Source organism: Vigna umbellata, chromosome 5 (genome assembly GCF_029865625.1).
Source record: "Vigna umbellata cultivar VRB3 chromosome 5, Vumbellata_1.0, whole genome shotgun sequence".
In the NCBI taxonomy this organism is placed as follows: domain Eukaryota; kingdom Viridiplantae; phylum Streptophyta; class Magnoliopsida; order Fabales; family Fabaceae; genus Vigna; species Vigna umbellata.
Window position 1 is genome coordinate 27,005,860 of NC_142169.1, and position 72,089 is coordinate 27,077,948.

The window sequence follows — 72,089 nt, forward strand, 5'->3', positions numbered from 1 at the left end:
TAGTGGAAAAGGTTTATCTTGTTTGAGATAAGCGACTGGACGTAGGATCCGAGTGATCTGAACCAGGATAAAATCACCTGTGCAATTTTTCTCTTTCTCTTACTCTGTCATTTATATTTAATTATCTGCTCAGTAAGAAAAATTAAGAGAAAAATAATAAAAGGCATAATAAAAGTATATAGCCAATTCACCCCCCTTCTTGGTTTGTTCCACGCTAATAATTCCGTTGCAGCGATTCTAACAGTTAATACCAACACTTTTGCAAAAATTTCTGCAAATATCGACGGTTTTGAAAAAACTCCGCAAATATCAAAACTGCTGGCAATTATTGCCGACACCGTTGTTCTCTATAGTTTTTGTAACCACAGATAACGTATTTACCCGGGGTTAAAACCTTCGGTAATATGAAAAATAACCCCTGATAAAATTCAACATTTTTGTAGTATAATATGACTTTTTTCACTTCACCTTCTTCCTTCTAAGTTCATGTGAAACTTTTCTTCATCTTTTCCTTCTTGTTCTTTCTTAGGCTCTTCATTGAGTCTTTCTTCGATCATCATTAGAGCTTTATAAGTGTTGGAACATAGATATTGGGTTCACCATTGATTAAATTAAGATAATTAGATGTAATTTTTATTTTTGTTTTGCTACAGTATCGTTGGTGGGGTGGTTGCAAGTTAATTTAAGGTGTTTTTCCTTTTACTTTTTGGAATGTGTTTTTGTTTCGGGTGTGAGGTCGAGTCACTAACACATGCACAATTTCTTCTGGATGTTGTCCGGTACCTGTTCTTCTTGTCTTTCTCCTCAATCCATCGTCCGAAGGTGTCCTTGTCAAAGGCTCTCCGATGTTTAGGTCAGTTGACTGTCTGTACGAGAGTTTAATGTAACAGTAATAAATATGTAGTAAATGCGAACACCTATCTCTTACCTCAGCCCAATATCTTTAATCACTGATTACTTTAATCTTTGTATGAAAACATGTTCATCGACGGAGACTGGACATTCTGTCTATGATCGTCCGGCCTTACTTACTGATTCTGCTACATTCAGTCATTCTTTAGTTGCGTCCTGTTTTCTAGAGTCGTCCGACGGACTTGGTATTGGAATGCATGGATGGCCTTCCGGATGACACGGTACAGTTTCCAAATTTAGGAATGCATACCAGATTGGTCACAATGAATTTGAGACTGTTCAATGCGGTGAGTAATTCTTTTATGGCATAATGAGGTCTCCGTGTGTTTGTTATGGGTCATTGTTTATCATCACGTCCCTTTTCTTACTCTTTCGCCTCACACTTGTTCTTTTCACATACGGAAATCTCATCACGTTCACCCTATTAGATAAACTTAAAATTGGGATAATTTAATAAATTTATTTGAGTTATAATTTATTTAATACTTGATTATTATGTTACCATTTCTAATCAGTGTCGTAATATGCTTTGATTTGATTATATCATTATTACTGATTTTATAGGGTTACTGTATTTACCTCTGTTCCAGTGACTATTTAAGACCTACGATTTCATTAATAAAATACACAAAAGCCTCTCAAGAAGCTTACCATTCCTCTTCGCCTGTCGAAGCCTCTCAAGAAGCCCCAAACCCTCGAGGCAGGACGCAGGACTCGAGGCAGTGCATCAAGCGAAGTCTCTGGAATTCGACTGAAAATGGCTTGGTAGCCAACTGAGAAGCGACTGTGTCCAAGCAATCGAGACAAAGCCGGTAAACGCGGAGCAGTTCGAGGACCAAAATGGAGTCTTTGGACTTGGAAAGCTCCGGGAGGTGTTTGGGGAGGATGGATAGAGAGGAATTGAGGAAAGAGATGAAGCGCTTGGTGAAGGAGCGAATTATGGTTGGGTCGGGTTTGAATTTCTTTGTTGGCTTGAGATCTGCAAGGGGGCGGAGGTAATCGGAGACTAGGGCGTGGATGCCGGGGTTTCGGAGGATTGAAGCTTTGAAATGAGAGATGATTCGGAGGGAGCAGCCATGGGAAGAGGGAAGGAGATGCAAAGAACGAGTCTGAGCTTAAGTTGCAAGGCGCCAAAAGGATCGTGATATTCTAACAACGCAATTTTGACAAAAAATTGACAACGTTACGTGTCAAAAGGCTATTGGATCATTTAAAATTTTTTTTTTGTGTTAAAGTTGACAATGAATTTGGTTTCCGAAAATGTCCCTCTCATTTTTGTTTTCATTCTCCTCCACTGTTGCATTTTGGTTTTCATTTTGTGTGTGTTTTCTCTCCTTTTTCTCTTTCTCTCTTTCTCTCCACGAAGGAAGCTTCATCTTCTTCGGCGAGACTCCGGTGAAGCAATGGAAAGCTCCGGTAACAAGGTATTTTCTTTTCCCTTTCCATTTTCCGTTTCCCATTTTTCATTTCCATTTTCCCTTTCCCCTTTTTTCCTTTTCCCTTACTCCATTTCATCCTCTCTCTACCTCTTCATCGTTCCCTCCTTTCTCTCTTCAAGTTTTCTCCTTTCTCTCTTAAAGCTCACTCCTTTCTCTCTTCAAGCTCTCTCCTTTCTCCCTTCAAGCTTTCTTTTTTCTCTTTTGTTTCTCTTTATTTTAGCTTCATCTTCTTCGGCGAAGCAGCCCAACGAGAACATGTTCTCCTTTATATGATTTTGTTGTGGGAAATGGAAAACTCCGGTGACTTTGATGATAGAGCAAGATATCTCCACTATTCCTTTTCCCTTTCGCGTTTTCCCTTCCTCTTTTCCACTTCCTCTTTCCTATTTTCCTCATTTAGCCTTTCCCCTTTCCTCTTTGCCAATTTGTGTTTCTTGTTTTGTTAATTATTTTTTGGATTGTTCTAACATGAATTTTTTTTATGCAGTTGTGTGTGCAACATTCTTTCAAACCAAGTTTGTTGATGTTTTGAATGGAAGATTGACTCATGAGGAGGGAATGTCTACTTGATAAAATTATGGAATGTCCACTTTCCAATCATGTTGACGTTAATATTTTAAAAAATTATTGTAATGGATTGTATTGACATTTCCAATTCACAACATGTTTTTTTTCAATGTTAATATTCATGGATTGAACCAATTCCAGGGACATAAATAGAAAAAGCTAGGCAAAACCATCATAGGAGTCCAGCTGAACTACCTTGGTTTGAAAACCTATAAAGCCCCTGCAATCAATTACAGGGACATAAATAGAAAAATCACCCATAGGGACAGAAAAATGACCCTGGGGAGTGTTGTTCATCCAGGTGGGGAGTACAGTTTAGAGTTTAGTACCAAATGACAATTTTTTCTCTGGTAATCGATTACAGGGGTCTTGTAATCGATTACCAGAGAAAAAATTGTCATTTGTACAGAAACTTCAATTGTACTCCCCACCTGGATGAACAGTACTCCCCATGATCTATTTTTGTTGATTTTTTCATTTTTTGAGATGGGTGAGTGAGTTAAATGTTATTGGGTGTGCTCCATGCACCAATAATGAGTTAGGTCATTGATTTTAATCAAAATAAAAATGTCCATTTAGGTGGTTTTCTCCAATTGAGGTGAGGTGCAAAACCCATGCTGTTAACTTTGACCTTTAAAAAACTGAACCTTTTTTTTGATTTTTTTTTTTAATCATAACTTTTTTCACAGACCTCCAAATGATGTGATTCTTTTTTTATTAGAAATTAGACTAAAAAATCTTTCCAATGACTACTAATTTATAATGTTTGGACATCTGAGTAGGTGCAGTTAATTCCTTAAAGTTAACGTTTTATATATTTCTACCACATCTCATCTTTGCTGGTTGTTTTGCTCATAACTTTCTCCACCGAACTCCAAATGAGTTGATTCTTGTTTTGTTGGAAAACTCTTTGAGTCTAGATTCCAACAAAACAAGAATCAAGTCATTTGGACTTCGGTGGACAAATTTAAGAACAAAACAAGTAGCAAAGGTCAGAAAAACAAAGTTAGGGAGCAGTGTTCATCTAGCTCGGGAGTACAGTTGAAGTTTCTGTACAAATTACCCTTTTTCCTCTGGTAATCGATTACAAGACCCCTGTAATCGATTACCAAAGGAAAATGGGTAATTTGTACATAAACTTCAGCTGTACTCCCTAGCTAGATGAACACTACTCCCCATTCTCTATTTTTGTTGAATTTTTCATTTTTTGAGATGGGTGAGTGAGTTAAATGTTATTGGGTGTGCTCCCTGCACCAATAATGAGGTTGGGTCATTGATTTCTTCAAAAAAATGTTCATTTAGGGTGTTTTCTCCACCTGAGGTGAGGTGCATGATCATTGTTGTAACACCCCTTCTCGGAGTCTCATAGGAAGTTGTTACCTTTTTTGTGCAGTGGGTTCGTCCGGTGACAATGGTTCTTCGAACAAGGTATGAACTTTTTCGTGTCTCGGTATTCGTATTTTGGGGAGTGGATTTTGGTCTTGCATCTGTTCGTCATTTTTTGGTGTGTCTTGCTTTTGGGTTGTCACTTACGTTGGTTATTTGTACCAACAAATATTAATTTTTTTTTTGCAGTTGTTTGTTTGTCATCATTGACAGAAGACTGATGTTGTTGTAATCGATTACAGGGAGCTGGTAATCGCTTACCAGTAGAAAAATCTCCTTTTGTACCGAAAGTTGAAGAGTGCTACCCAAACGTGGCTTAAGCACTCCCCAGGAATATTTTGGATTCGTTATGACTGTCTTTTGAAGGTTTTGTGGATGCATCATTAATGGAACACTTCAAGTTGGAATACTTCAATATTAAACAAATATAAACGAAATAATGAAGGGTATTGAGTAATGAAAAATGACTTTGGGGACACAAAAACGACTTTGGGGAACAATGTTCATCTAGCTGGGAAGTACAGTTGAAGTTTCTGTACAAATTACACTTTTTCCTGTAGTAATCGATTACAAGACCCCTGTAGTCGATTACCAGAGGAAAAAGGGTAATTTGTACAGAAACTTCAACTGTACTCCCGAGCTAGATGAACAATGCTCCCCATTCTCTATTTTTGTTGAATTTTTCCTTTTTTGAGATGGGTGAGTGAGTTCAATGTTATTAGGTGTGCTCCCTGCACTAATAAGGAGGTTAGGTCATTGATTTCTTCAAAATAAAAATGTCCGTTTAGGTGGTTTTCTCCAATTGAGGTGAGGTGTATAACTCATGCTGTCAACTTTGACCTTTGCTGACTATTTTAATCATAACTTTTTTCACAGACCTCCAAATGATGTGATTCTTTTTTTATTAGAAAGTAGACTCAAAAATCTTTCCAATGACTACTAATTTATAATTTTTGGACATCTGAGTAGGTGCATTTAATTCCTTAAAGTTAACGTTTTATATATTTCTACCACCTCTCATCTTTGCTGGTTGTTTTGCTCATAACTTTCTCCACCGAACTCCAAATGAATTGATTCTTGTTTTGTTGGAAAGCTCTTTGAGTCTAGATTCCAACAAAACAAGAATCAAGTCATTTGGAGTTTGGTGGAGAAAGTTAAGAACAAAACAAGTAGCAAAGGTCAGAAAAACAGAGTTGGGGTGCAGTGTTCATCTAGCTGGGGAGTACCGTTGAAGTTTCTGTACAAATTACCCTTTTTCCTCTGGTTACCAGAGGAAAAAGGGTAATTTGTACAGAAACTTCAACGGTACTCCCCAGCTAGATGAACACTGCTCCCCAAAAAAAGGTTTCAATATATATGGTCGAACAACACTGGAAGAAAATGTATGGTACTCTATCAAAATTGAAATTTTATTTATATAATATATTATTAGTACATATTACCTAACATTTATAATCATAATCTTTTGTTTACAAAAAACATGTACAAGGCTCATACAATGTAAATATCTAGGCAACTAATCAACATATAATTGAAAACCTATAAAATCCTAAGTGTTGCAGCACTTGTTCTCTTCACACGTTGTCATTGTCTAGAATCCAGTCCATATATATTTTTGTCTAAATACTTGCAACTGCTCCTGAAATCAACACAAGTTACTTTAAAAAATTAACACAATACCAAAATCATCTAGTCTTTTAACAAAGTTACTGATACTTACATTGTTGTAATCAAGCATACTTTTCTCATTGTAATTGAGAACATCATCCCACAGTTCAATTTTTTAACAACATACCAAATAATAACTCAAGGTTTTGTGCCTGGGAAATGCAAAAAAACAAAAAAAAAAGTATAACACACCTACTAGTTAATCACATCAACAAATTATATTTGAAACATCTATTATCAAACATCAACAAATCATATGTTTGATGAGCATAATACCTAATGTTCTCAATCACCAAGGCTCCTAATAAATTAGTTATTACAAAAGTCTATAAAAAAGATTACATACTTTACCTTGCTCTGGCGAAACAAATATCTCAAATCAAGAACCAAAAAATTGGGCTGCAAAAATTCCAAATATGTAAATATAGAGAAATAATTAAAAAAATAATATAATTTTCCAAAAGCAGAAACAACTAAGAGATATAAAGATTACTAACACATTTGATAATTTCAATACCCCAACCAAGAAGCCAATAGACAACAACTTACCCCAAGAAAAGGTCATGTTAAGAGAAACTTTATTCCAACCGACGAAGGAACAATAGCACGAGCGAGAAAACGAAAGCTTTGGAGAAATGACGCCAACGGTGGACCCAAGCGATACAAAGACAACACTTCAATGGCGGACAGAGAGAGACGACTTCCTCCGGAGACAACGGTGGACCCAAGCAACGAACGAACAACAGTGGATAAACACAGTACTTCGGTGGCGGAGATTCGAATGAGGAATGTCGAAGGCGGTGAGAGAGTTTCGAAGAGAGGAATAGGTTTTTCTTCTGAATATTGTTTCAAAAAGTGAAAAGTACCAAAATGTTTCTGAACATTCTTTCCAAATATGCCCTCGAAGACAAAATGAAACTTTTAAAAAAATTTGATAAAGACAACCAATGATAATGTGACACGTATCGTTGTCAAATTATTGTCAAAAATCTGTTGTCGAAGAAACCTTTTCCGCGCCAAAAACACGCTCTTCCTCTTTTATTTCAAACTTCGGAAATGGAACAGAGCAACAATTTTGAAAAGTAATTTTTATGCTATTTTATGAAATCTTGTTTTCGTGAACAAATGTTCCATTCTTTATTTTGTATCTTTCATATTTATCTTTTAATTGTTTTAGCTTTTATTACTAATCAACACGGTTAAATTAATAATCATAAAAGTGGTAGATTGAAATAGAGAAAGAAAACATTTGATTAAAGTTTCAGAAGAACTACCTTCTTTAAAAAAATTATTGATTTTATAGGGTTATTGTATTGATATTGGTTGTGCTATGTTTGCGATGATTATATGACCTTTGGTTATACGGAAACAAAAGATGTTACAAATGTTCTAGATATATGATAGAGACGCGAGAGTGGGAAGACGACTTGAGTTATTTAAAACTTTTGAACTATAAATTTTATAAACAATATAATTGAGTTTATTTTATTTAGTTTTTATTTTATTAATTTTGATATTATATAAGTAGTTTTTCACAATTATATTATGATTTTAAAAATTTTAAATTTTTCTTTATAATCGACATCCCAAAAATGGGATGTTAATGATAGGAGGGGTGTGTATAGGGAATTAAGAGTGCACGAGAAAATGCTTACTCGTGGGTCTCGTTTAGAAAAGAGGATATACATTTGTAAAAACAAGGGTGCATTTAGCGTCTTGTATATTCCTTTATAAAATTATGTTTTTGGCCTTAATTCAGCATCTTTTAATTCTCATTTTAAATGAATAAAACTTTAACTTCAGGAGCACAAATAAACATTAGATTATCCAACATAATTTATGTAACTAAAAATCACATTTGAAGCATTTTTAATTCCCAAACCCGATAAATCGAATTGTTACAAATTCACTTTAAGTTAACCATTTAAGCACAAAAATGTCATAAAAAAAATTGAATTAAAACCTTAAATGTGAACATAAATATGCACTCATCACCCCGACCCTGACCCTAACCATGACCTTGACCCTGACTGTAACCATAACCATAACCCTGCCTTTCACCCTCACCCTGATCTTTACCCTTACTCCGATCTTATATGTAACCCTAAATATTATCTTACTCATGACCATAAGCATAACTCTAACCCTAATCTCAACCCTAACACTAACCTTAACCCCGACCATTTCCTTCACCCTGACCTTCACCCTAACCTTAACCTCGACACTAACCCCAATTATAACTTTGACCATAACCTTGACCCTAACTTTAACCCTTATCATATCCCTAACCATGATTCTTACTTTAACTCTGATCCTGACCTAGACTTTAACCATAATAATAACCTAATATTTATCTTGACCCTAACCATATCACTAATCCTGACATATTCAATTAGAGATGCTTTACCATCATGGTACCTTACGTAATGATTGAAGCTATCTTACAACCCAAATGTTAAAATTAAACATACCATTGGCTAGTATTATTCGTACTTGCAGCAAAAGAGTACTCTTTGCAACACTAGATCACCACCAATTAAAGTCAAGGAGCCTTCAAAACACACATGTGCTAGCCACTCAAAGCAATTAGTAGGGAGGCTTCAAGTGTAGTTGGATCAAGAGAAACATGATAGCTTAATATATATAACTAGAAGCATTAAAATGAGAATTCAAATATTAGGATCATGAAAACACCAAGAGCAAAACACCAAAACAAGAATCCATAAATAACACAACAATAACCACCATCCATTCACCTAGAAAAATCACCAGAAGTTGCATCTTTTTAAACAAGTCTACACCCATCAACTGAACAATTTCTTTCAAACATGATCAAGACAAAACGTTTGAGAAAAATGGGGTGAACCAGTGTACAAGGATACTACAATTTTTTTTTTTTGCAAACTAAGCATGAATTAATTAGAGTTGTAATTGATCTCTACATTCAGAATAGAAAAGCCACATTTTATGGAAATAAATAAAGTGATATGTTAATATAGTTTGCAGCAAAAAATATATAATTAAAAACCAGTGAAAAAAGTAAAAATCCAAATCAAGAGACCATGGTGTTAAACACCCTTGCTACAAATGCATAAAAAAAATTCAGTTGAAAAATTCTTAAAACATGTAGAACAAAAAGGTAGGAAAAAGCAAAAAGAAAATCTCAATGAAAAAAGTTGCATGTATATCAATATAGTTAAGAAATTGGAATTTACCTGGTACGAGACCACCACCAAGCACTCTGCAAACTTCATCTCCGAATGGACCAAACCTGAAATTAAAGCAAGCTACACGGTATAACCCTTGAAAAAGACACCGCATTAATGTATGTAATAACTTCCAAGTCCTTCATATCATTGCCTCCTTCTTTCTGTCATGTTTCAATTATACATGTTTGTTTGTTTATAAAAAATAAAAAGAAACGCACATTCAAAAACACCAAGCGTATATAATTAAAAACCTTTTTAAACAATTATTGAAGAACAAAAAGTTAATAAAGCAATGCTTGAAAAGTTTACAGACTGACTTTTAACAAAAATTTGGTGAATTCCATAAACTCTTAACTTATAATTTGTTAAAAATTACAAAATTAACTTTTTAGGTTAAAAATGTTTTATAAATCAACTTTTATATATATATATATTATATATATATATATATATATATATATAATATATATATATATATATATATATATATATATATATATATATATATATAACATGGTAACATAAAAAGCATTTTTTTAATTGCAGTTATGATACATAAATGGCGAACTAAGTGATGGTTTGTAGCTATCCATTGTCTCATTTATTGTGATAGACGTTTCTCGACAATCAGCCACGTTAACGATCGCTGCATGTCCGCGTGTAACCAAAGCCTCAACCCACGATCTCCATCTTCGGCTTATATATAAGAGTCACGAGGGTAAGATATTCCACACGCTCTAGAGAGTAGACTGAGTTAAACTTGCAATAGTTAATGACCTCCACGGACGAGTCACCGGAACCGACTCCCGCGAAGGGTCCGGAACCAACTCCGGGAAAGGCGATGGGAGTGGAACAACACATGATCGACAAGAGTGCAATGATGATACAGTCATGGGAAGCCCATAAAGCAGATTTCCTTCGTCAGATAGAGACTCACCACTACTGCTCCAGACTCAACCAAAATTTCATCCAATGCGCCGTCTACGATTCCGATGAATCGGATGCTCGTCTTCTTGGTCCTTCTTCTTTTCTATCTCTTTTTGTTTCTAACTTTCTCAAAACTCAATATCTTATTCTTGGTCTTCTTGTTTTCTCTCTCTCTTTTTGTTTCACCTTTCTCAAAACTCAATATACCAACTCTTTCTCTCATTTTCTGAGCTAATAAATCAGAGTTATGAAATTTTACATTTGACGGATAATAATTGTCTGTGAAGTATTTCCTCCACCCAACTATTATATTATATATATATATATATATATATATATATATATATATATATATGTGTTGATGGATTGTATCTAAAGCTTAATGACATAAAGCTGTTTTTAAGGATAAATTATAACTTAGTATAACCATTTCACTGACAATCAATCTTCGTATTACAACGATTTCACTGGCAATTAATCTTTGTTCTTTCTTGTTTTTTCTTTGTAATTTCTTTTAGACAATTAATCTTTGATCTTTCTTGTTCTAACGGGTTGTCACAGGTTTTTACGCTTAACAATTGCCAATTGATATTTGTTCTTTCTTTGGGACAATTACTTTTGTTTTTTTATTGCTCTTTCTTTCTTTGTGACACGGGTTTAACGTTAGAAATTAATCTTGTTCCGGCAATTAATTTTAGTTCGTTCTTTCTTGTTGTTCTTTCTTGATTCTTTCTTGCTTTCTTTTTCTGGCAATTAATCTTTGTTTTCTCTGTTTTTTTTGGTTAAGCTTCGTTCTTTCTTTGTTTTTTTTGGGCAGGGCAATTAATTTCTTTTCTTTCTTTATTAGCTCAATAAATTTATGTTTTGGCAATTAATTTCTTTTCTTTCTTTAGGGTTTAGGGTTTAGGGTTTAGGGTTTAGGGTTTAGGGTTTAGGGTTTAGGGTTTAGGGTTTAGGGTTTAGGGTTTAGGGTTTAGGGTTTAGGGTTTAGGGTTTAGGGTTTAGGGTTTAGGGTTTAGGGTTTAGGGTTTAGGGTTTAGGGTTTAGGGTTTAGGGTTTAGGGTTTAGGGTTTAGGGTTTAGGGTTTAGGGTTTAGGGTTTAGGGTTTAGGGTTTAGGGTTTAGGGTTTAGGGTTTAGGGTTTAGGGTTTAGGGTTTAGGGTTTAGGGTTTAGGGTTTAGGGTTTAGGGTTTAGGGTTTAGGGTTTAGGGTTTAGGGTTTAGGGTTTAGGGTTTAGGGTTTAGGGTTTAGGGTTTAGGGTTTAGGGTTTAGGGTTTAGGGTTTAGGGTTTAGGGTTTAGGGTTTAGGGTTTAGGGTTTAGGGTTTAGGGTTTAGGGTTTAGGGTTTAGGGTTTAGGGTTTAGGGTTTAGGGTTTAGGGTTTAGGGTTTAGGGTTTAGGGTTTAGGGTTTAGGGTTTAGGGTTTAGGGTTTAGGGTTTAGGGTTTAGGGTTTAGGGTTTAGGGTTTAGGGTTTAGGGTTTAGGGTTTAGGGTTTAGGGTTTAGGGTTTAGGGTTTAGGGTTTAGGGTTTAGGGTTTAGGGTTTAGGGTTTAGGGTTTAGGGTTTAGGGTTTAGGGTTTAGGGTTTAGGGTTTAGGGTTTAGGGTTTAGGGTTTAGGGTTTAGGGTTTAGGGTTTAGGGTTTAGGGTTTAGGGTTTAGGGTTTAGGGTTTAGGGTTTAGGGTTTAGGGTTTAGGGTTTAGGGTTTAGGGTTTAGGGTTTAGGGTTTAGGGTTTAGGGTTAGGGTTTAGGGTTTAGGGTTTAGGGTTTAGGGTTTAGGGTTTAGGGTTTAGGGTTTAGGGTTTAGGGTTTAGGGTTTAGGGTTTAGGGTTTAGGGTTTAGGGTTTAGGGTTTAGGGTTTAGGGTTTAGGGTTTAGGGTTTAGGGTTTAGGGTTTAGGGTTTAGGGTTTAGGGTTTAGGGTTTAGGGTTTAGGGTTTAGGGTTTAGGGTTTAGGGTTTAGGGTTTAGGGTTTAGGGTTTAGGGTTTAGGGTTTAGGGTTTAGGGTTTAGGGTTTAGGGTTTAGGGTTTAGGGTTTAGGGTTTAGGGTTTAGGGTTTAGGGTTTAGGGTTTAGGGTTTAGGGTTTAGGGTTTAGGGTTTAGGGTTTAGGGTTTAGGGTTTAGGGTTTAGGGTTTAGGGTTTAGGGTTTAGGGTTAGGGTTTAGGGTTTAGGGTTTAGGGTTTAGGGTTTAGGGTTTAGGGTTTAGGGTTTAGGGTTTAGGGTTTAGGGTTTAGGGTTTAGGGTTTAGGGTTTAGGGTTTAGGGTTTAGGGTTTAGGGTTTAGGGTTTAGGGTTTAGGGTTTAGGGTTTAGGGTTTAGGGTTTAGGGTTTAGGGTTTAGGGTTTAGGGTTTAGGGTTTAGGGTTTAGGGTTTAGGGTTTAGGGTTTAGGGTTTAGGGTTTAGGGTTTAGGGTTTAGGGTTTAGGGTTTAGGGTTTAGGGTTTAGGGTTTAGGGTTTAGGGTTTAGGGTTTAGGGTTTAGGGTTTAGGGTTTAGGGTTTAGGGTTTAGGGTTTAGGGTTTAGGGTTTAGGGTTTAGGGTTTAGGGTTTAGGGTTTAGGGTTTAGGGTTTAGGGTTTAGGGTTTAGGGTTTAGGGTTTAGGGTTTAGGGTTTAGGGTTTAGGGTTTAGGGTTTAGGGTTTAGGGTTTAGGGTTTAGGGTTTAGGGTTTAGGGTTTAGGGTTTAGGGTTTAGGGTTTAGGGTTTAGGGTTTAGGGTTTAGGGTTTAGGGTTTAGGGTTTAGGGTTTAGGGTTTAGGGTTTAGGGTTTAGGGTTTAGGGTTTAGGGTTTAGGGTTTAGGGTTTAGGGTTTAGGGTTTAGGGTTTAGGGTTTAGGGTTTAGGGTTTAGGGTTTAGGGTTTAGGGTTTAGGGTTTAGGGTTTAGGGTTTAGGGTTTAGGGTTTAGGGTTTAGGGTTTAGGGTTTAGGGTTTAGGGTTTAGGGTTTAGGGTTTAGGGTTTAGGGTTTAGGGTTTAGGGTTTAGGGTTTAGGGTTTAGGGTTTAGGGTTTAGGGTTTAGGGTTTAGGGTTTAGGGTTTAGGGTTTAGGGTTTAGGGTTTAGGGTTTAGGGTTTAGGGTTTAGGGTTTAGGGTTTAGGGTTTAGGGTTTAGGGTTTAGGGTTTAGGGTTTAGGGTTTAGGGTTTAGGGTTTAGGGTTTAGGGTTTAGGGTTTAGGGTTTAGGGTTTAGGGTTTAGGGTTTAGTAATGATATAGTCACTATAAAGTTATCGTGACCTTTTTAGGATGTCACAAACCTTGTCGTTGACCTGGATTTTAACTTTAACTTTGTTGTACCTCCTGACTTGACTTTGACCTTAAGCGCTTCCCCGACTAAATAACACTCTCGTTGACCCTTACTATGATCGTCTTACCCTAACCTAACACTAATCATGACCTATATACCTTTAAACTTTAGGGTTGACCTACCTTGACTATGATGACTTTGACTCTGACCTTGATCGTGCGCACCTTGACCCCTAACATATAACTATAACTCTGACTATATCCCCTGACCATGACTCTTAGACCCCAAAGCCTAATAATAATAATCCCTAACCTTCATCATATTGAACCTAACCTTGACCTGGCTGGATCAACTTTGTAACCCTAACCGTGATCCTAATCCTAATCTTGGGTCCTCACCTTGACCATAACCACCACAACTAGTACGATAACCCTGACCCTCCTCACCTTTGACCTCACCTTAACCACCATAACTAGTACGATAACCCTGACCCTCCTCACCTTGACCTTATACTTTGTCCCCCTAACCAAAATGATGATGACCTTAACCAAAACCACAACCATCTTGTCGTTGTTGCCTTGACCATAACACTAACCTTAACTTCTAACCCTCACACCCTAACATTATTAATACAAGCCCGATAACTCTAACCATAACATGACCCTCTAAACCCTAACTTTAACAATGACCTTAACTTTAATTAACTCTAACCCTTGATCTTAAACCCTCAACCTAACCACGATCTTAACCCTAACCCTAATAATCCCCAACAATCCTAACAATAAAACTAACCATGATGATTATATATAACCCCAATTGTAACATTAAACCTGATCCTGACCTAGCTAGCCCTAACTCTAAACCTCACACCGACCTTGCGCCTTGACTCTTGCCATAAAACATTTACCCTAACCTTAACCTTAACCATGCCACCTTAACCATGCCACCTTAACCATGCCATTAACCTCGACCCTAACCCTAACTAATCATGACCATAACCATATTATTATTACCCTAACTAAAAACTTTAAACTTTTAACCCCTAAAGCCTACTAGCCTTTTTACCCTAACAATAATATTAACCCTCACCTTAACTCTAACCCGTAACCAAACAAACCCCTAACCCCTAAACTTGAACCATGACAATAATTATAATAACCTTAACCTTGACTCTAACTCCGACCCTCTGATCATAACCCAACCCTAACCTTAACACCAAACCCCTTATATTGACATTAACCCTAACCTGACCAAAACCCTAACCCTTTCTCACTCACACTAATTATAACCCTAATCTTAACCCAATCCATGATGAGCATATATAAGTCTAACCCGTATTCTAACATTAAACCTCATCACATTAACCATAATCGTAATTTTAACCTTAACCTTGACAACACAACCTTAACCTTAACTTTAACTATGACCTTTTAACCCTACCTCTAATAATCTTAAACATAAATCTTTCAGCTTTTCCAAAGTCCAAGTGAAATTACTTTGTCTTTCAGTAGACAAGAAAGCAAATGCGGTTGAGAGAAGGTTAACCCTTTTTAGACATCATGATCACAATCTCAAGCAACAGAAGTCTATATTTGTTTGTTTTATATGTGGAAATCCATAAACAATACAACATTAAATGTGTTTAACAATTTCTCTGCATCAAATGTGTGTCCAAAAGAAGTCAACAACAACCTCTAAATCATCGACACACATGCTCCAATGAATGTACTTATATCCTAGTCTAACAACATCATAAGTTGTTGTAGTTCAATTTTGGATCCTTTCAATGATTGTTTATATGATTGCCTTGCGTTGTAGATTTGTTTAATCGTTGTGACATTTCGATCATTATTTTATTTGAGGGTTAATACAATATTTGCATGTGTAACTTTACTCTTTGTCATATCAACCAGTAATGACTGTTCACTCATATTTTAACCTATACTACCACCAGTATAAGGGTGACCAACTAAAGTTTCAGCCAACTCATGGTTGTGATGTCCACACATCACCTTAAACACACCCCATATATGTCCCCATCTGAACATGGTTTACCGCATCGGCTTTGTATTTCCAATATTTTTCCTCTCTTTCACATCATCCAAGTATGACGAACATTTTTCTTCCTACTATTACCACAACAAATCCTAAATCACAAGTCATCCCTCTTACTCATTCAATTAAGTGCTTCCGAGAACGAAATATTTCATTTGTGATAAATTTATTTGTCAAATTCCTCTACAACTTTGTTAATGAATGAAGAGAAATCGTCGGATATGAAACTAGGAATCAATTTGAGAATCCATATGAAAATATTCATTCATTTCAAACAATAATCACCTATAAAATTATATAAGTCTCATTAACATAATTAATAATTAATCAATAAAAATAATAATATAATTAAATTATACGTTTCATATAACTAAAAACTAATAAGTTATTTTTTATATAATTATAAAATTGTTAAATAATTAAAAAAATACAAAAATTATATATAAAAAACAATAAACTAAAATATTAAAAGAACATTAAATTTATATATTGATATCCTTAAACAAGAAAAAAAAATACAAAAACATAAAGATATATCTACATATAAATTACATTATTAAAATATCTTCAAAAAAATATAAAATTAATAACAATAAACTAATATAATAAAACAAAAGTTGAAAACATGGTAACCCTTTAACGGATGTTAATATTCGTCGATGGATATTCACATCGGTTGAAGGGTTACCATCTTCCTTACGCACCTGAGACGAACTTCCTCTGTTAATGTTGATACCATTGCATTGCACCTTCAAGCACTACCACCAAAACCGACTTTTGTCACCGCTGGATCATTTCCTTGCATCACCACTAATCTTTGCAACCTCCCACTAAGCACATTACACTTATAGAGGAGACACACTCACAACACTCCCACACTCACAACATAATAAAACAGTTAGAGAGGAAGAAGTTGAAAGTTTATGTGGGGTTGCATGCATTCATATAGGGGACCATTAATATTTCATTAATGAAGTTGGTGGATGTTGAAAAAAAATAACCCTAATAATTAAATTTTACAGAAGGGTAAAAGAGGAATGAGGAAGTGCAGGGAGTAGTCTGCTATGGTGTAGGGAATAACGCTCTTGGAGAAAGTTGAATGGGTTTGTTGCAATTGTGGGTACAATGTAATGATGGGGCTTGTGTCGTTCATGCAATGTATCTGGAACTATGAAAGAGGCCAAATTCAGTAGTAATGCGGGTAGTATGATGAGTGAGTTTTCGGTATTGGAAGATGGTGTTGGGTCTTGGCTACCGCAACATGAAGGAGAGTTTCCTTCTTCTCTGTATGTATTTGTCTAGTATTTTATTGTTCTTGTTGGAAACATAGCATCCTATATTTCGTATTTGAGTCCAAAAACGATCCATAATGGACACCTTGTGTTTTTATACACGTAGATACAGTAAAACGAAGAAGAGAGACAGACGTATGTGTATCGGTGACATATGAAACAAAACAAAACATTGCAATCAAGAAAAAGTACATGCAAAAATCAAAGTTTAAGAAGAGTAGGAGCAGTAGCATAAAAAACGTTAGATAAGTAAATAGTTTTATTTCTGCAGTAGAAACGGAAGCAATATTCTTCATTCATGGAAAACTAGATTTGTGAGTGTTTTGACTTTTAGTGCACTTGCTGGGTGTGTAGCTGCATGGACTGGTATGTGATTTTAGCATTTTTAGTTATTCTGGTGCTAATTTATAATGATTTAATGAATTGTTTTAATATATGAAATTTTTGGCTTTGAGATTATATGTTTAACATGTTAAAAGTAATTGGATTGGTGACTAATAGTGATTGTAACTTGATTGTAACTTGTAAGGATAATGAAGTTAAGAAATAAATAAAATTAAGAAAAAAGTTGTTCTATTACCTTAACATCCTGGTGGAGGGAGATGGGTCATTCTCTTACTTCTTATTCTATAGCTGCATAACCAGGAAGATTCATATATATTTTGATTATTCTACCATAGTCTCAGCAGATTATCAGGGTTAGTATGATAATGAGCATTATATCTTTATTGCATCAACACGGAATCTCAATAAAGCAAAAACATTTCAAATCGACCTTTCCAACAGTAAAGAAACTACTATTCTATCTTTATTTCTACAGTTTTACTAGGCCTTCTTCTTCATGGGGGAGGGGTCATTGTTTACCGTTGTACCAACATTTTGTTATTTTTTTTTAAATTAAAAAAAAACACTTATAACTAAGTTGATTATTTAAAATTTATTAAATTCCCTAAATTTAATACTTATTAAATTCACTAAATTTGGCTAAAGACAAAGACTTATTTAAAATTTAAATTAAAAATTATACGTTTAAAACCCTAAAATATTAAAAAATATTTATTTTATACAAGTTGATTTGTAAAACATTTTTAAATTAAAATGATAATTTTTTATTTTTAACTAATTATAAGTTAAGAGTTTATTAAATTCACCAAATTACGCTAAAGACAAAGTTTTATTAAAATTTAAATTAAAAAATATACGTTTAAAATCCTAAAATATTAAAAAATGTTTATCCTATATAAGTTGATTTGCAAAACATTTTTAACTTAAAAAACTATTTTTTTATTTTTAACAAATTATAAGTTAAGAGTTTATTAAATTCACAAAATTTTACTACCTAAACTCGAAATCCTAAACCTTAAACTCTAAACCTTAAAACCCTAACCCTAACCCTATACCTTAACCATAAATTCTAAATCCTAAACCCTAACCTACCATTAACATAACCCTAACCCTAAACCTTAAACCCTAAAACCTAACCCTAATCTTACTCCTAACCCTAACCCTTAACCCCTAAACCCTAACCCTTAACCCCTAATCCCTAACCCCTAACCCTTAACATTCTAAACCGTAAACTCTCAACCCTAAACCGTAAACCCTAACCCCTAACCCCTAACCCCTAACCCCTAACCCCTAACCCCTAACCCGTAACCCTAACCCCTAACCCCTAACCCCTAACCCCTAACCCCTAACCCCTAACCCCTAACCCCTAAACCATAAATCATAAACCATAACCCTTAATGTTACGAGAGAAAAAAGGATGAAAATTGTGTATATTATTGCATCATATAAGGAGAGAGTACAATGTGTATATATAACTATTTAAAACAATATAAAAACGAAATATAAATATAAAAACAGAATATAAATATATGAACATAAATGCACATATTTGAACGAAAAATAAATTAAATCCAATATCCTCCTCAAGCTGCAGCATATATATCCTTAATGCTCACCTTGGATAACAAAGATTGAAATTGTGCTGGATGCAAAGCTTTAGTATGAATGTCTGCAAGTTGGGCTGAAGTAGAAATGGACAGGAGCTTAATTACACCAGCTTGAACTTTATCCCTTATGAGATGATAATCAATTTCAATATGTTTTGTCCTCTCATGCATGGCTGGATTATGTCCAATTTGTATAAAAGATTGATTGTCACAAAACAGAGGAACTGGTTGTGGTAGAGGTTGTTTCAAATCATGGAGCAAATACAAAAGCCATTGAATTTTACATGTTGTGGAAGCTCAGGCTCTATATTCTGCTTCAGGTGATGATCTAGATATAGTACCTTGCTTCTTCGATTTCCAGCTGATTAAGGATGCACCATAGAACACATTAAAACCAGTCACAGACCTTCTAATGTCAAGGCAAGCATCCCAATCAGAATCACTAAAAGCCTTGAGAGCATGTTCTGTGTTGGAGGGAAAGAATAATCTTTGTCCTGGATTGTTCTTGGTATATCTCAGGATCCTTATTGCTTCTACATAGTGATCTTCCAAAGGATTGGAAAGAAATTGACTGAGAGTACTAACAACAAAACATAAATTTGGTCTTGTGTTGGTTAGATATAATAACCTGCCAAGAAGTCTTCTATAGGCATGCACATCTGAATAGGGTTTCCCTTCTGTCTTGGAAAATTTTGTGCCTGGCTGTATGGGAGTAGAAACAGGTTGACATCCCAACAATCCTGCATTTTTTAGTAACTCTAGAGCATACTTCCTTTGTGACAAATTAATGCCCTGTTGAGATCTTGCAATTTCTGAGCTCAAAAAGTACTTGAGTTGGCCTAGGTTTGTAAACTTGAACTTTGCATTCAATAGAGCCTTCACATTTTGGATTTCTTGGATGTCATCACCTGCCAAATATTATCTACATAAACAAGTAAGATGGTGATATGAGCATAATCACTTTTGACAAAAAGTGAATAATCTGATTTTGATTGTATGTAGCCCAAAGAAAGTAAAGTAGTTGTCAACTTGTAATTCCATTGTCTAGATGCCTGCTTGAGTCCATATAAAGACTTCAACAACTTGCAAACTTGTCCTGGTTTTTCTGTTTTATAGCCAAGAGGAAGAGACATGTATACTTCTTCATCTAGATCCCCATGTAAAAAAGCATTATTTAAATCTAGTTGATGTAAATACCAATGTTTGGAGGCTGTTAAAGCCATAACCAATCTTACTATTATGAGTTTGACAACAGGTGAAAAAGTCTCAAAGTAATCTAAGCCTTGTTGTTGTGTGTAGCCTTTGGCTACTAACCTTGCCTTGTATCGTTCAATACTCCTATTAGCATGCCTCTTTATTTTGTATACCCATTTACATCCAATACCATAAGGTAGATCAGTCAAAGCCCAAGTTTTAGAATTTTCTAAAGCTGCAATTTCTTGATCCATGGCATTTCTCCAACATGTTTGATGGCTTGGTTATAGGTTTTAGGTTCACTAACTTGGGAAAGATTAAGGACATATGATTTATGAAGAGATGATAATGCATCATAAGAGAGATATGAAGAGAAAGGATATAAGGTACTTGTGGATGAATGAGTGGCGGAAGAAGTAGATAACATGTTGCAATGATAGTACTACAAATAAGATGGTTTATGTTTTGTCCTGATTGATTTTCTTTGTGGAGTAGTAGTGGCAGGTTCAACAAAAACAGGTTGAGAAGAAAAAGTAACAGGGTCTGGAACAATAGAAGGAGGAGATGTAGGTGGTAAAGAGGGTTGATCAGTAACTCTGAGAAAATAGGTGATGGAGAGGAAATGATTTTGGTGACAAAATCCAAGGAATTTTGTGTATCAATAAGTGAGTGCTTGTTACTAGTAAGAAAAGGAAATATGTTTTCATAAAATACTACATTCCTTGATAGAAAAATTTCCCTGGAGTTTAAATCTAACAAAAGGTAGCCTTTCACTCCTTTTTTAAAACCAAGTAAAACACATTTTCTTTCATGAGCTTGAAGAGTTGAAGCTTAGCAAAGTGAGCCAAAAACTCGTAAGTAAGTAATGCAGGTTTAACATTGTGTAACAGTTGAGATGGAGAAAAATATGTCAAAACTTTGGAAGTTAAAATATTAATGAGTTGCACAGCATAACGAACAGCAAAAGACCAGAAAGTTATGGGAAAATGGGATTGAAATATTAAAGATCTAGCAACATTGAGAATGTGTTGATGTTTTCTCTCAACAACTTCATTTTGTTGAGGTGTTTCAACACAAGATAATTGATGTTGTATCCCTTTTTGTCTATAAAAATCTATCATTTCAAATTGATAATGCTAATTCTTACCATTCTCTGAGCATGAATTTAGTAGAAAAATCAACTCTTTTCTAGCTTGTAATTTGCTTAATCCTCTCTTTTATCTTAGTTTTATGAATAATTGTGTTTTGGGTTACTTTGATGTAATTTCATCTATAATCCATTTATTTTGTAGCTAATGATGTGCTTGGAAGAATCTCCAACAATGTAGAGAACTGAACCAGGCACAAAAGCAAGCAAATCTGCAGAAAAACCAAAAAACGAAGCAGTGCTGCTGAACCTAGTTAGGGGCCCCCTAGCTCAAGGGCGTTGGAGCGCCACTGCATCATGATTGTCGCGCACTGGGGCGCCCCTCACACAGGGGGGCTGGAGCGCCATTTTTTGCTGACATGGAAGATTTGTCTATTTAACTTAGAAACGCGAAGGGCTTTAGGTCTTTGGTTCTTTGGAGGCGCGATTTCACTGCTGGAGCTCATGAAGGGCGTGAGGAGCATGTGGGAACATCTCCTTCTCTTCCTTTGGGTTTCCTTCTTCTTCCATCCATGTTTGTAAGCTCTAGGGTTCTCCATGGAAGTGGAGAACCAAATTCATCTTGTTATGGTTAGATGTAGCCTATGAATTCTTGTATAATGGATAATTGATTTGTATTTATATATGCCTTTTCTATCAATTGCTAGTATTCTTGTTTCCAATCTTAAAGCTTGCATGTAATAGGAATGTTCATGACTTGATTTTGGGGTTTCATGGATTATTGGGACGTAAGATGGAACCTAGAACTGAAACAAGAGTCCTTGTGGTCATTGATTCTAGGGATGGAAGATGATTCACATGTTGTCTTAAAATCCTAGCTCATTAATGTGGATTTGCTTGTTAGATTTTCCAAGGGATTGGAGTTTAATAGGGAAAACCTAGACTCTTTCACCTAAGGGATTAGGGTTAGAGTGTTTTTGTGGATTGACTTTGGTAAATTGATGGAGAGGAGATGAAATAGGGTAGGCACAAGAGTGAAATAGGTGAAAATTAACCTTAACAATGTCATTTCTTACCATTTCTAGTCTTGTCCATATCTAAGTGTCTTTAATGACCAAAGTCCAACCATTGTATATTTGTGAATTTATCTTGTTGCACATATTTATAAATGAATGTTGTTCTATTGAGTCTAGATGAGTTGTTAATCGCACAATTCTCTAGTATTACGAGTCTCTTGGGAAAACGATATCTAGTCTTACCATGGTTTATTACTTGAAACGATTCGGTGTGCTTGCCAAAATCCACCAACACAAACTCATTACCATTATCTGATCTAACAAATTTTACATCAATGCCAAATTGTGTTTTGATATAAGAAACAAGGGTTAAATATGTTTTTAGTCCCTAAACTATTGGTCGTTTCTGGTTTTCGTCCCTCTTTCAAAGTAAGGTACAATTCGGTCCTCATTCTTTTCGAAACGTTCGTTTTAGTCCTCGGAACTTTGGTTTTAGTCCTCATTTTGTTGCTAAATGAGGACCAAATTTTTAAACGGTGTTAGTTTTCGAGGACTAAAACGAACGTTATCGAAAAGAATGAGGACCAAATTGTACCTTACTTTGAAAGAGGGACGAAAACCAGAAAAGGCCAATAGTTTAGGGACTAAAAACATATTTAACCCTAAGAAACAAAGCCAATAAGTTGTGATCTTGTATCTGACTTACTTGCCATCAATTTAATCCATGTGTGTCTAGACATATCATCCACTATAGTTAAGAAATATTTGAAACCATCAACAGAAGAAGTAGAATAGGGCCCCCAAATATCAACATGAATTAAATCAAAAGGAGCCTTTGAAACAATAGTACTTAATTGAAAAGGTAATTTCCTTTGCTTAGAATAGTGACAAGTATCACAATGAGTGTATTTTGTATCAGGTAAAGTGACATACTTGGTGTGTAATTTGATATAACAAGAAGAAGAAGGATGCCCTAGTCTAGAGTGCCAAATATCTATAGAGCTAAGTCTTTTTTAGAACAAACAATGGAATTCTCAGGAGTAATAGAAGCTGGTGATCAAGAATTAATTTTCTTCTAATACAGAAAAGAAAGGATGAAAGTTGTGTATATTATTCCATCATATAAGGAGAGAGTACAATTGATATATATAATTATTTAAAACAATATAAAAACGGAATATAAATATAAAAACATAATATAAATATATGAACATAAATGCACAGATTTGAACAAAAAATAAATTAAATCCAATACTTAACCTAACCCTAACCCTAACCCTAAACCCCAACCCTTAACCCCTAACCCCTAAACCATAAACCATTAACAGTCGTTCAAGATAATCTTCTCCTATCTTTTAGTCCTAACCCATTATTTTAAACTACAGGAGATATATAAGCTTATGTTAAAAGAACCTCACTCACGCACTATATATAATTTTTATTTTCAAATCCATTCACGGTTCTGCTTCCTATACTTTTTTTAAGAAAAATATTCTTTTAACAACTTTTTTTGACAATATTTTTACAATATCTTATGTGGTAGTTTGTGATTAGTCCGTTTTAAATATATATATATATATATATATATATATATATATATATATAAAACAATAACATTATAAAAAAATTGTTAACATATCAATGTCTCTTTTTAACTTCAATGACACCTTTTTTTACTCAAATGTAACACACACAACCTCTTATGCACGTGAGAACTTCCTTTATGCATTATCATCTTTTTTCCAATACAGCATGGGTCCACACATTCATGCAACCGATAAAAACCCTCTTTCAAGTTGTCGGCCCTAGGGCGTACTACAAGAAACCCCCATTTTACGCCCTTACTTTTATTTTCTGCATCCATCAAAAGGACAAAAAAATAAATATCCCTGTGGGCCCCACTCGTTTGCATTACTTAAAACCTAAGAGAAAGGCCTTGCATGGGTATTGTAGGAAGAAAATCTGAGGTGTAGAAAGAAATGGCCCTACTATAATCATTTAGTTTTTTCAGTTTCAATATGATTTTACCTATAACAGAGTTGGGTGTTGCTCCCTCCACCACCACAGCTTTCTCCCTCCACCTCCCCTTTACTATTTTTTCCCTCAGTAAAATTTTATTTTTAGGGTTATTATTTTTTAATTTTACCCATTCACAACCTATTTCATTAATAACATATTCTAGTCCCGTACATGAGTAAAATACTTTTCTTTCATTTTTAACATTATATTTCTTCCTTTCTTTCTTTCGTCGTTGTGAGATACTACAAGTTGCAAAGGTTGGTGGTGATGGAAAGAATTATCAAGCAGTCTCCCTCTCGTGGTGCAGTGTCGCTCTCATGGTGCAGTGTGTGGAGTGGTGCAGTGCGTGGAGTGGTGCAGTGCGTGTCGTGCTTCCTCGTATTCGAATAAACCTTGAAATAAAACCCTAAAATAAAAAACGTAAACGGAGGTGACATCCTTCAACGGATGTCAACATCCTTCAACGGATGTCAACATCCTTCAACGGATGTCAACATCCTTCAACGGATGTCAACATCCGTTTTAAGGAAAAACGGATTACGTTTTTTATTTTAGAGTTTGTTTGATGTATACTTCCTCACGCTAGTTGATGCTCTGGACGCTCCTCGATGTTCCTCCACACCACGGCGGCGACGCTCCTTCACACCATGGCGACAATGAAAGCTTTCAAACCAGAAAAAAAATCTGGGAAGAAAAAGGAATGGAAGTGCGGGAGGTGGGGAGGTAAAACGAAAATGGAGAAATGGGAAGAGAGTTCCGGAGGTGGGTGCTGGGAAAGTAAAATTAGGATTTCAAATTATTTAAAATAGGGTAAAAGTAAAAATCTTTTTAACTTAATGATATAATTGTATTTAAAATAATATGGGGAGGTGAAGAAAGTATAGGGTGGAGACGAAGGGAGCAACACCCAACAGAGTTTTATGCATTAAAATAGTTTCAGTTGCTTGATTCAACATAAACTAAACACGCACTAACTGAGTTTGTTTCTACTTATTCTTTTTAAAAAAGTGTTCTTTCTACTATAAGTACAATTTATTTATGGTTACAAAACACATATATATACTACAGGGAGTACATGCATATATTGTGATCCGTTTTTTTTTTATTATGATTATAAAAAATAAAAATTTAATTTTTGTCACGTTAAAATAACAAATATTATTAGATTTTTAAAAAGTATATTTAAAATAAATAGTTAAAAATAAATAATTTATATAATTTTACTATAGAGTTAATTTAATTTTAAAATAAATTTTTTAAAAATAAAATAATAAAATAATTTATATTAATAAAAATAAAATTAATAATAAAACTACAATATTATGACAGTTACTAATTTTTTTATCCATATAAATATATATATATATATATATATATATATATATATATATATATATATATATATATAAATTTTTAAACTTATATATGAAATTCAAATTTGTTTTTATATCAAAATTTATATGTATATATTTTAGTCTTTAAACTTACATACAAAATTGAAATTTGTCATTTTGTTATAATTTACATAAAAATCATTATATCATTTAAACAATTTTAATTTTTTAATAAAATGTGTAAGAGTAATGCTAACGTTGACATGTTGTGAAGTGACGAGAGAGGGTCACATGAAGACTTCTTGACAAAAATACAAGGACTCTAAAAGATTTTAGAGTTGCCTAGAAGAAAAAAATTCATAATTTTATATTTTAAAAGATTTTAGAGTTGCCTAGAAGAAAAAAATTCATAATTTTATATTTTAAAGAGCGAGGTTAATACTTTCTTATATTGTAAAGGTATCCAAAAACATAACGATATTCAGATGTTTAAATCCAATTCTTATTTTATTTAGGTTTAATACATCATTTAGTCTTTATTTTTAGGGGTTTGATTCAAAGTGATTCTATTTTTTAAAAAAGTTCAATAAGAACCCGTATTTCGTTAAAAAATGTTCAATCCGGTCCTTTTTGTTCACGCCGTTAAAAACATACTGTGCAAATGCCATCGTGGCCAAATCTGCATGAGTTGTGCAGTTTGATGAATACATGACACGTTTGAAGAGGTTGTACTGTGTAAATATTTAAAAAAAATTAAAATGACGTAAGTTAGATGCAAATCCCAACAGTCACACCATCTACAAATCCTCCAACATGGTCCAAAATCAGTCTCTGATTATAATGGAATGACAACGCCATTGCATTTGCATCAGAGGGCTCCACCCCAATAATCCTCACCTTTGGATTAACCCTCTTCACATAACAATCACCGCAGAGCAGATAACTCCCTTTTCCAACAACTCCCTAGGAAGCTTTGTCATCATATTATGAGCTCCACGAATCTTAAATGAGAAAACGGGTTGTAAATCCTCTCTCTTGAGCCAAACCTTAAACCCGAGTTTCCCATAAAGCTTTGGCGCCAATTGTAAAGAGAACTCAATTGTTACATCGTAGACCTTCAAAGTGAGAATATTCGTCAAATAACTCAACGCATTCATCATGTCGTCGCCACCAGTGTCGGACCGAGACCGATGGGGAACCGTGGGTACTGGAGGGAATCCGGCGAGACCCAAAGGCGTGGGGAAGCCACTAGCTAGGTATCTTTTTGCAAGTGAAGAGTTTCAATGCATGTGGGGACCACGGTAAGATGAAGAGAAATATTATATTTTCTTCCTGTATAGTGTTGATGTTGGAATCCAGAGAGTTAGAAGGGGTTCTTGATATTGACATTTAATGATTTTCGTGGTACCTACCTTGGGAGGAAAATCATAATATGGTTACTACCAAATGCATGAAATTATTGTTATGCATGCGCTGTTATGTCCCTTGTTGATAGGTAAAGTACGCAAATGGTATTTTAGGGTTGCATGGGTGGATTATAAGAATGGTGAAAGGTTACAGGCTAAGGTTTTCGTTGTGCAGATTTTAAATTTTGGGTCTATAAAATAGGTCTAGGGAAGCTAAATGAGTTTTCTTTGAAGATATAAAGATTGATGAGAGAGGTGCAGAGATTATCTATTGGTCATGATTTTGTTGTTAAGTTTGGTAAATTATATCATTTTTGAGTTATTATTGAGTGGAATAGTATATAGGGTAGAATCTAGAGGTGAGTGTATAAAACTGGTGCATTATATCAACTTTGGCCACAGTGACATTTGCACCATAATGTTTTTAACAACGTGAATGAAAAAAATTAAATTGAATTCTTTAACAAAATATAGGATTTTATTGTATTCTTTTACAAGATAAAATCACTTTAAACCAAGTCCATAAATATAAGAATCAAATAATGTATTAAACCTTTTAAGAATCAAGTAATGTATTAAACCTTTTATTTACGAGGGAATACTATGCATTAGCTTTTCATTATCTTATTTTTCTTTATTTTGAAATGTTATGTTTGAGTCTGTCAATATTACTCCTTTTATTAATAAACACTCAATTAATATTACTTTTAATAAAAATTCATTCAAAGGTTAATTAAATTTATTGGGTTAACTACGAATTTAAACTAAGAAAAAAGAAGAAAAAATTAATAACACAAACATACCAACTGAGTGAGATTTTAGTTTTTGTAAATATCCATAACAAAAATAAAGCAGAGAAAATAAATTCCCAATTAAAATTAAAATAAATATACTTTCATATTTTTATTTAGCCTAATAGTTAAAATCACCTTTAAAGAAATTATTTCCCCTAAAGCTTTTACTTTACGATGCTAAAGTATTTAAAATGTTTTTCAGAAAACTAAATTCGTTCATACTAACGTTTTATTATACAATTTTATTTATATTATATTCTGAGAATTTGAATTTATAATTAAAAAATAATTATTTAACCTTTTTTAAGATATTCGCTAAACAATTTGTTTTAGACAACCCGTGCCTCGTTCAAATCGCAAATGAAACTAAACATAATCAGACATGTCATCAACACCAAAGGAATTCCAAAATCTCTAGTTAAAATTGATTTCATGAAAACAGAAATGGCATCATCTACCAGAATTTGTCTCATCACATCATGGCATATAAAAATACAAACTTCACTGTCCGTACTCTAAGAGCGTCAAACAACTTTTTTTCCCCATGCAATCCTTTTTTCTTTCTTTTCACATACAAGCCAACAGTAGTAAAACAGTGCTTATTTATATACACAGAGAAGGGAAAGAATACAAACCATTCATTGTTTTTCACTTATAGCGCTTCTGCAACTGAGTAGTGCACTTCAGTAACTGATTTTTTCAAGAAGCTAGTTCCACAGTTCGAATCAAGGGCATCTAATTCAGTAGAAGCTACAAGCACTTTATCACAAGAATCCATCGACTTGTAGCACAAACCAGAAGTTCCACTCATCTTGCGAAACTGCTTATCTTTGCTGTTGCCCCCTCGAGACGAATTTCCCTTTTGACCCTTCTTCCCATTCTTCTTTTCAGGCTTCTTCTTTCTAGATTTCTGTTGCTTCTTGTTGCTTTTGACAGTGTGTGATAACAATGTAGGTATCGGATCATACACATCGGGGGCCCATTTCACATTTAGTTTCACCTGTGATCCCCCATGTTTCTCACGGCTACCTTTCATGGCAGATACGAGCTTCAGAGGAGCCTGTGGTATAAAATACAGGAAAATTGAATCTCCATAAACCAGAAATGGCACATGCTAAGATAGATATCAGTTCACAATATCTGTTAAAAAACTATGCGTCAGATAATGTGACTCCATCAACCTGTCGCATATATAGTACGATGAAAACTTCCTAATCTCTTCAAATCTCACTCCTCTCTGGAGGGGCCACATAGAAAGGGGGATATGTGAAAGATAATGTTATACTAACCTTACAAGATACATTTACTCCATTATCAACAGAAACGCAAACCTAACAAAAAACCCACAAGAAAACATGCTAAATATAACTAATTCGAGATACTCTCAAAACAAAGTAATTAACTGATTCCTAAGTTAAAATGGACATATACATGGGCATGAAAACACATTAAAATTTAAGGGTTGAAATATATTGAGGTTTTGAAATATATTCAGATGGGAAATATAAAAATTGTAGAGTTGATTTAAAGCACCAATCCTTCTGTTGCAATGAAAAATCGATGGCTATATAGTTCCAAAAGGCAGAACAAAATCTTCCTTGATGATTGTTTCAAAACAAAAATGAGAAAGAGTCGAAAGGTACGCATAAACATAATTTAATACTTAATAAATTTTCCAATGTGTTACATAACAAGAAAAACTCTGTGCAATCCTTCATGAATAAGATTGCCATTTTGTGATTGCGATCTGGGTAACAGTTGATCCTCAAAACAGCCTACCAAAATAAATTTGCTTACGACATATATGATAGACCAGGTCCCCCTTGAAAATATCTACAAACGCTTTAATAAAAAGCAGAACAAAGAGCACAATGAACTAATACCCTAGAGCGAGTACTTGAAAGAAATTGTCAATTAAAAACAAATAATTTATTTAAAGAAACGAGCCAAACGATACATTCTAAATCTTTCAGTATTTTCTCAAATCAAGCATATACTTTTACAAAATCACATTCAAGCATTAGTGACAGTGTACAATACTATTAATGTAAATCTACGAACTTACAGGCAGAGATATTGAGCGTGAGTAAGTTTGATGAGCAGAATGCTCAGATAGTGATTCTGTGACCAATGTATTGGCCTCCTCATCAGACGAGCTTGAAGGCAATGTTGTATTAGGAGTTGGGAAGGTTGCAGATTTTGTCAAACACATCGAGTTTACTTTTGTCTCTTGCTTGTTAATTGCTCCACACAATTTTTCGTCACTCTCACTACAGATATCATTACCCTGGGGATCGTGTACAGGTTTCTGGGCATCTTCAATATGTAGTGACTCACTAAAAGTCATTCCAAGAATATTTACAAAATTGTCATGAGAGCACATGTCCATCAATGGTATCAGGTACCGAGGCACCTAAAAGAAAAAACATATCAGATGAATAATAAAAACACTAAACTATAAAAAAAGAACTAAAACTAAACAATTAAAACATTCCCCCAATACATATATATATTTCACTATTAATATAGAAATAGTGTGGACCAGAATTAAAAATAAAGGGAAAAAACACATCTAATGTACACCCAAATGAATAAAAAAGGAACGGCACAGTTTTGAATCAATGAACTCTGGTGTACTCAGATGTACTGGAAGATAAGAGCCAACAGCCCCCCACTTTTGTTCTCTATCAAGAGGGCTAACTGATTAGTGTCTATCAAATCTTCAAAAAGGAGAATACTTTAACTTTGATCCACTGTCAGTACACAATTTTTTACACAGTCCTTCAGCTAGAAATATTGTTAAATGTGACTACATGACTTTCAAGTAACCATTACAAAAGTTAAAAAATTTCAATTATAGGCCAATCTATAATTAAAGTACGTCACATGAATATTTTCACGGTCACTGTTTCTCAATGTATACGAATATAAAAAAAGTTACATAACTATCAATAAATAAATAAATAATATATCAAATATGAAATAACATCATGATACATTCCTAATTACAACTTCTAAGTATAATTAATCCAACCTAATCGAACTATTTCCATAATCGCATTGTTCTAATCTAAATGACCACGCCAAGAGTCAGATCTAATCATACCAGCATGATTTTGAACACAAAAACAAAGAGAGGCATAGTCATAAACCAGAAACATGGCTTACATGGACAAAATAGGCAAGGCTCATTGAATTCAAACACGGTAACAACAAACTCATACATTACAAACAAATCTATAAAAGAACATGACACCTAATCTATGATATCCCAAGGTAAATGTTCCCAAAACTTGAAAGTTGAAAATAAAAATACCTTTAAAAACGACGTTTGAAACTGCAACTACAACGCTATCTAAACAGAACTGATAACAACAATCACAGAAAGAACAGCAAAACCAGACCCTGGATCTCGATCCGTTGACGGAATAATCACACCTCGTTTGGAGCAGAACCAACAACAACAACGATAAAGAGGGAAAGAAAAGAGAAGCGGAGAAAACGAGAGTCGTAGCGTTAACTAAGATTACCACGCCGATCACTTTTTTCTAAGTTTTTCAGACGATGAAAGGAAGATCCACCATGGAAAATGATCAAGGAAGGAAGCAGATGGAGAAGACCGGGTAGCGAAGGCATTATTCTATGCTCTTCGAAACCCCCAAAGACTTACACGCCCAACAAATCAAATCGGAGAGTATTGTAAGACTGCAATTCCAAATCGAATAACCCAACACTAAAACGCATAGATCAGATTTAGATTTAACTTTAACCCATGGATAGAATCAAACAATATATCTATCTATGACCAGAAACACCGTAAAGGGAGGAGAAAAAAGAGATAGAAGAAAATTGTTGTCGGATGAAGAACAAGGATTCTGGATTAGGTTGTAGGTTGTTTGGAATGGAGGTGAAAAATGAATTTATATGAGAGGAATCTAGAAGGTCAAGCTTCATGTTGTTGTCTTGTAATTAACCAGACCGAATCTCCAACGTACACGTTGCATTCATCGCGGGGATCTTAGATATTTTTGACCTTGTCTCACAGCTGTCATTATTGGCCCAGGCCCAATAACATATATTGGCCCAACTAATTATTAAAGAAATCCCGAAAACAACGTCTTATCTAATCTTCACTTTACCCACATCAACTTATGGGTTATATCATATTATATTATCTTAAAGTTAGATATTTGTATTTTTAAAGTATTTCGTTTGAATTTATTTTAGTTCTTTTTTTATTTTATGGATTACATCTTAAGTTATTAAATCGGATTATTTTCTGCAATCATTATTATTTCAAATTGGAAAAAAATATTAAACTCGATGTTGTCGGTAAGAATTTGATCCTGAATCTTTTGTTCAACAAAATACTCAGATTTTTTTTCTCTTCATATTTTGTCGTCATCATTTCTTTATTTTTATCCTTTTTATCTTTATTTTTAAATTTATTTACTTCATCTTATCCGTCTATTTTTATTTTTAACTCGTCTATTTTTTTATCTTTTGTATTTTTTTAATCAATTAAGGAAGATCATTGTAACCGTACCAACATAGAATCCATACAATCTCTTGGAAAATGATAATTTAATTTATTCTAAAATATAATTTCATTTTTTTTTCATTTAATCTCTTTCTGCGAATCTAAAAGGGTTTAGTCTTGAAAACTCATCACCAACATAATAAGGCCTTTCACTTATATCCTCATACAATTTGACAATTCTTAATAAAAAAAATAGAGTAATGCATAACTGTATAAAGAAGTGGAAACTTAATTGAGATTATATCGACTATTTTTGAGATTAGTTTATTGGTTTTTCGAATTTAGTTTGGTAAAAAGGATTGCATATAAGTATTGTTATAATTCTTTTATAGTTTCTTTATTAACAATGTTATTTTATTTGACTTTAATAAAATAAAAGTGTTAATAAAAAATATGACAATATTAATTAATTTACGTAATTAAAGTGATTAACTCAATGAATTCAATTTGCTTTTAGTCAATTTGTTTTGAATGTAATATTCTATTTTAATAATATACAACTATTAGAAAAGATATCATATATAAATTGTTGAAATGATAGATAACTCCAAAAACATAAGTGTTTCCATAGGATTGATATCCTTAACCCAAAGCATTCAAAGTTGTTCGCTTCATTTTTCCGTTTGTGTTGTTCTTTCTCTTCTCCTTGTCCAAGTTGCGGGGGAGGGTATCTACAGAAGACACTTTGACGCTCAAGTCAATGACTTTGCGTAATAATCTTATAATAAAGATTAGTTATCAGAGTTCAAATTACCTGTCTTTTTTGTCAGACAAATATTTATAAATATTACAATGAGCTTACCATTAGGTCTGAGATTAATCACCAATAAATGACTATTAACCAGCATTCGTGTGTGGTTAAACAACTTGCCCACATCAAACTATCACACACCAAGGTTCATATATCAAACATTTATGACCAAGAAATAATCATTAGACTAAAGACATCCTGCTACTTTTCACGACATACCTCACCCTACTTGAAAATGGAAAGTTTTTAAGAGTGTCAGGATCATCCTCCATTCCAGAGCAATACTACATCAATACATAACACTACTGAACACCACCATAAAATATTTCAACGACATCCATGGAATTATGTCAACCACACATCCCATGCACATAACCGATAACACTCGTCATAACCATGTATGAAATAAATACTAAATATATTCACATTCATCATAATCTCATACTTGAATAAACACCATACAGTTTCACAATCATTTTATTAACCAAGCATGGTTTCATCATTCACATAATCACATACATTAATTAACATATCATAAGTCGCATAAGTAAACTTAGTTAAAATTTTGATATTTTCGCTCAACCACCAAATCTACTCACTCGGCTAGTAATACTTGTCAATACACTTGCTTAACCACCAAACTTGCTCGCTTAGCGAATGTACTCTCACTCAAGCACTATATCTACTCGGGTAGCGAGAAAACTACTAGAACTTACAAACAAAATTTCCCAAAAGTCGCCCAGCAAGTATATTCTCGCCCGACGAATATCAAGTTAGTGAAATCTCTGACTTTGACTTCTCCTAGCGAGAATAAGCTCGCCCAGGGAATCTGCATAATTTTGCATAACATAATAGGATTATGCATATTTATGTCATTTCAGTCTTGCAAAACCAATTTAACACTAACCACAGATGCTCAAAACAACCAACCATCAAATTAAACACAAACCAATGACTCAATTCACCTCAAATGTAATATCAATCACATAGTATACCAACATTTCAACATTTAATCATTAAAAACAATACAAAGCCCCTAACTAAACTCAACAGGTCAAAATTCATCCAACAACTAAATTTCACAAAATAACTATCATACAAGCCTACAATCAACTGTTATAATTTTCCTATCACTTGAAATCAAAGTAACCAAACCAGATTGCACTTAAGACCATCCAAATTACTAAATTGGTATTCTTGACCTTATGATTCATTCAAAAACATGTTTAAACATTATATTGAATACCAATTTGTTTAATTTGGCCAACGACTCGATCCATCGTATCAAACCAATTTCAACCAAAGTCCAAACAAAAATTTAGCATATCAAGTGACTAGCATTACATCTAACTAACCAGATCCTAAAAATCATAATTTCAAAACATCAACACCATGTTCATTCAACAAGATTCACCTTAGCAACTCTACATATCAATTTAACAATTTCAAACCTAATCAAACATGCAACACAATTTATCAAATCATCAACAACATCAAAAAGTGGTAGTTAGTTTTCCTTACTTTATAGAAAACCAAACTGCTATAGAAAACCTAAACCAGTTCCACAAGCAGGAAGTCATATCTGCTTCTACGAACCATATAAACACAATCAAAGTCTCATATACTCCTACGACCATGGAAACACAATTAATGTACACCATTAGAACCACTGGTCAACAAAGAGTTTTATAGAAAATTTAAACTTCACCTGCATATACAATAGACTTGCAATCAAAGGAAGATAAAATAAAACAAAAAAAAGCATCAGAAAATGAACTTACTCTATTTAAGAAACTTATTAATCCAAATTGAAACGTTTGCCGTCAAAATCAATCCTAATATCTTAATTATTCAATCAGATGAATAAATGATAAAAATTTCTAAAGAGAAGTCAAAGAGCTCTAGAAACTGGTTTATAGACAGATAATATATTTTAAGATTATGATACTCAGTCATAATGAAACTATTCACATTAAAATTCTTTAATATTAAAAAAATCGAGGAGGTGTTAGTATCATAAATCACAAAAGTCGCTTAATTTATGAGGAGGTGTTTTACATGTTAGTAGTTCCTTTGTTAAGCAACTGTTACATTAGATATAATTGATAACAAAAGTGCTACAAAAAGTTTAAAATACGAATAGAAATTATTGTTAAAGTATGTATAGTTTATTCACATTGAAGTAACATTAAAATAGAATTGGGTATAAGCAGAAAAATTCAAAAGACACATTAAAATAATATATTCAAAATGTCTATCTTTTTTTTCATAATAAAATATAAAATACTAAAGATTTTGAAGATACATAATAAAATAACTTTCCATATCACAATTTTTTTAAAATTTAATTAATAGAAAATGTTCAATTTTGCACAATTTAAAAAACCTTTTAATAATAATGATGGTTTAATATTATAATTGTTAGTTTATTTCAATTTTCTTAACAAGTTAAGCATTTAAAATTCATAGCAAAACTGTTTTAAAATGTGAAGTTTACATTCATTCTCTATTCGCCCTTTATAAAAATTTTAAGCTTTTAAATAAACTTCCAGCTAATTGCAACTTTATAAGACCAATTAAATAAAGCTAACTCATTTCTATCCATAAGCCAAGCATCTACCATCAAAACAGCTAGTTTTAGTGCAAATGGGAGAAACAAAAACTTGCTCTAAGACTACAAAACCTGAGCAAAGATAATTCATTATTGTAAGCATCTCTGTTTCACATCCTTTACAGTATGTAATTTAAAGCTCAAACAGATCCCTAGATGCGGTCTTCTGAGATTTAGTCTGTGAAAAGCAGAAGAAATCAATATTTGCAGAGCAAAGGAAATGAAATGCCGGCTGGCTGTGACCTCTGTTGGCAACTCTTTGAACTTGATTTCTGATGAAGGATCAATTCTTATCTTGTACCTGTCAGGCTATCGCAGATAGGGAAAACATGAGAGAAGTCAAACGTGGATGACAAAACGTTCAAATTCAGAAGCATGCGTGTACTCTATGCAATCAAACATGAAATAAGAAAGTTCTTCAGTTGCGTTCAGGGAAAACTGCAAAATTGTAGCATAACACGTAATGGAATATCAAAAGATATTCTGAGGACGCATAATTAATTAAAACTAAGTTTTACCGCGCGAAGCACATAGGGTGCTTTTAAAACATGGAAGTTACCTACCTACTTATCTAAGAAAGTGCTGGGACAAGCCAAACTGACAGCAACTGCTATTGACTATCGTACAAGAAGGAAGTGAAAGTGAAAATGAAAATTGAAAACTAGTTAGAATTGTTTTCTCAATTCACGAAGGGATTTATCTTCCATGGTGTTTCCCAGCTTCTTTTTATAACGATGTGGCCATTTTATTGTTTGAAAATACTCGTAAATCTATGATTTATCTGTTCATTGGTAAGCCAACACTTGCAGTATATTTGGACTAGCATCATCCTTAACAGGCATATATATTTTCATGTTAAAGCCACAAACTTTATGTAGCGGCTTCAGGTTTGATGGGCGCCAATGTTTAGAGATGGAAAACAAGCATACACTTAGAGTCTATTTAGACAAACTTCTTTATAAACACTTCTAGAAGAGAAGAGAAAAAATGAAAAATTGAATGCACTTTATTATATGCTAAAATTAATGTATGCATAAATTAATTTGTAAAAGTTCACGTATAGTTTCTCTCCTAAACTATTATTTTAAACTTATTTTAGCTTACGGAAAAATCTGTTTAATTTTTTCCTTCTTTTCTCTACTAAAAATGTTTTTTGAGAAGTTTGTCTAAATTCACCCTTTGGTACACTAGCAAAAGCTTCCAAAAACAAGGTCCTGGTACAGTTAGCAAGGTCACAGCAAGTTAACTATATTAAACTAAAGCAAGTTATTTACTAATGAGAACGTCTCCTTTAAACATTCAAGAATTTCAACTGTATCCAAGCTAATGCGCAAACCACAAGTTATCAAAGAAGTTAATATTAAGGACTGTGCATAACTAAGTATATTTTTGAAGTCAAGGCTTATTTACACTGTTATTCTCCTAGTTTCACTGAACTTCGACCCCCGCCCCCCGAGTTAACAAATTCAATTATATTTTTTGTCACTCATTGATTAGTAGAATGCCATGTAATATTCACATAAAAATCTTCCTTTAAGAGTGTCAGGCCATAAAACTACAAATTTCAGCAAAAGAAAAAGGACAGCCATTTTAAACGAAGATACAACTGCATCAAGAACAAAACCGACTTGCATCAATTTTCAAAACTCTGGGGAGAGGTTACCATAATTGGAATAGGGCAACCAAAACCAACTCTAATGAAACTAAAAGGACAAAAACTGTAATCCCAGCATTGGGAGATCCATCCCCTACGTTCACGGAAACAGTTTGCAATTTTGCACCCAGCAAACCTCATCTACAAGACTAAAAGTCACCATTTGCAATATGAAGTGGGTATTTCAATTCATGTTAAATCACATAGAATCGTATTGTTATTCTACTAACACGCTAACATGATTTTTTTTTTTCAAAACATGTACTTGTTTTGTTCCAAATTGGTATTGAGTTGAAACACCTTTAGCTAGATTTTGCATTGGAAAAAAAGTATATCTACAGTAACGTCCATCTAAATTAAAAAATTCCACACGTAATCACACAATTCGAAAATAAATTTCGACAAAAATCAATATCATTAAAAGCCAATTTTATAAACCCTCACTGAGGTACACCCTCCTTCAAACTCAATTTTAGTAACGCTCAACCAAACACACATCCGTTATGCATATAAAGTCTGGAAAAATAAAAAGCTAACCAACAGTTCAATGTAGACTGACACGAAAAAACGATAAGGCACTAGTCTTTTATGAAAAACCTTGTCTTAGAAGTACTTTACTTCCATGAATGCGTGGCTTGCCTTATACCCCCCCCCCCCCCCCCCCCCCCCCCTCTTCAAGCAATCAATCACCCCGTTAAATAAGTAAGCTACTTGAATAATATTTGAATAATCACAATTCCAGGAGAAAAGTGAGATGCATAAGGAAAAGGGATAGTGGATACAAACCTAGGAGAAGCCGCGTTGATGTTCCTGTGAAGAATGCGAGCGTCGGCGGAATCCTTGGTCTCAATCAACTCCCTCAAACCCTGGTTCTCCTGTTTCTCCTCCTCCACCTCTTCCTCTTCCTCTTTCTTGACAACAGGATCCGCAACAGCAGCAGAGGCACAACCAGGTCTAGGCTTAAACCACTGAAAGTAATTACCGTATATATACTCAGGATTGTAACCGAATTCCTCGTCGAAAGCCATGATGTGGCCGTGCCACTCCCACACGCGATACCCAGAAGCCTCTTCGTCTTGAAACCCGACGCAGATGTGGTGGTCCCTAACAGACACCGCCTGGCCCGAATTGGGTTTCAAGAGGGATTCGCCGTTGCCGCTGAGGATGATTTTGATCACTTCCTTCTCCAGCTTAGCCTCCTCCCTCACCAGCTCCGACTTCCCTTCGAAGCTCTCTTCGTCGGCGTCGTCCTCGTCGAGGTCGTTGAATAGGAAGTCCTCGAGAGACTGCGTAACCAAAGGGTTGTTGATCGGAGCTCGCAGCTGGAGCCTGCCCATCATGGTTTGCAGGAGCAGGTTGTCCAAGTTCGAGTTGGAACCGTTCGGGAACGCACTCATGGTGTTTGATATGAGTTCGCACTGAACGAAATCAGAACGAGGGTTTTAGAATGAAAGGGAATAATGAAGGGCAGACTCTGAAGTGAAGGGTTTATGGGTTATTTTATCGTTATTTATACCCACACGTCACACCTTCGACATTCGTGCATTGCTTGATATTAACTACTTGTTAATGGAGCGGGAACTAACCGGACAAAACGGGTTTGGGTTGCCCGTTTAAATATGTTTAAAAAAACAAGTAAAGTATATATATTTACTTCATTTATACAAAATATCTAATGTATAAAAAGTATTTTTTGAATATTTAATATACGGAAATTCAATATTTATTCATTAAAATCTTTGAATTAATATACCCTTTGACAATTTCTTTTACGCATTTCAAGATACCTAATCTCTTTCAGAATGAAATTGACTTTGACAAATTGCAATTGATTATCACTCACTTCCATAAAAGATTTATTAGTAAATTTAAAGAAATTATTGAAAATTTTCTCTAAATTCACATTGGCAGAAATAGGAATAGGTTAACTGAACATTGTTTAAAAAAAAAATCAAAATCCAAGCCTAATATATTACTTCTATATTTTCTAAGATTTATTCAATACTTTTAGAAGTTCAGCTTGGACTTTTAATATACTTAAAAATTAATTTATATTAACATATATGGTCGTGAAAAAAAGTTTAAAAATTATAACTGAGAACAATTATTTAAAAGTTTCAGTTACAAATAATTACAATAACTAATCGCAATTTAACAGCTAACTAAAATAAATAAATTTTATTAGGATAATGAAAAGGCTATATTTAACTCTATAAACTGCAATGTATTTAACGCTGTAAATACAAAAAGACAGGATTTTCTCTCAAACTCACAAAACACATCTCATCAAAATCCATCTCACGATTACAGTTATATTTTAGAATTATTTTTATTATTTAATTGAAATATTAATTTAAAATAAAAGTTCCAATTATCAATAATTATTTTATAACTGAGAATAATTACTCAAAAGTTTCAATTATCAATAATTATTTTTAAAAAAATCCATAACATCGATATATCAATCATTTCAAGTTTTTTTTTAAATTTATTTTTGTGTAAATAACGACTTTTACAATTAGAAAACATTTTGAATTGTATTGTTTTAGCGAAGAATTCATCTTAAACTAACCAAATAATTTTATTTATCGTTCTCTTTTGTTTACTTTAATTCCAATGTGACACTGTATAACATAAAAATAGCTACCAAGTATCACAAAAAATGGCCTACATCCATCATAACATATAAAACAAGCATAATAAAAGATAGGAAACACCAAAATACAGCTAATACACAATGGAAAATGGATCCAAACTACAAATATCAATTAGAAATGGCTACAGCATGAGAAATGGTTTCTATAACCAAACCATGATTTATTTTTATTCACACATTAAAATTATTATAAACAAATACTCGCATCTTGCTTAAATTTATTATAAGCAAACAGTTTTAAGATTAAATTGTAAATTTAAGAAATAAGGGAAGATAACCTAACCCATTTTTATCTTTATACGAGTAAGCTGACACTTGTTATATAGGCAAAAGCTTTCAATAGAAAGACACGCAGTTGGGAAATTCACCCCAAGTTAACAATAAAATGATAAAGCAATTTATTTAATAATGCGAGATCTCGTTTAACCTCTTAAGGTTTTGAACTGATTCCAAGCCAATTCACAAACCATAAATTATCAAAGATGTTAATATCAGCACTGGTTAATGCATAATATTACTGTGCATATACTTATTTCACTATTGTTTTCTTAACATCCTAACAAAACCAATAAAGATTAACAATCTTGATCCTGTTTTCTAGTACTAGAAGAGGGAATATAAATTTATACACGGATAAAACATTCGAAATTGAACACGACAAGATTATGCATATGCTGAGAGGCAGATACATGTGACTGAATTGCAGGGATACATATTTGAATTTGAAATTGAGCACATGTAAAAAAAGCATTTGCTAAGAGGAAGGAACACCTGTCCAAAGTAAAATGTTTTCTTTTTATTCCAACATAATATTCATAATGCAGCCTTTTTCCAAGCAAATATCATCAATTGTTCCGCCATTCAAAATCCTTGACGTGAATGTTCATCAACGGCTACCGCCTCAAGCTTTCCACTATGTAGTCCGCATACAAGCTCCTTCTCAACAAAGAGAAGTTTTATAAGAAACTAATAGAGGTCTATATGCCAATAAAATAACTATAATAACTATAATATAGGGGAATTTGAAAGACATTTTCTACAAATTTAAAAAGCCATTTCAAAGAAAATAGAACATGGTGTGGAACTAAGAACTGAATAACTCAATCCAAAACCTTTGGACCACTTGAGTTTCCAAACCAGTAATGATTGAAGTAAAATAGTAAAGACGAGTGTTGCTTACATGGATCTCTTAACCGCTTCAAAAGCAGCTGAGGCAGGCAAAAAGTCGTTTACAGCAACTTCCTTGTTTTCATTCTTCTTGTCTATAAATCCTTTGTGAAGGAAAATGTATAGCTTTTATTACATGCTGAACTAAAATGACCAATGCGTTTCATGATTTCATTATGTCTATAGACCATAAAAAATAAAAAAAATTGAGAATCAGGCGTCAAATTTTGAAAATTTGGAAGGATACAGTCTTCAAAAAAGCGACGAATTTCAGCTAAACGATGTGGAGGAAGCTCCTTGATATCATTGTAATGACGATACTCAGGATCATCAGCACAGACAGCGATTATTTTATCATCTTTCTCCCCCTTTAAATCAGCACAATTAGTGGATACTCAGTATTCAATAAGCAAAAGACTGAGTTATTGCCATGTGGTAAATTTAATGTTTGATATACTATACCTGATCAATCATGGGCATGAGACCGATTGCTTTGGCCCGAAGAAAGCAGCCGGGAAGAACTGGCTCCTGCCCAAGTATGTGGGAAGTTTAGTATCATACAAAGCATACGCAACATAAATTAGAGAAATTTAATACTAAGATGATAAATAAGATCCGTAAATGTAAGATGATCACCAAGTATTGTTTGGCTAGAAGACTCTACTCATCAGTTGAAATTGAGAAATTCATTATTGGATATCAACTTGACTAGCATAAAATTTGAACCACCAGTGCATAACATAGTAAAATAAATTTAAGTTCGTGCTTAAAATGGATTTGAACATTAATAGAGATTACTTCATTAAGAAAATGAGATGCAGAAAATCGAAGGGATGTATATGTCAATGAAGTTCGATTGTTGCCAAAAAGAGATACACGATGCCGCTGATTTTCAATGAAAGGTTGATAATATGAATGGATATATAAATACCTGCATGATGATCAAGACATCCAGGGGATCACTGTCCTCACAAATAGTACGTGGGATAAAACCATAGTTGTGAGGATAAACAACCGATGAGTAAAGCACGCGATCGATCTGTGCATAGATTAGTGTTTAGCAACTTGACTTAGTAACTGCAGAAGCCAAAATAACTGAGCAACTATTACAAGTTACAACCTTGATAAGTCCCGATTTTTTATCCAGCTCGTATTTCACCTTGCTTCCTTTCCCTATCTCAATCACCTGCAATATTCAGTCAAGTTACATTACAAAATTGCTCAAATATAAACTTAAAGATCTTAATTTTTCTGTCCTTTGGAAACATAACAATATTGCAACTTCACAACTTAACAAATAACATGCAAATTCGTATTACCAGGGTTGTATCAGAAGTTGAAGGGGGCAAATTTTGTTTCATAATCTACAACTTAAACAACAAAGTCTATACCAACTATTTCGATAGCATTTGAGGAAAAAAGAAGCATGAAAGAATAAATGAAAACAGAGCAGAGGGCATTTTCTTTGTTATTTTCCTTGGTTCTAACCTTTAAAATCCTTTCTGAAGAAATTTACTCATCTAGGTATATGTGAACTACATGCCCTAGACTCTAAAATGTAAAGTTTACTTCACTATTCAGTCATTCTTACACAATTGAAGATCGTTGGAGCGCCAGGCCCTGCATTGTGAAAGAAAACAGAGTTAGCTTGGAAACCAATTAAGGAAGAAAAAACGAACTCAATGCAATAGAAGTACTCACAAGACAGCCATAGGGACATTGTCGGGTAGATATCTAAAATTATAATACCAAAGATAGATGTTCAGGATTCTCTCAAGTGGGCACACACTGCTAATGGAATTTTTACTTCCAAGGATACATATTCCTTTCAAAGCCAGATTGGTCCTGTTTATAGCTGGTCGAAGGATATTTGCTTTAGTATGAGACTGATCATAACAAGGTTCCTACTGGTGAGGTTATGCATAGCAGGGTCGGTACTTTAGTTTTTATGCCCAGCCATTGCTTGCAACATGATGACACTATGGAGCATTGGTTTTTTCTCTGCCCTTTTGCCACCAGGTTTTAGAGTTGACTATCTAGTTTGACAGAGTAGCAACTAAACCCTCATCTCTTGATTCTATTTTGGGTATTTTACATAAACAAAGGAGTGAGAATGTTAAAATGGTTTTGATGGCTGCATTCATTCATATCCTCGATAACATATGGCAGCAGGAATCTTTTAGAGCTTGAAAACTTAAGGAGATCCTACTTTCAGAATTAAAAACTTGACCTATGCATATGATAACATTGCTGCAAATCGTTGCTCCGGAAGTATGCATTCTATCATCAAGGAGTTTGTCATCTTAAAAGCATTTGTTGATTGTTATCCTAAAAAAGCTCCAAAGATGCCTTAAGTAAATTGGTTACCCCGACTTTGTTATTGGTAAAGTGTAACTTAGATCGATCAGGTATTAAATTATCCTATATCAGTGTGGGGAGAAATTTTCAAGACTATAAGGCTAAGGTTATCGGCTGTTTTTCAATTTTTCTTGGTCATCATAGTTCTCTTGAAGCTGAATTACTAGGAGTGATGCATGATGCTATTGAGATTGTTCATAGGAAATATTGGTTTAGCCTTTGGATTGAGAGTGATTCTACGACTGTAGTAAACGTTTTTTTATTATTACTGGTGAGATAGTATTCCTCCTTTCTTAGTGCTGTTTTTTTTTTAAAAAAAAATTAATTTGTCTTATTTTGTATTCTCATAATTTTTTCGTGAGTTTGGCTCCACTACTCCCCCACTTGTATTGTTTTCTTATTCTTGAATATATTGATTGATGTTGATTGGGGTCTAAAGCTAGTTGGATTGTAATCAACATAACAAGTCACCATTTTCACCAATTTTTTAATGCTTAGTTGCGTACCTATCTCAAGGTCATGCCACGGGTGAGCAGCAACAGATCTCCTGGTCATAGATGATATAATCCTTTCATTAAGAGGAGGATGTGAGGACTGATGAGAAACGGGATCCTTGTTTGGAGTCTCCTTTGACGGAACCACGTTTGCAGCCTGAAAATAGCACCAATCAACAATACAAAAGTTTTTCCAAATATCAGTGACTAAATAGGAACGTTATTTCTCAATTTATTTTCCCCATCAGGCGCAATCTACGGCGGCTTGGCATAATATCATGTCTAAATCGCAACTATATACTATAGACAACTTAAAAGATAAAAAAAAGAAATGCTTACAATTGAACCTTTCTGAGATTACCAAAAAGCACGTTACTAAAAACTAATATTATAATGAGATCACGAAAGTATAATCACACCATATATATAAATTAATTAAATAACATAGATGCCCCTAGCTTATTTTTCCAATCTAATAAAATAAAATAAAGAATGAAAGCAAAAGATATATTACTTACAGTTTCGTTCTCCATGTCTGTTTCAACCATAACAGGTGGCAATTCTGAAACGGTAAAGAAAATAAATTTGCCATTCAGCTCCAAAGACCATCACCCACACTTCTTAGTCATATATAAAAGTTTAATAGATGAATCAGGGAATCGAATAATTTGTTTTTGAAATCAAACCAGGACATGTTTCCGTTTCCGTTTCCAAAGAGTACAAAAGGCAAACAGAAAGCAGAAAAAAACCGTCGGAAAAAAAAAGAATACGAAAATGACCGCAGATCTAATCAATTCGAATCCATAATCTACTCTTTAGAGAACGGAGGTTTGAAAACCATCACTCGCCACCTCAAATGGTTACAAAAAAAGCGCTCCGCAGAAGTTTGTTAAAAACGTCGCAAACACGGAAAGTTAGTGATCGGGACACGACAAAACCAGAACAAATCCAGCGTAGCCAGTTCCACAATCGCAAGTGAAACGACGCCGTGTGAGTGTGAAGTGAAAGCAGCGAAGAGAGAAACTCACCGGCGCAAGGGAAAGCTCGTCTGCAGAAGCAAGGAAAAGAAGTGAAGGACTGAGCACAGATCTCGAAAAACAAAAAAAAGCGTGTAAGATAAGTTAATGCTTATGCATGTGTGTGCGCAAAGAGCAGAAGAGAAAAGAGAAGAGATGACGGTGAAAACCTTTGGACGGTGCTTGATATTCTTCTTCTGTGCAAGGTAAAGGAGCAAACGAAAAAGTGTATGAAAATTAGAAAACTGAAATTCAATTAATGTAAGAAAATTCTAAGCCTTTGCTGCCGAGCTTGCGGCGGAAAAAAAAAATATAAAAAAATGCTATGAATTATTTCACCCCCTTTTCCAAAATTTATGTAACTATTATTTTGCTTTTTTTCAAGGAAAGACATGTTTGGTTGACAAAATTAAGGAAAATTATAAACTATTTATAATTAAATTTACATTTTATTATTTATAAGATAAAACTACTAATAGAATTCAAGATATAATGATGTAAATGCAAGACTCAGCTCATCCTTGTCGTCTTCATTACATTTAGTAAAATGGACTATTCCACGGAGTTAATTTCTAAATAAATAAAACAAATTGATAGGACCGAATTCTAGATTGGACTAATATTTTGAGTCTATTTAAAGTTTAAAAAAGAATGAATTTAAAATTAAGTAACATATTTATTTCTTAAGAGTAAATTACATAAATAAATAAATTCAATTTTGAGATATAGTAATTTGGTATATAAATTTTAAACTGATTTAATAAAATAATATTTTTTTAATCATTTAAATAATGATTACCAGCAAAAACACATAACGGTCCTGTATGTCTATATATCTACATTTTTTAATTTAAAAAATCCAGTTTAGGAGAAATATAATTATAAAAATTATTTAAAATTTTAAAAAGCACACGTTAGAGATTTTAAGCGGAAAAGTTAACAATTACGGTTAAAAAATAATTTTATTAGTTAAAATTAAATTTATTTGATTAAAAATCACAATAGAAGATAGTTAAAAAATTTATCTTCTTCTATTAAAATATAGAATTACCATAAATCATATTAAAATGGATTTAAAAAAAGTATCATGTATTCAATAGTATAAATAATTATAAGAGGAGTGTATTCAAATTCATTATAGTCACCTATTAAATAATGATATCAAATTTGACTAATTTTAACCTACACTATTTTTTTTTTTTAATTTACAAATCATTTTAGGAATTATAGAATGGACTATTAGGTCATGTCTATTTTACTGTGTTTGGGCTTAATGTATCCTTTTGGAAATATAAAAAAATATATTTTATTCTTCGTAAAAAAAGGTCGAATGTATTTATCAAAACAAAATCATAAGTTGAATGACGTTTGGGGATAGTGTCATTTTGTGATTGGGTGACTTAACAACTGAGAAAAGGACAGGACCCCTCGTTAATAGTGACGGCGTTTAGACGGTCAGGCCTGCAACTAAGATATTCTGTTACATTGACGTTTAGTTTGATGCCATAAGAAACAAAGATATTCCTTTTTATTGGTCTGTGGCAGAGAAGATAGTCACCATCATGTGGGAAGCATTTAATTTCTTCTCCCAAGCATAAGGCATTCCAATTCGTATGGATATATCTAATATCTAAGTTGAATGATGTTATTTTCTATTATAATAACAAAGGTTAAATATTTTTTTTATCATAGTAAATTTTTTATTTTTTTCAATCACTTTTAATTTAGTTACAAGTTTTTTAAAAAATAAGTCAATATATTTTTCTAGTCCAATTAATAGTAACCATATTAGAAAAATGACACTTACATATATACCAAATGTTTTATAATTAAATAAAGTTAGTTTAATATTATGTTAGTCTGATGAAAAAAATTATATTGATACTTTTTTTAAGATATTAAAAACTATTATTATAATGAAAATTATTTAAGAAATTGGATGAAATAAAAAATTATTTAACCAGTATTGTGTGTTACAAAATCAAGATTTCGTATTATGAAGATAATGATATTTAAGAAATTGGATGAAATAAAAAAAATGATACAATATAGTAAACTTAAAGTAAAAAAAGTAAATCAAGATTTCGTATTACCAAGATAATGAGAGTGGAAGCTACCAGATTAATATTTTGTTTTAAAAGAATATTTTTAAAAAATGAAATTAAAAATAAAATATAAAATTATCTCAATAGATAAATATCTATGAAGTGTGTTCTACTAGGTATGTGAAAAACAATCTCAAACTCAATTGATTATTTTCAGTTTGACAAAACATTGACACATATGCAGAAAGATATAAATAAAAAGTTAGTCATGGAGAAAAAGAAAGAAAAGGAAAAAAAAAATAGATATGGAACATTATCCGTTGCTATCTCCAATTAGTGGCCACTTTGGACTTGGACCACCAATTACCAACCCCTTTCATGTTACTGATAGTGATGAAGGTTGTGATGCGGGGTTATGGCGAGGAAAAGGGATGGATTTGGTAAAGAAGATATGCGATGGAGAAAATGAGGATCATATACTTTTGTATAATTTAGACAAGGAAAAATAAACATTAATAAGAAATAGTAAGAAATAATTTTAAATTTAATTTAATCTCATAAAATTAATTTATATTTGTATATTATAAATTAGTTTCATCATTAATTAATATGAAATTTTTAGAGTAAATTATGAAAATTTGGTAAAACTATTCCAAACTCGTTACTTTAATTTTATAAAATAAAAATAAGTGATATATCATTGAGTGTTTTTTGTTTTTAGAAAAAAAGCATTTTATACTATGTTATGGATTGAGTGTTTTTTTTTATTTAAAAAAAGCATTTTATACTATGTTATGGGTTAAGAATGTTGCTTTGATTAAGTTTATTTGACTTGAATGTTGCTTATGAAAACGATTATGAAATCCCCGTACTATGTCTCTATGATGTTTTTTCATCAAACTTGCCTTCTTCTCTTGACTGACAAAAAAGAACTATATTTTTTTTTCGTGTTGAGTTTAATATAGAAGTACTATTATTAAATAAAAAGATTCTGAATTAAGCATGTATTGTTAAAATCGGACGTGAAAAATATAAAAACTAATTATGTAAAAAAATATATATAAAGATAAAAATAAACCATAGATCTACATATAAGATTAGATTATTAATTAAATTTAAATTATAAAATCAACAAAATTTATAACATTAATAAAAAAACAGTAAATATGTTGAAAAGCAATTACAAAAAAAATTATAATGTATAATATAATTTTATAAAGCATTAAAGTTGAAAAATAAAAAGGAATGATAAATAAATTTGAGTTTTACATAAATATTTATGAAAGTCAATTGTGTATCAGATCATTGTTGTTTAAGAACTTAGCATTGTGCAAACTTTTCATAATTTAATCAAAGCTTCTCATATGATAAAAAGATAAAAATAAATAAATCAAACACTAAAAGAACTTATATTCCCTTATCGTTCATAAAAAAATATCATAAGTTTTAAAATCAAATACATACAGAAAGTTCAAATAAGATCTAAACCTTGATGTACGTAAGGTTTACCTTTTCTTTTTTGTTACCCATTTTAAGAAGGTAAGGTTAAGAATGTATGAATTTTTAAATATATAAACTTTTTGAAATAATATAATATAAATTTTGAGTAGAGTTGTTAATTTCATCATAATACATGCATTCATTCTAATTTACTTATAAATAAATCTTTTTTATAGGGTCACTAAACAAGAGATCAAATAAAGCCCAAACTTTTAAATTTTTAGATTAAGGTTAGAATCAGAATGAGCTTGACCTAAAGATGACAAAGTGGACTAGACCCAACGAGCCATCCTGTCAACCCAACCAAATAAAGATGAATTAGGTTATATTTTTGAACCCACCAGTCTTTAGATGCCTGGTCTACAAGCGGGGTGGGATAAGCCAACTCATTCACCCGTATTATTAAGTCCAATATCTCACTCCACTAGAAACTCTTAGATTTCCTCCATTGCTTGAATGTCGTCAAACGCCTATGTAGACAAATAGAAAAAGAATGAGTTGTTCACAAACAAAGTGTATAATGGAAAATAGGTAAATCATTGTTCAACAACAACGACAAAAGTATTATGACTTTATTGTGTATGTCAAGGCTCGACTTTTTGGTAAAACTTTCAGAGATTTTCTTTTTTGTTTTCAATGAAAATGAGAGAGAAATGAGAAATTACGCATAACTGGAAGGTAGAAGAGCATATATGTTCTTTAGAGGAAGATAAGGCAAGTGCTTTTTAGTTATAAGTTACCACCAAGGTTTTGAGAGAAAATGAATCACAAAGAGAGTGAACGAAACAAAGCGATGTGATTTTATTTAGAGAGTTTGAGAATTACAAAATATTCTTGAGCAATCTCATTTGATTTCAATAAGCCTTGATTCAGGTACAATTTAGGCCAAATTATGATTTTACATTTTTAACTTGGTTTCAATTTGATTGAGTTACAATTCCTTAGTTGCTCTTATGATGAGAGTTTTGGAGTTGAAACTTTCTCATATAAAATAAAAAATGCAAAAAATAACCAGTAGGCCAGCATCTCAATGGCGGGACATATTTAACCTTTAAACTTAACCTGTTTTTTTATGTTGGCAGGTTAGCAACAATAGGCTAAAATGGATTAGGCTGATCCATTTTGTCATTCTAGTTTGACCCTATTATAAGAATTTAATTAACTCTCAAAAACAACATTTTTAACCTAAGTTAAAATTCAAGTCGAGCCAACCTAAATAAAAAAAGTTGAATTGAGTTAGTCCATACAAAAGTTATTATTGAACCGAGTTGAGATGAAATTCGTCGAGTTAGAGAGACTGAAGGTCGAGACGAGATAGTCCATTACAAATTGAAAATCAAGATAAACTGGCTTAGATGAAAATAATAATCGATCAACAACGGTGAAAGATTGAGAAAGACCAATTCGACCTTTGCAATACTTAAAATTTTCACTAAGATACATCATATCAAAAACTCAAATGCAAAATTCAACGGTAAAACTTATCATGGTAATCCTTAACCATCTCACAAGTTATGGTATGCCCATGTGTGTAAGATGGTTGTATATTAAAATTATAGGTCTTATTTTTGTAAATCTTTTGTTTGAGTGACATTCATAACCATGGTTATCGAACTCGCGAGTTAACTCGTTAACTCGGTCAAGTTTATGAGTTCACTCGGTCGAGTTTACGAGTTCACTCGGTGCTTTCGAGTTAACTCTAAGCAAACTCGTTTTTGGTGTGGGATCGGTAGAATCGGTGATAGGCTCGTTAAACTCGCCTGAAATCGCGAGTTGGGTTCCGATTTTGCGAGTTTGAGAAGAAATTTTTTTAGGGCTGACCACATTAGGTTTTTAGAGCTTTCGTTGAACCGATTCACTCACTACTTTCGTTCTCATTGTTCATCTCCTTTCTCGCGCTCTTGCTGCCAATCTCATCGTACGATCTCGCCTTTGTCGCGCCGTCGTTCGTCGTCGATCTCCGCCTCTGTCACGCCTTCCTTGTCGTCGTTTGATCTCGCCTTCGTTCGCGTTGTTCGTGTCGTCACTGTCGATCTGGCCATCGTCGTCGATCTCGTCGTCGCCGTCGATCTCACCATCGCCATCGATTTGTCGTTGATCTGGTTGTCAATCTCGTCTTCGAACTCACGGGTTGCGTAAGTGTAAACCCTCTGCCACCTATACTGTTGTGATGTTTAAATTGATCATGTTTATTACCAAAGCATTTTACAGCACAATAATGATACACACTGCACTGTTGAACAACCCTTGCTGAGACAATATTTTAAGTTGTTCGGCATTTTATTTTTTATGTTTGTAGTGAAAAATTTTATTTTACTATGTTTGGAAACCCATCAAACTAGGTAGAAGTTAATCCAAGTACATCTTTAACGTTACGGGAAAATGATGATGAAAATAATGATATCATTATTAGAGGATTAGACAGAGAGACTTTAATATATCAATTTATGTTTTACACTAACAATATTTCTATGAAAAAGATTTTTATGAATTTATATTTTTTTCATGTAAAGTGAACTCTTACGAGTTTATGATTCGAGTTTACTGAACTCTCACGAATTTACGTAAACTCTCAAATTTTGACAACCTTGGTCGTAACCCATGTTTTGTTTTGGATCATTTGCAATCGTCACAAGGAAAAGAAATTTGAGAATGTTTCAATTCCTGTTTGATTAGGAACTATGTAAAGTTTTTAGGTAATGTATCTCTAGACAACACGTTTAATTTGATTGGAATTCGGTTGGATTAAAAGCTTTGTTAGTGAAGACTCACCTTAAAAAGCTCCAAAATCATTCAAGTTGAGTCTTTTATTGTGTTAGATAAAATACAATTCAAATTGTGATGGCCATGTGACGAAAGAGCAAATATCTTTGGGTGTGTGTTACATCATAGAGTCTAGAATCCCATCTTCAAAGAATTCATGGGAATTATTTCAATAATCATGGACCTGAGACTGTACCGAGAGCTTATTTCGAAAGAGGTTTTGCTTCCTACACCCCTTAAATTTCATTTTCTTCCATATATTTTATCGTTTATAACGTGGGAGCCAATAAGAATAAAAGAAATTAACATAACAGAAAAAGGGTTCTGAAATGAGAACATGAGAATTCGACATTGTTGTTGAGGAAAGTGGATAGTGTTTTAACAACCATACTAATAAATTAATAACGGTTTCTAAAAAGAATTATGATTTTTAAAATATAATTCCTGATACGAAATAGTAAAAAATTAGTTGTAAATTGTAAGGACTTGGATTTGAGTCAGCAAAAAGGGGATGACAAGTGGCAAAGGATGAGAGGTTGAGTACTTTAAAATAAAATTACATTAGTTTGGAAACAGTGGGTTTTAACTCATTCCTCTTGTCTGAGAAACCATTCCCCTTCCAGCAAGCTCTCTCCTCCTCCTACATCTTCTCCCTTTCCATCCTTCACACTGAACCATTAAAATCTTGATTAGGTGCTGCCCCAACGATCACAAAGTAGCGGGTGTTGCTCTTAGTCGGTCAATTTTCCCAAATCTGAACCGGTAAGAAAACCCCCTTTCTCATGTGCCCTAGGGTTGTAAGCATGTGATTGAACTTGGTGCATGCAACCCATTTCGTTTTCTTCCATAATCTAGCTTCTATTTGGTGCTAAGATTCGTTTTCTATCATCAATTGATGATTTATAGGTGATTCTAACCTTTTGAAAGTGCAAGCAAGTGGTCTAGGGTTTCTACTTGAGCTTGGTTGTCTACACTAGAGGTAAGGGGAGCTAGTTCTCTTTTTGATTTTACTGTATGACGTGATTACATAATGATTTTCAAATTGGTATGTTGTTGGAAGCATAATTTTGAATTTTGCTAACTTGAAATGCATGTATGAAAGTGTGAGTGCTACGTGAATGTGGTGATTGATGGATGTGAACTGTTTGGGATGATTTTGAGTGATGAATTATGTATGTTGGAACTGTTTTGGTGTGTAAAATTTGTTATGGTGTTGATAGGAAGGAAAATCAAGTGTCTTAGGGTCACTTTTTGGTCATTTTAGAGGAAGTGAGGTAGGGATTTTGAGTAAATGAAGGCTGCAGTGTTCCTGGACTGTTTGGGCAGCCTAGACAAGTCCATTGTGACTTGTTAGAAGCATAACAGTAGTTGAAAACAGGTTCCAAGTAGTGGAATCGAATTTGGGTCCCTAAGTTGTTGAAATTAGTGTTTTGGATGCTGAAAGTGAACTTTAATCACTTAAAAATGGTGGTAGAAATGTTTAGAATCATTTGGATAAGTTTAATTAAGTCTAAAATGAGAATTAAGAGTCTAAGAAGTTGGGAAAAGTGGTTAGAAATGGTTAAGGGAGGTTCTGTTACCATTCTGCAGAGTTCTGAGAATTCTGCAGAATTAAATTCTGCAGAACGCGCAAACTGAGCGTTCGTCCATGGCGGAGCTGAACGCTCGGCCATGCATGTGCTGAGTGACGTTCGGTCAAATGTTGGTTGGATGAACGTTCGGTCTTAGGAGATGATAGTAATAGCGTTCGTCCATGGGAATGTGTTAGTGATTAGCGTTCGTCCTTGTCTGGGGACGTTCGGTCAAAGGTTGGAGTGATTAGCGTTCGTCCTTGTCTGGGGACGTTCGGTCAAAGGTTGGTGTGATTAGCGTTCGTCCTTGTCTGGGGACGTTCGGTCAAAGGTTGGTGTGATTAGCGTTCGTCCTTGTCTGGGGACGTTCGGTCAAATGTTGGGGGATTAGCGTTCGTCCTTGAGCCGGTGTTAGTAATCAGTTAGCGTTCGGTCATGATGAGGCTTGATATTGAAGCGTTCGTCCTAGTTATAACAGCGTTCGTCCAAATTGGGTTCGTCCAAGTGCTTTTGGCGTTCGTCCAAATAGGGATCGTCCAAGATGTTAGGACGTTCGTCCAACAGGGTCCGTCCAAGGACTTTTGGGCGCTCGTCCAAGCAGTTCGTCCAAGCGGTTAGGACGTTCGTCCAAACAGGGTCCGTCCAAGGACTTTTGGGCGCTCGTCCAAGTAGTTCGTCCAATGGTGTTAGGACGTTCGTCCAAACAGTGTCCGCCCAAGGGCTTTTGGACGCTCGTCCAAACAGTGTTCGTCCAGTGATATTTTCTTTTGTGCTTTCTCTCATTCCAGTAAGCTTTGTTAATTAAATATTTCGGTTACAATTTATGAATGCATCTTCATGTGATCCAGATTGGTTGAAAGTGTATGATTATAAGTGGTTTATGATGTACATTGTTGATTCAAAAGGAATATTATGAGATTTAAAATGGTCGGATTAAATCGGAAATTTAGATCTCTCGGTGAGATCAGTTAGTGTATTGAATGAATGTAAGAGGCTTCCATATGGGGGGTTATCCCTAACACTCCAACGGTCTTTCATTCTCACTTAGAGAGGATCGACGCGTGTGGTGGGAGTAGTGGGAGGTCCTAGGGTAGACGCTATCACTGGAGGTCTATTCCGCGGTAACGGATTAGCCTTGTGTATGGTCGGGTGGAACCCCTCGGCAATGGCTTTGCAAAGCAGTAGAGGCCATCACAAGTGCACAACCCGCCCCAGCTCTACATACATTCTATGTCCGGACGTGTCTAGAGTCTTAACATGATAGGATACTTGTCTTGATGAGTGTTATTAAATAAATGCTTATGTTTATGATGACTTATGTGTATGGATATTCTGGTAAATGCTAGATTGGTTGAAAATGAATTGTATGATTGTTTGAGATCTAGCTCACCCTTGCATTTGTGTGTGTTGCATGTGTTTGATTTCCCTCTTGCGATGATCATCCAATCCTTTGGATGTGAGCAGTAGGTGATGATGTACCCTTGGAGCAAGCGTTGGAGAATGAGGAAGACCCAGCTCCTAGTGCTTAGGATTTCTTCTAGCTATGATGTTCAATAGCTTTTTATTTTGAAAAACTTCTAGCCTTCATTTTAGCATGATCTGTATTTTGGAGAATTATGAGCTTGTACTTATATTTTAAAGTTTTCCAGTCAGACTTGGATAACTGTACTCCTAATTCCATCTATTGCGTACTCCTAACTGTTTCTATTATTATAATTGATGCATTCTACGTATATACTTTGTTATATATTTTGGGATGTCACATTTATGGTATCAGAGCAGTTTTTATCCTTAAAGAACCTGTAGGGTGTGTGCATCCTTTGTTTGTGCTTATGTGCCTTAATTGTACGGAAGCATTCTAAATTCTTGAGTAAGACTAATTGTTTTACTCTCTGCTCTTAAACAGAATATGGCACCTAGGCTTCCTCCTCCTCCCCCACAGGCCGATCCGTCTGACTCTAATCAGATGCTGAATGAGGTGCTGCAAGCATTACAGCAACAGAATGCTAATTTGGTGCAACAGAATACCATTGCACTACAAAACCTGGAAGCTGCTAGGATGTCGGCTGAGAATGCTAGAGTGGCATCTGAGAACACTCAAAGACAGCTCATTGAAGTGTTGACTAGCGGCAGGGCCACTCCAGGTGCTTCTTCCTCTGCTACTCCTGCCCAGGAGTGGAGTCTGGAGAGTTTTCTCCAACATCATCCAGCCCGATTCACTGGGAAATGTAGCCCTGATGAAGCAGACCATTGGTTTAGGGACATGGAGAGAATCTATGAGGCTAAGGGGTGTCCTGATGAGAGGAAGCTGGCCTACACTCAATATCTGTTGACCGGGGAAGCTGGCCACTGGTGGAGCAGTACACGGTTGATCTTGGAGGGAGCTAGAACCCCTGTCACATGGGACTTATTTAAGAGGAAGTTCTATAGGGAATACTTCCCTGACACTCTTAGATATGCTAAGGAAGTGGAGTTTTTGGAGCTAGTGCAGGGGAATATGTCGGTATCTGAGTATACTGACCGCTTCAAACATCTTCTTAGATTTAACACCATGACAGTGGATGAAGAGTGGCAATGCCGCAAGTTTGAAAACGGGTTGCGTGGCGACATCAAGCTCTTGGTGAGAGGTCATCGTCTGAGGGAGTTTCCAGCTCTTGTGGAGATGGCTAGGGATATGGAGAAGACAAAGAAAGAAGCTGAGGGATACTCGAGCCGTCAGGCCCAGCCCCTGAGGGTTGGGGGACCAGCCATGTCTAGAGGCGGGTCCAGTTCCAGGAAGACACCATACTCCAGATCTTCTTCTTCTCGTAGTTCTGGAGGATCTTCTCAGCCTTCCGTTCAGCCGAGCCAGTCCTCATCTCAGAGTGGCGTGAGATGCTATGGATGTGGCGGTTCGCACTACTTGTCTTCATGTCCCCAGAGGACTAATTTTCGGAGGTGCAACCGATGCCACAAGGAGGGCCACTATGAGCGTGATTGCCCTATGGGAAGGAGAGCTACTTCCCAGCCACAGCATGCAGGGAGATCTCAGCACAGAGGTGGCATCAGACCTCAGGCCACTGGACGTGTTTATGCACTGACAGGGACAGAAGCAGCTAGCTCAGGTGATTTGATTTTCGGTACATGTGTATTGGGTGGTAGATCTTGCATGGTGTTGTTTGACTCTGGAGCGACACACTCATTTGTGTCTGAGACTTGTGCTAGAGAGTTGGGGTTACCAGTGAGAGAGCTACAGTATGACTTGACTGTATCTACTCCTACTTCTGGGATAGTGAAGACATCTACAGTTTGTGTTAGATGTTCAGTAGTGGTTGAGGGGCGTCAGTACAAGGTAAACTTGATATGTTTGCCTTTGCAGGGTTTGGATGTCATCCTAGGGATGGATTGGCTGTCTGTCAATCGTATTCTCATTGATTGTGGAGAGAAGAAGCTAGTATTTCCCAATGAGGAGGATTACACACCTCTGACTCTTGGTGTGTTGAGGCAAGACCTAATAGAAGGTGCATGTTGTTTCCTGATACTATCACACATGGAAGTAAAGCAAGGAGATGCTGACGTAGACCTCTCGGTAGTCAGTGAATTTCTTGATGTGTTTCCTGAGGAGATTCCTGGCTTACCTCCTCCAAGAGAGGTAGAGTTTTCTATAGACCTTGTATCTGGAGCAGGGCCTATCTCTATAGCCCCATATCGCATGGCGCCAGCCGAATTGGCCGAATTGAAAAAGCAGATTGAAGAGTTGTTGGAGAAACAGTTCATCCGGCCTAGTGTTTCTCCTTGGGGTGCGCCGGTATTACTGGTAAAGAAGAAGGATGGCAGTTCGAGATTGTGTGTGGATTACAGGCAACTTAACAAATTAACCATCAAGAATAAGTACCCTTTGCCTAGAATTGATGATCTGATGGACCAGCTACATGGGGCAGTTGTGTTTTCCAAGATTGATCTACGGTCCGGCTATCACCAAATATTAGTTAAGGCTGATGATGTTCAGAAGACAGCCTTTAGATCCAGATATGGCCATTACGAGTATGTGGTCATGCCCTTTGGTGTGACTAATGCCCCTGCCATATTCATGGATTACATGAATAGGATTTTTCGACCTTTCCTAGATAAATTCGTTGTCGTCTTCATAGATGACATTCTAATATATTCTAAGAGTGAAGAAGAACACGCCGATCATCTTAGAACAGTGCTGAGGATATTGAGAGAAAGAAAGTTGTATGCCAAGCTCTCAAAATGTGAGTTCTGGATGAGAGAAGTGCAGTTCCTTGGTCATATTATATCAGCTGATGGGATTTCTGTAGATCCGGCCAAGGTTCAAGCCGTGTTGCAATGGGAAAGACCAAAGTCAGTCACTGAGGTCAGAAGCTTTGTTGGGTTAGCAGGCTACTACCGTCGCTTCATTGAAGATTTCTCTAAGATTGTAGCCCCTTTGACACAGCTAACTAGGAAAGACACTCCATTTGCATGGACAGACCGTTGTGAGGCTAGCTTTCAGGAGTTGAAGCAGAGATTGACTAGCGCTCCAGTATTGGCCATTCCTGACACAGGTAAACCTTTTGAGGTTTTCTGTGATGCTTCCTATCAGGGATTAGGATGTGTCTTGATGCAAGAAAGAAGAGTTGTTGCATATGCCTCAAGACAACTAAAGATTCATGAGAGAAACTACCCTACACATGACCTGGAATTAGCTGCAGTGGTGTTTGCTCTCAAGATATGGAGACATTATTTGTATGGAGCTCAATTTCAGGTGTTCAGTGATCACAAGAGCCTGAAGTATCTCTTTGATCAGAAGGAGCTTAATATGAGACAGAGAAGGTGGATGGAATTCTTGAAGGATTACGATTTTGACCTTCTTTATCATCCCGGGAAGGCAAATGTAGTTGCTGATGCCTTAAGCAGAAAGTCAGTACATGTTTCTGCATTGATGGTTAAAGAGTTGGAGCTAGTTGAGAGCTTCAGTGATTTAAAGCTGGATGTAGAATTTGAACCTGATGGCATTAGATGTTGCAAATTGGTTATATCAAGTAGTATCTTTGAAAGAATTAAGGAGGGACAACTAGTAGACCCCGAGCTTCAGAAGTCAAGGGCTTTAATTGGTAAAGAACAAGGAAAAGATTTTAACACTGGGACAGACGGTCTTCTACGATTCAGAGGAAGAACATGTATACCAAATGATGGAGAGCTGAAAAGAGTGATTTTAGAAGAAGGACATCGCAGTCGTTTTAGCATGCATCCCGGCATGACTAAAATGTACCAGGACCTCAAGGAGTCATTTTGGTGGTCAGGAATGAAAAGTGATATAGCTAAATTTGTTTCCTCTTGCCTTACCTGTCAGAAGGCTAAGATAGAACACCAGAGGCCAGGTGGTATGTTACAACAACCTGAGGTTCCTGAGTGGAAATGGGACAGCATTGCCATGGATTTCGTAACCCATTTGCCACACACTGTCAGAAAGCATGATGCCATCTGGGTAATAGTTGATAGATTGACCAAGAGTGCCCACTTCTTAGCAATTAATTTGAAGATGTCTATGCAGAAGTTAGCTCAGTTGTACATCAAGGAAATAGTTAGATTGCATGGTGTGCCTTCCAGCATCATATCGGACAGAGACCCCCGCTTCACTTCGCGTTTCTGGCAGACTTTACAGAATGAGATGGGCAGTAAACTCCAGATGAGTTCTGCTTACCATCCTCAGACTGATGGTCAGTCAGAACGGACTATACAGTCATTGGAGGATTTGCTTAGGACGTGTGTACTTGATCATCTGGGAGTCTGGGATGAAGTGCTACCATTGGTGGAGTTCACATATAATAACAGCTTTCAAACCAGTATTGGAATGGCACCGTTCGAAGCTCTGTATGGGAGGCGCTGCAGGACACCTTTATGCTGGTTCCAGGATGGGGAGTTTGTGTTGGCTGGGCCAGAAATAGTGCAACAAACGACTGAGAAAGTGAGAGTAATTCAAGAGAGAATGAGAGCCTCACAGAGTAGGCAGAAATCATATGCTGACAGGAGACGCAGGCCTTTGGAGTTCGAGGCCGATGACCATGTGTTTATTCGTGTGACACCTACTACTGGAGTAGGGAGGGCTATCCGTGCTAAGAAGCTTTCTCCCAGATACCTTGGGCCATATCAGATTACTAGACGCATCGGACCAGTCGCATATGAGATAGCTATGCCGCCCCAGCTAGCTAATCTCCATCCAGTCTTTCATGTTTCTCAGCTTCGGAAGTATGTCCCCGACCCTTCTCATGTGTTGGAAGCTGACACTGTACGAGTCAAGGAAGATCTCTCTATAGAGATGCAACCGGTCAAAGTAGATGAGAGGCTATCCAAACGACCAGATGGGAAAGCTACCAGACTGATCAAAGTCATTTGGGACAGTAGAACCGGCGATTCTACCTGGGAGAAAGAGGAAGAGATGAAGAAGTCATATCCTCACTTGTTTTCTGGTAAGTCCTAATTTTCGAGGACGAAAATTCTTGTTGTTGGGGAGAATGTAAGGACTTGGATTTGAGTCAGCAAAAAGGGGATGACAAGTGGCAAAGGATGAGAGGTTGAGTACTTTAAAATAAAATTACATTAGTTTGGAAACAGTGGGTTTTAACTCATTCCTCTTGTCTGAGAAACCATTCCCCTTCCAGCAAGCTCTCTCCTCCTCCTACATCTTCTCCCTTTCCATCCTTCACACTGAACCATTAAAATCTTGATTAGGTGCTGCCCCAACGATCACAAAGTAGCGGGTGTTGCTCTTAGTCGGTCAATTTTCCCAAATCTGAACCGGTAAGAAAACCCCCTTTCTCATGTGCCCTAGGGTTGTAAGCATGTGATTGAACTTGGTGCATGCAACCCATTTCGTTTTCTTCCATAATCTAGCTTCTATTTGGTGCTAAGATTCGTTTTCTATCATCAATTGATGATTTATAGGTGATTCTAACCTTTTGAAAGTGCAAGCAAGTGGTCTAGGGTTTCTACTTGAGCTTGGTTGTCTACACTAGAGGTAAGGGGAGCTAGTTCTCTTTTTGATTTTACTGTATGACGTGATTACATAATGATTTTCAAATTGGTATGTTGTTGGAAGCATAATTTTGAATTTTGCTAACTTGAAATGCATGTATGAAAGTGTGAGTGCTACGTGAATGTGGTGATTGATGGATGTGAACTGTTTGGGATGATTTTGAGTGATGAATTATGTATGTTGGAACTGTTTTGGTGTGTAAAATTTGTTATGGTGTTGATAGGAAGGAAAATCAAGTGTCTTAGGGTCACTTTTTGGTCATTTTAGAGGAAGTGAGGTAGGGATTTTGAGTAAATGAAGGCTGCAGTGTTCCTGGACTGTTTGGGCAGCCTAGACAAGTCCATTGTGACTTGTTAGAAGCATAACAGTAGTTGAAAACAGGTTCCAAGTAGTGGAATCGAATTTGGGTCCCTAAGTTGTTGAAATTAGTGTTTTGGATGCTGAAAGTGAACTTTAATCACTTAAAAATGGTGGTAGAAATGTTTAGAATCATTTGGATAAGTTTAATTAAGTCTAAAATGAGAATTAAGAGTCTAAGAAGTTGGGAAAAGTGGTTAGAAATGGTTAAGGGAGGTTCTGTTACCATTCTGCAGAGTTCTGAGAATTCTGCAGAATTAAATTCTGCAGAACGCGCAAACTGAGCGTTCGTCCATGGCGGAGCTGAACGCTCGGCCATGCATGTGCTGAGTGACGTTCGGTCAAATGTTGGTTGGATGAACGTTCGGTCTTAGGAGATGATAGTAATAGCGTTCGTCCATGGGAATGTGTTAGTGATTAGCGTTCGTCCTTGTCTGGGGACGTTCGGTCAAAGGTTGGAGTGATTAGCGTTCGTCCTTGTCTGGGGACGTTCGGTCAAAGGTTGGTGTGATTAGCGTTCGTCCTTGTCTGGGGACGTTCGGTCAAAGGTTGGTGTGATTAGCGTTCGTCCTTGTCTGGGGACGTTCGGTCAAATGTTGGGGGATTAGCGTTCGTCCTTGAGCCGGTGTTAGTAATCAGTTAGCGTTCGGTCATGATGAGGCTTGATATTGAAGCGTTCGTCCTAGTTATAACAGCGTTCGTCCAAATTGGGTTCGTCCAAGTGCTTTTGGCGTTCGTCCAAATAGGGATCGTCCAAGATGTTAGGACGTTCGTCCAACAGGGTCCGTCCAAGGACTTTTGGGCGCTCGTCCAAGCAGTTCGTCCAAGCGGTTAGGACGTTCGTCCAAACAGGGTCCGTCCAAGGACTTTTGGGCGCTCGTCCAAGTAGTTCGTCCAATGGTGTTAGGACGTTCGTCCAAACAGTGTCCGCCCAAGGGCTTTTGGACGCTCGTCCAAACAGTGTTCGTCCAGTGATATTTTCTTTTGTGCTTTCTCTCATTCCAGTAAGCTTTGTTAATTAAATATTTCGGTTACAATTTATGAATGCATCTTCATGTGATCCAGATTGGTTGAAAGTGTATGATTATAAGTGGTTTATGATGTACATTGTTGATTCAAAAGGAATATTATGAGATTTAAAATGGTCGGATTAAATCGGAAATTTAGATCTCTCGGTGAGATCAGTTAGTGTATTGAATGAATGTAAGAGGCTTCCATATGGGGGGTTATCCCTAACACTCCAACGGTCTTTCATTCTCACTTAGAGAGGATCGACGCGTGTGGTGGGAGTAGTGGGAGGTCCTAGGGTAGACGCTATCACTGGAGGTCTATTCCGCGGTAACGGATTAGCCTTGTGTATGGTCGGGTGGAACCCCTCGGCAATGGCTTTGCAAAGCAGTAGAGGCCATCACAAGTGCACAACCCGCCCCAGCTCTACATACATTCTATGTCCGGACGTGTCTAGAGTCTTAACATGATAGGATACTTGTCTTGATGAGTGTTATTAAATAAATGCTTATGTTTATGATGACTTATGTGTATGGATATTCTGGTAAATGCTAGATTGGTTGAAAATGAATTGTATGATTGTTTGAGATCTAGCTCACCCTTGCATTTGTGTGTGTTGCATGTGTTTGATTTCCCTCTTGCGATGATCATCCAATCCTTTGGATGTGAGCAGTAGGTGATGATGTACCCTTGGAGCAAGCGTTGGAGAATGAGGAAGACCCAGCTCCTAGTGCTTAGGATTTCTTCTAGCTATGATGTTCAATAGCTTTTTATTTTGAAAAACTTCTAGCCTTCATTTTAGCATGATCTGTATTTTGGAGAATTATGAGCTTGTACTTATATTTTAAAGTTTTCCAGTCAGACTTGGATAACTGTACTCCTAATTCCATCTATTGCGTACTCCTAACTGTTTCTATTATTATAATTGATGCATTCTACGTATATACTTTGTTATATATTTTGGGATGTCACATAAATTATATTTTTCAAACATGAGAAATGATATATTATTAGAAGATTGGAGATTTATATAAACTAAAAATATCAAATTATAGTAATAAAACAATTTGAATTTCTAAATGTTTATTTAGAATAAAACTTTATATATGTTTATCGACCGGAAACAGACATTCGTTTATACTTATTCAAATGTATATAAAATAAATAAATAAATATTTTCACTTTAAATCACGCTAAATACCACCGCATTATCGCACCTAACATCTCTTTTCTGTCATAATCGCATCATTAAAAATTACACAGACGATCAATAAAAAAATGTAATAAATATTCTAAAAATGGATATATTAATGTAAACAATCAGCAATTAAGTAATTATTAAAAATATTTTGACATATATATTTCATGGCCAATGAAGTCATTTATAATTTATAATTTATAATTATTATTATTATTATTTTGGACTATCACTTTTCTCGAGTTCTTCTCTCTAAAGATGGGATGTATTTTTGTATAATAGAAATATGAAGGTTTGTGCATGCTCCACTTTCCGTTATAGAAATGTTGGGAACACGTCATAATTTGGATACAACACAACACATTCTTAAAGCATATCCAATCCCATTGAAGACAAAGACATGCATGAAAACATTGACTGGTTATGGTATTAGAAAGAAGAAGGATTATGCATGGAGAAAAGTTGGATTGGATTGGATAAACCGCGTGAACTTGCCATCACATCGCGATCGCATGAACAATACTTTTTGATGATTTCCATACCAAGTCAGGACATACACACAATATGCGACACACTCATCTCTCTTTACATATTCAGTCAATCATAATGCAAATCATCATCCCATCAAATATCCCAACAGTGTCATCTGATGTTGAAATCAATATTTTAAGTTCATCCAAAAGAAAAAAGTGACTTAAATCATAAAGCAAAATACCAAGGAAAAATAAATCTTCTGAATCAAGACATGTTTGAAAAACAACCTTTTCATGTAAACAAAACCTCAATTTACTAAAAGACCTTGTAACTCTTCTTAATTAATTTTACTGAGAGCAATGTACTTGTCAGAATAGTCTTCAGTTCATGCAAACATTCCCGTGTCATAAATGTTCTTGAATGAGTGTCTTTAAGATTTTAGTGTTTTTCATGCATGTTACAAATGGATGTTCCTCAACTCTACTCAGTCTTAAATGACATATTTGTGTTATTTCATTCAGACCTTTTTTGCTTGTGTCAACAAACCTATGGATTGGTTTGAGTGAATGCAGTATTCAAGTATATCTGATAACACTCGGATTCGATGATATTTATGATATAATTTTTTGCTATAAATTAAAAAATTAAAGTATTATTTTGACACTCAATAAATTTAACATACCCTTTACTTTTACAATTTTCTCTTTAAATCTCCTTTTCTTTATAAATATAAAAATTAAGTTTTTAATGACCAAAATATTCCTAAAAGAATATTGACAATGGTTAAAGTGGTATAAAAATATTCTAATTGAAAAGAATAATACCTTTTTCTTTTCGTTTTCTCTATTATATATATTCTAAACGTTTATTCGTTCTCTCTTTTAAATATTCATTTTTCGTACTATTTTATCAACTATAAAAAAAACTCCTTTTAAATTTCGTCAGGTTTTTCTTTTATATATATATATATATATATATATATATATATATATATATATATATATATATATATATATATATATATATATATATATAAAAGGATCATATACTCTTAAAGAGTAATATTACACCAAACAAAAAACATAATATTGATTTTTAAATCAAACGAAAACTATCTATTTATAAGTTTAACATTATTCTCGTTATACATTGGATTAACGAAAACATTTTCATTTGATCACACTATTAAGATGATAATCACAGAATAAAAAAATGTAAACTAATGTATGGAAAGATTTATCATGCAATATAAATATATATATTAACCCATATATATATATATATATATATATATATATATATATATATATATATATATATATATATATATATATATATATATATATATATATGCAAATTATATCAACCAAATCCTAAGCCATACAACCATTCATTTTAGGTCTAACCATTCATTTTAGGTCTAACCATCCGGATAATGTATTGATGTCCCTTGGGGTTCTGCACTTGTAGTGATGAAATAACTTGTCTATTCAACCGATCACACAAGGTTAGTCTGTTAATACCTTAAGTTAATGTAAAGTCCATAAACTATGACCTTCTATTACTTCTCATGATATATCCCATCTTTCTTTACTTGTAATTGAATGGTTATTAAAATGTCTAGACAGAGATAACTTAAGTTATAGGTATAAGAAAGTTATATGAGAAGTCCTACAAGTTAAAACGAACTTCCATAACAAAAATAAAACATATATTAAATTACACCATTGCATTTTTCCCCTTAAAATACTTTCAAATTAAATTAATTTATAAGAAATATATTGAAAAAAAAATGTAATTAAAGAAGAATTGTATTAAATGTTTACAAATTATTTTATACGTTAAAAAAACCAATAAAAAACATTAGTTACAATTTAAATAATTCATAATAAATATGTGGTTAAAAAAAATGAAAGGAGGAAGGGAGATTGGACATAGAGATATTAAAATCTTTAATATAGTCTTATTAGCTAAATAGAAGTGGAAATTATGTTAGGAGGATCATGGTTTGTGGAAATGGATGCTCGAATCAAAGTATATGGATTATAGAGGAACTTGAGTGAAAACAACATATCTAAGAATGACTCATGGTGGTGAAAAGATCTTTATAAAGTTTGTGGGAATTCAGAGTAAAGAGTATTGTTTGACAACTGCTTTAAGTGGATTATAGGGGAATGGAATAAAGTTAGGTCTGTTTATAATATGTTGCAGGGGAACATTAAAGGGGAAGAGCACAATGTTTTTAAAATTGCTAGGCACACTATTTTTCCATATCTTGTATTTTTTTGCTGCCTTTGGATTACCAATTTACATTTGTAGAAGTATATTGTAGTGCTTTTTTATATTTACGATGGGAAACGGATTGTGAGCAGATGCATATATACTGCTTCTCTTGTCAAAAGTTTTTTATTATATGATTCATGATGTCAGACTCACTGCATCTCTTATGTTAGAGAGTTATCATGTACCTTTCATAAAAGGATTAAAACATCCTACAAATACTCTACTATAATTATTATTTAATTCTTTGTTAATAAAAAAATAATAAATACTATTAAAAATTAACTCCACAAATGTCTTACTATAATTATTGTTCTATCTATTAAAAAATCGTTTATTTTTAATTAATTGTCATAATTAAAAAAATAAATAAAAGAGTGTAAGGTGCACATTTTTTAAGTTTAAAATAATGTCAATTCTTATAATTAAAACTTAATATTTTAAAATATTAAAAAATTCAACACAATAAAACATTAAAGTATTTATGAATTTATTATATAATATTTCTGTTACTTGTGTACGGTTGATAATTTAGTGACTTGATCAATTATCCAATAGATGTGACTCTAATTTGTGGGGTTGTAATTTGTGATTTGAATAGAGTTCTTCTTCTATATAGGTCCTAGCTTTTGTTATATGATTGTTCTTTATGTTTTATTTAAAGAATTTAATTTCTACCTTTCTCTTTTCTTTTCTTTTTTCCTTTCCACACAGTATTTAGTTTCTACCCGTCTTTTGAAGTAGTGTTATGGTTGAGTGTTTATGTTTCCATATTATATTATCTACTGAAAACAAAATAATAAAATAAATAATATACTATTTAACATATACTTTCACATTAATAAAATAATAAATAAAATAGTGTTTAATGTGCATGTCAATAATATGTTATACATCACACTTAACAAGTAATAATAGCGATATCTTTTAACACAAAATAATATAGCAATCATGCAGAATTTTACAAATGTTGTGATGTTGATAAGTTAGAAGCATGTACATCAACGTTTAGTCGATAAGACAGTCTGTCTCCATTGCTTCTTATTTATTTATTTTTTTCTTTTACATATATTCGTAGCGTAAAGATAATTATTAGGGTCAAAATGTTATTATTTTTAAATATAATTGTTTCAGTATACTTAATAATTTCATGTTAAGAATTGGGATTATAAGTTATTTAAATATTCATTATTTCTTTTTAACCCTTTAAAACGTTTTTAAAAAATAAAATCATAATAAAATTTCAAATATCAAAGTGAATAATACTTTATATTTGATAATTGAGCATAACAAGATTAGAACTTTACTAAATGAACAAAAGACATACTTCAATATTTCATAAGAAAAAATAATATATAATAATTGTTACATAAAATATAGTAGGTATTTGTAATATATTACAATATTGAAAGATATTAGTAATTAGTAACATATAAATTACTTTTAATAATTAGGTAGCTATTACTATTTTTACTATTATTATTATTATTATTTATTTTGAAATATAATTAAAATTAAAAATATATACCTTGAGTTGGAATCTTTATATATATCGTTATATTAGGAGAATTTATCGTGAGAGACTCGGAAACATAAAATTATCAACCAACTAAAGGAAGTGTTGTGCTATGAATCTCGGAAACCTCTCATGTTTTTTTGACGCCAATAATTTTTTTGTCCGTTCCAACAGTCATATACGGGTTAAAAACCATCCTAAAATTTGAAAATTTGATTAAAATTATTACGATCACATTTAAAATAAAAATTGAAAAATAGATTAAAAATTATGATAAAAACTTCCAATTTCTCTTCTTTGAAGTATTTTATCTTCTACGTTTGACGTTGAATAATATAATACTTTATATAAAGTTTATATTTGAATTGAAAATTATTTTAATTAAATTTTATTTTTCATATTTAAAACAGAAATTAAAGAAAAAAAATTAAATCAAGTACACTTCACCTCGTTCTACAAATTTCCTTTTTAAATTGTAATACAAAATTATACCTATATCAGTTGTTAGTTTATATATTGTATTAAAAAAATACCAAACTCAAATACTATTTACATACAATGCTTCTTCAACCTTAATTCGCTATAAAATAAACGTACATACGAACTATATATAATTAAATAATTGTTATCTCTAGTTTTGAATGGTAGTTTTGTCTCATGTGTGCTTACACCACATAATATAACAGTAAATTAATTGTAATAGTACATATATTATTTACATATTATATAATATTAATCTAAGTAATCATAATAATAACTTGTTTATGATTCACATTTTAAATTATGAATTTTTTTAATTGTCTGTAGTGACATCAAGATCACATTTCATATTTCATACTCTATTAAAAAATTGTTTTAAGTTTGTTTCTATGGATACTAACACTCAGTTAACATGTTCTTGAATAGTATGAATATTGAAATATATTTTAAGTTATATATATATATATATATATATATATATATATATATATATATATATATATATAATTAATTGATTCAATTAACATGTTCTATAAAATATCATGTATGAATCTTTTTAATCTCTTTTTCACATTATATAATATTTTTGTGATTTGAATTATAATTGAAGTTATAATATATATTTTTTTCTTAATAAGATGTATTTTAGACTATAACCACAAAATCATGCATAGATTTGAAGATTCTCTATATATGTCAATTTTTCGGATTGTTATCCATAGATAGACAAAAGACAATTTGGTGAACTGAAACATCTTAATAGTCAAAGAAAAAGAAAGCAAAAGTTATTCATGTAGTAGCAACGAGCAAAATGGGAGCAGCCTAAACTATGAAAACATGGTTATGAGAGAGTTATACAAGTGTCGTGTTTCTAGGCGAAACAACATAGAATGTTGTACACTAGATGGCGAGAGTCCACTAGCCAGAAGTATCACTAGCTTATGCTTTGACTTGAGTAGCATGGAACATGTGGAATCCTGTGTTAATCAACAAGGACTACCTTACAAGGTTGAATACTCCTAGACAACATATCATTTCATGTTATCTTATGAACGTTGCTTAAATAATTTTTTTTCATAAAATAAGGAAAGACTTCTTGATTGAAAAACTTTATGTAATTTGAAATCAATTGCAATATCAATTCTAGAAAGGAAAGAGTTTATTCAACACTTCTATCTCTTTCAACGGTCTTCTCACTTGAGCAGCTACCGATTCCAAAGGTGAAAATATTAATTCTCAATTATTATTTGATTATTTGAATAACGTGACTTGTTACATATTCTAAAACTTCATATATAAAGTTAAAAAGAAAAAAAATGATTTCAAACATCTTTCTTATTCAAGTCTCAAATAATGATGACTTTTTAATAAATAAAAATAACTTCAACCCATTAAATCTTCACATTCCAAAGAACTTTTTTTCCTTAAATAAATATAACATACGTTATTGATAAAACAACTCTATAACATCACAAACATTCTTATGAAATCAATGAAACTTTCAAAGCTTTAACTTGCATAACCAACATCTCTCACCATTATATATCATTAATTCTTTTATTAGCATTACCATATCGTTAATATATTCTTCCTTTATAGTTGATTACAACAACAACAATTTATAACTTCCTCAAATTCTATAAAAAGAAGAAAATTATATAGAATTTAGTATGAAAAAAAAAATACAACTTACAATGTGTAAAATTATGATTGTATCTTGATTTACTCATTGTCACCTCTTCAGTATACTCTATTTGTAAATATATTACTCATCAATTGAATTTTATGGAAAGAACGTATTACATTTATAGAAAAATTAAGTTTATCTGAAATGAAAAATTAATTAGTTATATAACAAATAATTCATCAGTTAAAAATTATAGAAAGAATATAGAGAATTATATTTCTAGAAGAAATTTATATAAATTAACAAAATATTAGTAACAAATTTATCTATATAGCTTATAAAATTCATTCTTCATTCACTTATATATTGTATTTTTAATGTAATAATCAGGTATTACCTTAAGAAAGATAATGTGAAAAAGAAGGATTATAACATATAAACAATTACATCTACACACATAACCAAATGAGAATTTTGTCTAGTTCATCAACAATTCATGCATATTATCATGATATAATGGTGCAAAATGGTTGTTTTAGTTTGAAATTATAATTTTCTTAAAAAGTAACTCTCATACTGAAAGACACAGACAGAGTTTGTGTCCGTGCAGGAGCTAAGTAAAAAAGCAATTGCACATTGCCCAAGGATGCAAAAAGAAAAATAAAATCACAATTACTGTTATTTTCCATTAAATACAGCCTATAATTCTATCTCCAAATCTTTTCCATTAAATACACTAAAATAATTCACCAATAAAAAAAATTTATTAATAAATTTTATTTATGAATTTAAAAATTTTAATTACCAACAAAAATATTAGTATATAATGTATCAGTTGGTAAATTAAATTTTTTATTATTAACTAATTTTTGTTAGTAATGAATATGTCCTAAAAATTAACCTATAATTTATAATTTCAATTATTAATCAAAATTTGTCAATAAATATGATTGAAAAAATGAGTGTTAAATTTTCATTTTGATTTTGACAATGATAAATTTATGGATAATTAATTTTTTAAATTAGTCATTATTTTTTTTTAAATCTATTAATAAATATGTTGACAATGGTTTTTTTTAAACTTTTTTTGATCAATTTTCTGTTAATTGAATTTTTTAAAAGTTTATTGATAATTTCATTTATAAATCTGTTCATAAAATAAACATCATATTTTTCTACAAATTTGAAAAAAATACTTATTATAAATTAATTAAAAATGTATAAGAAGGAGAAAAAAGAGAAAAAGAATGAAAAGAGAAGAGAAAAAAGAAGATAAAATTACTATATTTACTAACGATTAAAATTTGTTGACAATTATTAGTAAATATATATAGTTGATAAATTTTAATGAATAATAATTATTGAAGGATTTATTGATAATTTTTTTTATAAATATTTTATCCACAAATATTTTACCATTCATAAATTATTAATAATTTTAGTTTATCAATAATTTTTCATAATTTATAAGAAATTATTAATCAGATTCAAGAAATCACATAATATATTCCAATTCAACCCTTTGTCCTAACTCCTTTTTACTACTATAATGTTATGCTAAACTTTAACTCCTACTGCCTTGAACTCTTTCAACAAATCAACAACATAATAATATTCTCACAATGAATGAAAATTGAAATAAGAAAACGGGAAAAGGAGAATCATAGTATACACTATAAATAAGGAGAATCATAGCTATAAAAACATGATCTTTTTCAAGGAGTGAAAACGAGATAATGCTCAAGCTTTATGAAGGAAAACAACATTGTTGAAACATGTTTTCCCTGAAGGGAAATTTCCCTTTTTCGTTTGAACAACTTTACTTACTATGTTACAAGATATAAATATAAATCATGTAAATTTTATATTTTACACTGTGTATAGAAAATTTCAACAAAATAACAAAAAATGTTAATATTTTATAGTTGACATAGATTATTACATTATTAATGAACTTATATAAACCCATGTAAACCCATGGTTATTATAAAAGGTATATTCTCCCACTATTAATATCTATTTTATGTTCATATTTCCTTGTGAACTATAACTATTATTTGTAACATCTCTTAACACAAACTTTTTATTCGAAGCATTGTTTCAATAAAAAAAAAAATTAGGACGAATTGTAAATAATATAACTTAAAACATTTTTTCAGATGATTTTCAAAACATTTTTGATATATTTTTGATAATCATATTAGATTCGACGATTCAGATTTAATGTAAAATCTCAAAAGATATTGTGCACTGGCCAACAAGGTTTAAAATCATGTTGTCGTATTTACTATCTGATTTACTATAATTTCTTGTTTTACTTACCTCTTTTCTTTTATATAAATTCATTTATCATGTTTGTATCCATAACAAATTATTACTATTAATAATAATAATAAAAGAAAGTTATTTATTATTCGTGGACTTTACATTATGCACATTCAACCATGCGAGTTACAATTTTTAATGAATAAATAATCTTGTGGAAGTAAATTAACTCACTATTCTTTTACTATTTTAGCTATTATGCGTTAATTTAATAACCACTTATTTGTAAATAAATGAGTATAAAAATGATCTTCTGAAAAAAAAAAAAATCCCACAGCTTAACTATTTTTACTAGGGCTGGGCATGATTATCCTAACTCTACTAAACTATAGATTATCTATACTATATTATACTATAAAAACTGAACTGCTTTTATTAAAAACTGAATTATACTATTTTGTAGTTCAATTTAAAAAAACTGAACTTTCCTATTGGTAGTTCAGTTAACTTAGTTAACTGTTTTAAAACAGTAAGAAAATACAACTTGATTAAAACAAATTGCTGCTTATCCCAAACATAATGAAAACGTACTATTTATTTATCAAATAACTTCTTGAAAAGTGATTTTAAATAAATAAATATCCTAAATTAAATTTCTAAAAGAAAAAGTTTAAGTGTTAGTTTTAAAAAATAATACTCTAAGAATTTAGATAAACTTTTCAAACTTGTTCCGAAATAGTTTTAAGAAAAAAAATATATTTAATACTATTTACAAATTGGTATGAATTATTTTTTTCTCATGTAACTTTAGTTATTTATATTAATTTATATTTTTATATCCTAACTTTCATAATTATATATCACATTCGTTTATTATTATTTTTACTAAAAATTATTATACTATTGAAATTTATAAATGGATAGATTTTGACTAAAGTTTTTCTTATCAATTTTTTTTAATGTAATCTATGCAATTAAATTTTATTTAAGTTAAGAATTTAAATAAACTTTTCAAACTTATTCTAAAATAGTTTTAAGATAAAAAAAAAGAAAAAACACATTTAATACTATTTATAAATTGTTATGAATTATTTTTTCTCATAAAATATGTAACTTAGTTATTTGTATTAATTTATATTTGTATATCCTACTTTTCATAATTATATATCATACTTGTTTATTATTATTTTTATTTTTACTAAAAATTATTATGCTGTTGAAATTTATAAATGAATAGATTTTGACCAAGGTTTT

The 72,089-nt window shown here is 33.3% G+C and overlaps 3 protein-coding genes across 6 annotated transcripts; all 3 read right to left on the bottom strand.

Annotated features, from left to right (window-relative positions):
• Positions 1-27,887: 27,887 nt before the first annotated feature.
• On the bottom strand, positions 27,888-31,006 carry LOC124833449 (uncharacterized). 2 transcript variants are annotated; one of them, XM_088116794.1, is made up of 4 exons: positions 30,803-31,006; positions 29,552-29,899; positions 28,776-28,817; positions 27,888-28,546 (listed from the first exon to the last, which is right to left on the bottom strand). In XM_088116794.1, exons 2-4 carry the CDS (start codon positions 29,873-29,875, stop codon positions 28,139-28,141), a joined length of 774 nt encoding a protein of 257 aa, XP_087972920.1. In that variant the 5' UTR covers positions 29,876-29,899; positions 30,803-31,006; the 3' UTR covers positions 27,888-28,138. The 2 variants fall into 2 exon arrangements, with proteins under 2 accessions (XP_087972920.1, XP_047163891.1); XM_047307935.2 differs by lacking the exon at positions 28,776-28,817.
• A 4,423-nt stretch (positions 31,007-35,429) lies between these two features.
• Positions 35,430-38,533, bottom strand: LOC124833458 (uncharacterized). The gene is made up of 2 exons (XM_047307953.2): positions 37,829-38,533; positions 35,430-35,697 (listed from the first exon to the last, which is right to left on the bottom strand). Exons 1-2 carry the CDS (start codon positions 38,437-38,439, stop codon positions 35,679-35,681), a joined length of 630 nt encoding a protein of 209 aa, XP_047163909.1. The 5' UTR covers positions 38,440-38,533; the 3' UTR covers positions 35,430-35,678.
• A 1,734-nt stretch (positions 38,534-40,267) lies between these two features.
• Positions 40,268-44,997, bottom strand: LOC124833450 (soluble inorganic pyrophosphatase 4-like). Of its 3 annotated transcripts, none has more exons than XM_047307938.2 (11): positions 44,904-44,997; positions 44,746-44,765; positions 44,236-44,279; positions 43,730-43,874; positions 42,457-42,485; positions 41,986-42,051; positions 41,797-41,904; positions 41,328-41,393; positions 41,113-41,233; positions 40,879-40,960; positions 40,268-40,634 (listed from the first exon to the last, which is right to left on the bottom strand). In XM_047307938.2, exons 3-11 carry the CDS (start codon positions 44,263-44,265, stop codon positions 40,592-40,594), a joined length of 690 nt encoding a protein of 229 aa, XP_047163894.1. In that variant the 5' UTR covers positions 44,266-44,279; positions 44,746-44,765; positions 44,904-44,997; the 3' UTR covers positions 40,268-40,591. The 3 variants fall into 3 exon arrangements, with proteins under 3 accessions (XP_047163894.1, XP_047163892.1, XP_047163895.1); XM_047307936.2 differs by having other exon boundaries at positions 44,746-44,806; positions 44,904-44,974; XM_047307939.2 differs by having other exon boundaries at positions 44,746-44,794; positions 44,904-44,951.
• Between the last annotated feature and the right edge of the window lie 27,092 nt (positions 44,998-72,089).

Coding starts and splice junctions, on each gene's coding strand:
- LOC124833450 (XM_047307938.2), bottom strand. CDS start 44,265: ATGGTTGAAACAGACATGGAGAACGAAACT. Junction 43,875..44,235: donor CAGACATGGAGAACGAAACT/GTAAGTAATATA, acceptor TGCTATTTTCAG/GCTGCAAACGTGGTTCCGTC. Junction 42,486..43,729: donor GTGGCATGACCTTGAGATAG/GTACGCAACTAA, acceptor TTCACAATGCAG/GGCCTGGCGCTCCAACGATC.
- LOC124833458 (XM_047307953.2), bottom strand. CDS start 38,439: ATGAGTGCGTTCCCGAACGGTTCCAACTCGAACTTGGACAACCTGCTC.
- LOC124833449 (XM_088116794.1), bottom strand. CDS start 29,875: ATGGACATGTGCTCTCATGACAATTTTGTAAATATTCTTGGAATGACT. Junction 28,818..29,551: donor CACGCTCAATATCTCTGCCT/GTAAGTTCGTAG, acceptor GTTTTTTGTTAG/GTTTGCGTTTCTGTTGATAA. Junction 28,547..28,775: donor GAGTAAATGTATCTTGTAAG/GTTAGTATAACA, acceptor TTTATACCACAG/GCTCCTCTGAAGCTCGTATC.